General features: G+C 40.4%; 3 protein-coding genes across 3 annotated transcripts; 1 reads left to right on the top strand and 2 right to left on the bottom strand.

Annotated features, from left to right (window-relative positions):
- Nucleotides 1-2,557: 2,557 nt before the first annotated feature.
- Nucleotides 2,558-11,817, top strand: rasl11a (RAS-like, family 11, member A). Its single transcript, XM_028564190.1, has 8 exons — nucleotides 2,558-3,246; nucleotides 6,131-6,187; nucleotides 6,350-6,432; nucleotides 9,283-9,323; nucleotides 9,403-9,532; nucleotides 9,796-9,871; nucleotides 10,302-10,378; nucleotides 10,972-11,817. Exons 1-8 carry the CDS (start codon nucleotides 3,087-3,089, stop codon nucleotides 11,116-11,118), a joined length of 771 nt encoding a protein of 256 aa, XP_028419991.1. The 5' UTR covers nucleotides 2,558-3,086; the 3' UTR covers nucleotides 11,119-11,817.
- A 10,662-nt stretch (nucleotides 11,818-22,479) lies between these two features.
- LOC114545784 (uncharacterized) lies at nucleotides 22,480-27,987 on the bottom strand. Its single transcript, XM_028564310.1, has 5 exons — nucleotides 27,860-27,987; nucleotides 26,812-26,954; nucleotides 25,714-25,769; nucleotides 24,878-25,237; nucleotides 22,480-24,299 (listed from the first exon to the last, which is right to left on the bottom strand). The coding sequence occupies exons 2-5, from the start codon at nucleotides 26,877-26,879 to the stop codon at nucleotides 24,082-24,084; spliced, it is 702 nt and encodes a 233-aa protein (XP_028420111.1). The 5' UTR covers nucleotides 26,880-26,954; nucleotides 27,860-27,987; the 3' UTR covers nucleotides 22,480-24,081.
- Nucleotides 27,988-29,413: 1,426 nt separating this feature from the next.
- Nucleotides 29,414-54,166, bottom strand: LOC114545756 (GRB2-associated-binding protein 1). The gene is made up of 13 exons (XM_028564254.1): nucleotides 53,679-54,166; nucleotides 46,291-46,419; nucleotides 44,253-44,418; nucleotides 42,903-43,086; nucleotides 40,724-41,406; nucleotides 37,900-37,982; nucleotides 37,309-37,418; nucleotides 35,174-35,448; nucleotides 34,360-34,425; nucleotides 33,095-33,191; nucleotides 32,089-32,221; nucleotides 31,714-31,848; nucleotides 29,414-30,401 (listed from the first exon to the last, which is right to left on the bottom strand). Exons 1-13 carry the CDS (start codon nucleotides 53,751-53,753, stop codon nucleotides 30,213-30,215), a joined length of 2,325 nt encoding a protein of 774 aa, XP_028420055.1. The 5' UTR covers nucleotides 53,754-54,166; the 3' UTR covers nucleotides 29,414-30,212.
- Between the last annotated feature and the right edge of the window lie 6,447 nt (nucleotides 54,167-60,613).

Raw genomic sequence — 60,613 nt, 5'->3', positions numbered from 1 at the left:
AGTAAACTAAAAGATGAACTATCGACTACAAAACAAAGAAACTAATTAATGTGTTAATACAAAGAATATTTATTATGATCGGTTCACAGATCTGAGTCCAAACGGAAACTTCACCCTTCTGAACTAAGAGTTTCTGCTTCAAGGTGAAGTTTAAAACAGACTGAAATGTCCAGGCTCATTCCTCCACTATCTATTTCTGTATGTATTTATGCGTTACATGTCATTTTAACGGGCACTGAGCTCCAGATCCTGCAGCTGCAGACGGTCTCTGCTGCCCCGCTGTAGCTTCTCTCCGTCCGCCTGCCGCCGGCAAACTTGGTGGAACTTTCCGCCGATATCGACATACAGGTCGTCCTGGACTACGTGTAAGATCCTATCGATCACCACTCTGTCTTTGGCTGGTCCGATTTGGATCAGCGGGGACCGGCGCAGCAGCGAGGCAAAGCTGTGTTTTTCCCGGGGGAAGAGACGCTGCGGCCGGCCACGGAGCTCTCCGCCTCCCGCTGCCGCCGGAGCTCAGGTTGCTGGTCGAAGGCGGCATACATAATCATAAAACACATTGTCACCTGTTAAATGTTATTCATTGCTGTTTGTTCTTTTCATTTCCTCTATCAAACATAATTAAGCAGTACAAAAGTCCGGCATCTTTAGCGTTGATCTGAATGCTTCGCACCCCTGTTCCAAGATGGCGGCGGTTTTGACGTATGTTTAGAACCTCAAGGCGACATCTGTGTATATATCTATGGGAGCAAGGATCACATTTGAACTATATCGATATATGCGATATGGTCTAATTCCATATCTCATTTAAAAATATATCGATATATTTTTAATATCGATATATCGCCCAGCCCTACTTCAACGTGTTATTTTTATTACACTACAACATATTTTGCTCTGAGGGAGACTATGAGATGCACTTGAAAGCTCCAGGGAAAAAAAACAATGAGTTTACCTTAGATAAGAACTTGTATTTTTTAATTTTTTGGTGAAAAATGTATTTGTTGTATCTTATTTTGAATGTAAAACACGTGGCTTCCGGTATTACTCGATGTCTCTGGCAGCTTCCTCCCGTCCAGCCCGGGGAGGCTCTGAGGGAGTGTCACCGACTCACAACTCTGATGGCTTGTTCAATTCCTGACAAGGTGGCTAGAAACGGCGGGCGGTGCGTTTGTAAACATTTAGGTCTCACTATGCCATAATTACCCCAAACTTTGTGTCCTTGGGGGTTTGAGAGAATCCCTCATATAGCATTACTACCAGGGGTGGAAAGTAACTAAGTAGCCTAAATATACTTGAGTACTGCAGCTTACTTAAGTATAATTTTGAGGTACTTGTACTTTACTTGAATTTTTCCATTTTCCATTTACCCCACTGCATTCCAGAGGGAAATATTGTAGCACATTTTTTACTCCACTACATTTTTTTTACCCAGCATCCCCACCTTTAACATGAAAAAAATATGCTTATTATAATCCACATACTCTGAATGGGCCATTCTGCATATTGAGTATTTAACTTTTGTTATATAAAGTATATGTGGGTTAGTATATTTTCATGCTAATACTTTAGTAATTTTACTTTACATTTTTGAACAGATTACTTTTACTTGTAGAGTGTACAGAGTGTTATACACTTGGGTATTGCTAATAAAAGGTCTGAGTTGTGGTATCTTTAGTTACTACAGAGTACTTCTTCAACCACTTTAATACAGTTATTGGATGATATCAAGGGTTAGAGATGATAATTGTGGCTGCTTGTTTTATGAGTTACTAGGCTACCATTTCCCTGAATGTGTTATGTTCCCTGTGTTATGGTTTCTGTTCCTTACTTTTTTAAACTCTTGTTTTCCCTTTTCTCTTTAATTCCTCTCTTTTCATAGACTCATAAGTCATAAACCTTTAAGAACATGTATATACTATCTATTTTTTTTCTTTACCGAAGATATTTATTCACAGCCTGTGCTGTATGTAAATTATATGAAGGCTCATTTCTACCAAAAAATATGAATACAAATGTTGATAAATAATAAAATATGTTTGATAGCCTATGTCAATAATCTTACTTAACTTCTTGACTTTGTGAATCTCGTAATTTTGATCTTAAAAGTCATGACTTATTTGAGATTCCTAAATGAGTATGTCAAAATCTCACAATATCCAATAATGTTGACTTTTAATAATGTCAGTCATTACAAAAATGCTGACACTGATCGGCAGTGTAAGCTCAAAGACATAACAATATCAATCACTCAAAATAATAATTTTTACTTGTTATCTCAAATGTTGTCATCAGCATTTGTATTTTTTGCTATAATAATTTTTTTCCTGGCGGGAATGGGCTTCCATAGATATTTATTATGAACTGATGAGTTGATGTTTTTTTCTCTCTCTATGCTGAACACAAGTATAATATAACATTTCTTTCCACATACAGTCTCATATTTGTCCAGTTTTTTTTGTTTGTTATATATAAACCTTGTTTATTGGCCCTAAGAAGCTGAATGATATCTGAGTCCAGGCTGGAAGAGGAGCTCAATTTAAAAAGGTCTCATGGGAATATTTGAGAGGACGGTTCAGCGTCTCCCTTCCTCTCTCTCTCTCCCCCTCTCTTTCTCTCTCTCTCTGCTCTCTGTCCACACTCAGTCGCATCTGGAATCGGTGCGAACCGGAATCCTTTTTTTTGTTGCAAATATTTATGTATCTTACGTTAAAAACTGTGTTGGGATTTTTGTGTTTTTGTGAAAAAGATGACTTCTCGTTGCTGCTGAAAGATCCACAGAGGGGTTAAAACTTTTTTCTATGCACTCAGTGGAGGAAAACTCTGAACTGGAGCTGAGATACTTGGAAAATATTTGGGAATTTTGCACCTTTAACACAAAGGAAAACTACTTTTTTGTTTCCCCTGCAGAAATTATAAGCTACCAAGAATAGACAGGATACCTCAGGAGACACGGAGCTCTCCACGCTGTCTCTGCAGGAACATTATGGGACTATTGGAGTGATTTTCCTCGGGGCGGAGGAGGTTTGCCGGACTGTGATTTTCCCACATAGAGCAAAGCTGATCTGAGGGCAGAGGGGAGCTAAATGCGGCTGACTGGCGACCCTGCACCGGGAACCATGAACAGCAGCAGCGGGTCTGGCAACTTTCTGCTGGTCCCCATACCGGAGTATCCCCTGCTGGACTGTTTGCCCAACAAGACGGTGAAGATTGTGGTGCTGGGGGCGAGCAACGTCGGGAAAACCGGTATGGATGGATGGAAGAGTTAGAGCAGGGAAAATGCAAAATTCAGCTGAATGAGGGAAGTCTGTACATGGCCAAACTGAATTTCACATTTGCCTCAAGGGATTAAAAAAAGGGGAAAGCCAGGGCGGCTGTGATTTTATGCATTTCAATAATAGCCTATGTGATAATAACCACACATTAAACCAGTCATCATGCAGCTTGTTATTGTCAGCAATAACTTTGTGATATTTTGTTTAGTAGAGGAGGATATCGAAGGGAAGTAGTGTTTATAATAAATAACCAGATCTGTACGACAGGGGGCGATATTTTATATATATATATATATATATATATATATATATATATTGCACTTTTTATATCTTATTTATTTGTTAGCTTCGATTCGTTATAATCAGTGATGAAAAATGATTCAGCCTGTAGCTTACTTTAGTAAAACAATGTTAATAAAACTACTCCATTACAACTAAAAGTCCTGCATGCATAGTAGGAAACAATGTGGCCTTGTATCACTTGTATACAGAATGACACCCTTCAGAGTGTTGTTGAGTGTGAGAGAGTGTATTATATTTTGGATTATCATTGATAATGTGTTAGCTGTAGACCTACTGCTTCTAATTTCAACTATTACATATCATTTCCATTAGATTAATCTGCAGCATGCACAGTGTTTTAGATCATATGTTTTGGCTGTTCAATCTTAACTGAAAATTGTACTGGAGTAAAAAGTACAATATTTCCCACTGAATGACAGAAATACAGAAAAAAAACAGAAATACTCAAGTAAACTACAAGTACCTCGAGGAGGCTACAGTACACTTTAATAAATGTAATAAGTTACTTCCCATCACTAAATATAACCATTTGAAAGCTCCCATTGAAATTAAGATCTAGGGCCTACATCTTAATCTCCTCTGCCTAGATTCTAGGATAGCAAAGTACAGTACCATGGGTGATTTTATTTTATTTTTTTAGAGTTAGAGTTTGCAAACTTGTGACAGAGGACAAACAATTTCAGGTCTTACAGGTGGTGATGGCGCAGTGGATATGACACATGCCTATGGTGTGGGAGATCCAAGTTCAATTCCCACTGCAATACATCAACCAATGTGTCCCTGAGCAAGACACTTAACCCCTAGTGTGTGACCTCTGACATAAATAGCAATTGTAAGCCGCCTTGTTAAAAAAAGCATCAGCTAAATGATGTATATGTAATTTAATGTAAAAAGGTTCAAAGGGCTTGAAACAGGTTTGATATCCTGTGTCACTGTTGTAACCCAGTCAAGGAAAGGGTTAACAGAAACTTACTGTTAGCCAATCGGAGGTGGTCGTGCCAGACTGTCAGAGGGAGAGGTTGTAAAGTTTAACGTTGGTTGTTAGAACATGTTAGAACATTGTGTGAAATTGGTCGTTATCACTTTGACTTATAAAGTGTCAGGTTTGGCTCCATCATTGTATTAATAGTGTCAAAAAATGTTAGCTGACGTTGTTGTTCAGTAGCTAGCTCAGAGATTATCGCCTAATGCAATAAAAGATTTAGCAGGGGGGGGGGTTAACAATTTTGCATGCACTATATCCGTGTCACATTCTGATTAGGGGATGAGCCCCCCTACAGGTCTGATCCTAGAATCGCCTCTGTACAGTAACGTTAGCCTACACTAGCAGCTAGCACGCTAAAGAGTTAGTTCAAAGTCACACAATAACACAAACAAAGTAACCAATGGAGGCAGCGGTAGACCAGCAACTCCTGTGTTCTGTGAGGTAAAATTTGTGTTTTTGTCAAAGAAGTCTGGTGGCTTTGAAGAGAGCATAGATAACAGCTTCAGTTCCGCGTCATAAAGGGCTGTCTGGTGGCAAGGTAAAGCTGTGAAAATATTCTAAATATAGCGTACACTTAAAGGAATACTTTGCCGATTTTAAACCAGTTCTGTGTATTGGCATGAATGTGCAGATGAACGGCTTCCCTCATGGTACCAGCTATCAGTTTGATAGTCCAATGTTTTTTTCTCAGATGCGCAGTAATGCTCATTGTGCAAAGGAATTAGACGTCACAGCCGTTGTATGTGGTTATCATATGACGGCTATGAACCAATCAGATTGCTTCATTTGAGCTACCCGTTTTATAATAAATTATGATTTTGTTTTCAACAACTGAAGGCGCACCGACAAGTATAAAACATCACCATAGTTCATGTTGAAACAAGTATTTCTCACTTCATAGTGAAAATAGAAGTAGTAGAAGTTATACTTGAGTTTTACGGTCTGTTTACTCACGAGATGGAGTACTACTCAGCCAAACAGTTTATTGTGTGAATTCCTTTGAGTTATCCTTTAGCACTAATGGGAAACAAAAGCTTGTACTGAAATGAAACTGGCCTCACAAAAGTTTGAATCAGAGTTAGAAAGGACCTTCCAGAATCCCCCAAAAAAATAAGCGATAGATGAGACAATCATTTACCAGTACATACAGATGAAGCACGAGGGATTGCAACATCAGATTGGGAGTATTGGTGAATCATTTTCTTACTTCAGACTTTGGGCCTGTTTGTTGGCTCATCTCTCTGCAACAAAAATCCCCCAAAAAATTGATGTCACAGAAAAAAAAAGGAAATTCCTTCAACATCTGCAAACATTTACGTGTTCTATAGGTCAGTAGGTTGCAGCAGGTTAGTGTGTTTTCCCTATACTTCTTTTTTTATTTTAAGTACAAGAAGTTTGAGATGAAACAAGAACTAACAGCAGTTTTAGATACAGATTTGACTTTGTGTAGTACAGGTTTAATACATTACCATATATTCTTGAGTCGTGTGTTGTCTTCCCTTTGTCATTGCACTCCTTAATTTAATTTTCTGCCTCCCTGATTCAGAATTCTCTCGTTTCTTTTCAGCTCTGATTGTCAGGTTTCTGACCAAGAGGTTTATCGGGGATTACGAAGCAAACACTGGTGAGTTTCTGCCCATCCTGTCTGGATTAACATGAGAAATATTTGTCAAAGTAGGCAGGAGAAATAAATGCATTACTTCTGCAAAAGTCCTCCGCTCTAGAAAACCCCCCACTATTGATTCATCCATCCATTCATTCATCCTGTCTCTTTCATTGTCCCCAGGAGCCCTCTACTCCAGAAAGGTCACACTGGATGGGGAGGAAGTGTCGCTTCAGATCCAGGATACTCCCTGTGTCGCTCTCCAGGTAACTGACGGAGGGTTGAGAGACAGCAGCCATGTTTCCATCTCAGAGTTACAAAAATGTTGTCCTCGGGGCGTGTTGTTATTTAACAACTGCACAAGGAGGTAATGGCAGAGAAGAAGGAGAGCCTGATTGGTGGAGGGTCGTAGCGATCACTTCTTTGCGAGTGGACGGTTGTAGTTTGAGTTAATAAGGTCAGAAATAAGCCTGGCTAGGAAACAAGATGGCTCACTACTGAATCTCAACACTGGGAAATGGCAAGTCAACAACAGACATTTGGAATAGCTTAGTGATTTAAATAAACCTACAAACTGTGCTCACTTTGTTTGCACTCTCTGTCTGTGCAAGTTAGACAAGGTTTGGTCTTAAATAATGTGCTTTTTTTTAGCATATAACAATCTTTTTTTCTCTCTCTCTCTCCCTCGCTCTTGAGTTTTGTCTGCATGCACAAGATAGATTTATGTGTGTGATTTTTCACATTTGTAGCTCAATAAAGGCTGATATATCCTTACACATGAATTCATTTTAGATGGCCAGTAGCCCACTTTCGCATCAAACTCAATTTAGTGAATTTTGATTCCCCAATTCTCAGCTTTGATCGATAGCAAACCTCCTACGCTGTAGTTCAGTAGCTTGCAGTCAGTTTACTCTTCACTCAGTTGGCTTGTTCCCAGCTGGATAACGTGTTGACAGTTACCTCGCTAGCTAAAGTATTTCTCTAGCTAGCTTCGTTTGTAGTCACTATGTCACCAAGCCTTTTGCACCATCTATGTTTGCTTCATCTACCTCCAACATCTGCCACCACAGCTGTCCTTACTCATACTCACTGAGTCACTTGTGGATGAAGCTGTGGCACAAAAGTCCAAACAAAACAATAGCTTCTAGATGTTTTCCACATTTAAATGTAGTATATTTCCATTTGTAGTAATTGGTTGACACCATATTATTAACCAAGCATATATTTTGCATTTACAGTGGGATTTGAAATATTTGCATCTCTAATGGATAAGTTGGTTTGAAACGTTCAAAAAAACCATCCATCCATTCCAAATTGAACTCATCAAAGGCGTTAAAAAACAAACCCTGCTTAGCAATTTCAGGAATGTGTTTGAAGTGAGAGGAAGCGACCGTAGGAGCATCTCCTCGAGTATAAGTGCCACACAGCTCGCCCTGCTCAACACTGGCAGTCTGTTTACAAAAGCCGGCCTCAGAGCCGCTCATTTCCTCCCTCCACCGGAGGAAGATAACCGAGGGTGAGGAAGTCCCTCATGGCAGGATAGAGGATGATGGTGACCGGCTTCCAGAGATTAGACAGAAATAATTGGTGTGTGCACAGCAGAGAGGTCGAGAAGTTACTGAGCTTCTGGAAGATTGTTAAAAGCTGCATGAGGATTTTTTTTAAACTCAAAACAAGAGTGTCTAGAAGGAATCCGAAACAGCACTTTATCCCAAAAAAACTGGACTAATCTTCCACTTTTAATTACAGAAAACATGTTTTTCTTTGTAGTTATGAGTTTAAGGCCAAACCTGAAGTTTAACTGTTCCTGAACTGACAACTGGGTGGTCTGGTGGGTCTGGAGTCATAAGTTCAATCTCTGAACCAGCTGGTGTGTGTCCATAAACCGCCATATGTCTTGGCAATGGGGCTTTTCAGTAAAATAACCTCCTGCTTACAGACTTTAAAGTTTTTTTTGTTTTTTTTTAAGTGGAGATATATGAGGAACTTAGTGTATAGAACATAGTGTATTAGCTACAGTTAATAGCGGTAGGCACACCCCCAGTTTGGAGAAGCAGGCAGGAGTACCGACATGGAAGCTAAGCAACGTATTGCTGTGGACGGGGGCAGCAGCTGAACGTACTTTATATAATTATTACAGCTTTACCTTGCTGTTAGACGGCCCTTTACGACGGGGAACTGAAGCCGTTATCTCTGCTCTCTTCGAAGCCACCAGACTCCTTTAACAAAAACATAAATGTTACCTCTCAGCACAACGGAGTTGCTTGTCTGCTGTTTGATTGGATAGTTTGTTTGTGTTATTGTGTGACTTAGGAAACTAACACTTTGTGACACCAAAGTCACACAATATAAATAACTAACTAACCTATCAAGGCAGCGGTAGACCAACAACTCCCGTGTTCTGCGAGGTAAAATAACTGTTTTTTGTCAAAGGAGTCTGGTGGCTGAGAGCATAGATGGACATAACGGCTTCAGAGTTACTTGTTGTTAAGGGCTGTCTGACGACAAGGTAAAGCGGTAAAAAACATTCTTAATATAGTGTACACTTTAACTGATAAAGATTTTTTTAAGTGGCTAAAATACGTTTAGCTGCTGCCCCCGTCCACAGCAGTACATTTCTTAGCTTCCGTGTCGGTACCCCTGCCTGCTTCTCCAAACTGGGGGCGTGCCGACCTCCATCTACTGTAGCTGGCACACTGACTATAGAGAACCTCATACAACCACACTTAAAAATATCTGAACTATCCCTTCAAGCTGCTCAGGATGATGCTCTTAAATGAGTCTGGATAGTTGTGGACACTTTAGCAGTCTTTTTTTCAAGTTTATGCAACTAAAACAACTTGGTTGAAGCTGGAAAGTAATTACAGGTTATTTTAAACCTGTTCAACAAATGATGGATGGTTTTCTGCAGAGCACAGTCTCGACAGTCTCTCGCAGCTGCTTTAACTCAGAGGAATGAGGAAGTGTTTGAAAATAGGAAGCCAACAATGCAAAGTATTCAAAGCATTGTATTCACTTGAAGTATTTAAAACTATTACTATAGTTGACAGATAATTTAATTGTTATTTAAAGTTATTTATCAAAGTAATTATGCATTTCATTTTTTTTTTTTTAAGGATGATGCTGAAGGCCTGTACTGCCAGGAGCAGATCAACAGGTCAGACTTATTTGCTTAAATATGAATTAAATTAAGAAAGTAATAGCCTGCAATAACTGTACAATAACTGCTCTTGTAGGTCAATCTACTGGGCAGACGGTTACGTGCTGGTTTTCTCCATCACGGACCACAACAGCTACAGCACCATCCAGCCGCTGTACCAACACGTCAGACGCATACACCCCTCTGGAAATATACCTGTTATACTGGTCAGTGGGACAGGGAAATCCAATATATATATATATATATATATATATACAAACAAAATGTTTTGATCTGTTTGAAAAAAAGTGGTTTCATTTGACTGTTTAGTTTTGATTTATTGCTGACAGACAAAGGGTTATTTTAAATGTCAAATGGCTTCAGCGTTTAGCCAAAGTCTTGCACTCCCATCTAGAATAGATACTAGCAGTCACCTACTGACCCTAATCCCCATTATCTCATCTATCCTGTAATCTGTAATCTGCTGCAGGTTGGCAACAAGAGCGACCTGCTTAGAGCCAGACAAGTGTCGGCAGACGAAGGCGAGACGTTAGCAGCTTCACTAGGTGATAGGTCTATCTTTTATCTTCTCCTGTTCTTTTGCTGTGTAATTTTGGTCTTTTTCTCTTTTTTTCTCAACCATATTTTATTTTAATGATTCTTAGTCTCTCAATCTTTTGTCATTCCTCTGCTTGTTTTCTCCAAGACCATACATCCTTTTTAATATATAATATTTAAAATGCAGTATCACACATACAAGCAGTACTTTTAAGTACAGTTCCAAATCATGCAAAAAACAGACTTTCCTACAGTAGCACACGCACGCATGCTCACACACACACACACACACACACACACACACACACACACACGAGCACACACGCACACGAACATGCACGCGCCTCTATCTCATTATGTGAACTATATCCTGCATGCTTCCTAATGTACGAGGAATGTCAAGTGTTATCTAAGAGATAAAACTGCCTCTGCTCACAGGAGGAGTTTACTTTGAGGCCTCAGCCAGAGAGAACCACGAGGGAGTCCACTCCACCTTCCTACATCTCTGTCAGGAGGTGGGACCTTTTTTTGTCTTTGCTTATTGATTGGTCTTGTGTTAACCGGCCAGTTAAGGATGAGGAAACACAGTTGTAGCTCTGGTTTTGTCTGCGGAACACGTTTTGTTTCTCATGACAGCATTTTTATAGGCAGATATCAGGACGCTATTCACTTTAAATCCAACAAACTTTAAGGGAGCTTCACTTCCTATGGGAATTATGATTACAGGCTATTTCCCACTGATGCCCACACCCAAACAAAAAGAAGTAAACCAGCCCATATTGGTCTGTTTTTTATATTTGTCTGCCTGGTGGAGCAATAGGAGTCTTTTGCCCAGAGGCTGATTACATTGAAGTGTGTTTAGGCAGTCAGTTTCCTTTTCTGCTAGTCGAGAGAGCAGATTCTTGAACCTGTTAAATCTTTTCTTATATATTTTTATTAAGTTGGGTTGTATGAGGTACCTATCCATGATCAGTGTAAGAGTCAAAATAGAAAAAATATATATACAAAGGCAAGTCTAAACAAGTGGGTTTTGGGTTGCTCAAGCAAAGTAAACTTGTTCTCAGGTGTGGATTTATTTCAGCGAGTCACTGTGGTCTCCGTGTTCCAGGTGATCCGGGCGCTGGGAGGAGGGAACGGGGAGAAACGAAGAGGAGGCCTCCACCTGGCCAGACCTAAATCTCCCAACATGCAGGAGCTGAAGAGGAGATTCAGGCAGGTCCTCTCCTCCAAAGTCAAGTCATCCACGACTCTGTGATCGCAGGATGGGACCAAAACAACACAGCAAATATAAGAGCTAGCATGGAAATAAAAGGTTGTTGTCCTTCTTTGATGGAAGAATGGAGAAAAATGGAAGAGGCCTCGATATCGAAGATTTAAGTTTGGAAACTGAAGCTGTTACTGGCATGAAAAGTTTCTGCAGCGATAAAAGCATTTGAAAGTTGTTGGTCGTCAGATGGATAGAGACAAAGACTGAATGGAGTTTTCTGCCAACTAAGCTCTTCTCTGTGTTTTGGAAGGAGCTCGTGGTCAACATGACCTCTTCCCAGGACGCTGCGCAAAGTGAACATGTCACAGACTGCTAAACAAACAGCTGGTGTTGTGTCAGAAACGTGTCGTGTTTACCATGGATAGTGAGTGCGTCACTGACATGGTCACTGTGTGTGAACCAGTCCATGCCTCAGTTTTCTTGAGGCTGAAAAATCGCTCACGACAAAATTGAATTTAATGCAAGCAATTATTAAAGAATAACTAATAAGACAATTGCATGGAAGAAAAAGTTTTTTAATGTCCTGTCAAATAGTGTCATTTTACTCCCTACTTGTTACAATTTCCTTTATTTTGGTTTTAATTGAGATTTGTTTGCAACTAAATGATGCAAAAGCTTTCCATTTGGTTTAAGGCGAGAACAATGCCACATTTCAACTTTACTCACCAAATAAATGAAATGCAAGTCTCTGTCCTCTCTGTTGCAGACTTATTGAGAAAGTAGTCAGAAGCAAAACAGGAAATGACCCCAAAACGCAAGCGTTCAAGGCTTTTACACTGGGACAAATGCTGACATTTGACAGCCGGAAGGAAAGACAAGGCAGGTTTATTTATAGAGAACATTTCAGCAACAACGCAATTCAAAGCACTTTTACATAAGACATTGTTAAAAACACAATTAAAAACAGTCATGAAAGAGAATAGCAAATGCTAAAATAGAATAAGACGCAAAAAATTGAAGAATAAAGTGCCGTGTAAACAATGAATAATTATTGATTTTAAAGCCAAGCATAACACAGCAAAGTGAGGACAAACTGCTGATAGGTATGGAAGTCGATGGCTGCCAAAAATAAATTGCAGTCATTTAATCAAAATACAATTTTATTTTCTATTTGTCCACTATGTATTACAACATAAAAAATGTTTATTTACAATTTACATTTTAATACAGGATTAATGCCAAATTAAAATTGAGTGTACTGTCAGTGTACAGAGCATAACTTTGCCATAATGATTATAAAAATGAAAAAAAACATCCTGCAGGCAGATAAAATGCAGCCTAAACTTGAAAACTTATCTGCTGCATTTAAATTCCAATTATGGCCATTTAGATAATTTCTCATGAAATTGAATGTTAATATATACCTTACAACTTGCTTCAGAATCTTCATATTTTCAGCATCAAAGTATTCCTGTGACCCACATTCATGGCACTTTTTTATTATGGCCTGCACATTTTCAAACATGAAATTGAAAATTGTATTTTACTTAGAATTTGTATTCTGTCTCCCAACTTGCAAACACAAAAGAATGATTTATAATGTAAATATTTGAAGCCATAGACTTCCATATTCAGCTAGTTATTCATTTGTTTTAACTGGTATGAATACCAGAGTCCATGTTTTGCTAAAGTTAGAGGAGCTGTAGTTAGATTTGTTCAAAATCCCCAAATTCTTCACCAAAATCTTCAAAACACAACATACTTTTGAATCTACTCTCATTTACGAGCCCTAGATTGCCTGTTATTGTGACAACGTAAACCTTTCCACTATAGCTCAGCCCAAAGAATCCAAACTAGGTGTGAAAGCACCTTTAATGGCCTGAGCCTGAGGAGTATTTCATTTCTATTGTTTTTAAGGAATGGTGTTAGTGTTCTGTAGAGTTAATGTTGCTCTAGTCTCGCTTTGCCAAACCCTCCTCCAAAGCACGCTGAAGGAGATGGGAGGAAAACATGCTCTCATTTAATGGCATTTCTTTAAACCAATCAGAATCGTCATGGGCGGTGCTAAACTCTGCACAGAGCCACTGCAAAATAGTTGTGCGAGAGAAAACTCAGAACTGGAGAGATAGTCTAGCTAGCTGTCTGGATTTACCATGCAGAGATCTGAGGAGCAGTTAACCGTAGTCCTCATTAATCCACCGAATTTAAAATTCCAACACAAAGAAAGCGGATGGAAACGTAGTATACATGCATCCGGCGGAATTTCCTGCAGCACCGGAGCAAAGGAAATAGACTAATGTTGCTCCAGAGGCCTTTTCTCCCAACAAGAAGAAATTCCTGGGCAAGTCACAGCTTCTTGGTACCAAGAGATGTTGAGCTTGCAGGAAAGAATTTACTAGTTGTTGGCTTAAAATCTAAAACTGTGGATGCATTTGATAAAGTACATGTGCTATTTGTAAAGATTTGGGAATTGGTTCAAGAACAGAATGTAAAAGGAAGTTGGGAAGTGTGTGTGTGTGTGTGTGTGTGTGTGTGTGTGTGTGTGTGTGTGTGTGTGTGTGTGTGTGTGTGTGTTTTCTGCTGTTCTCATGACCTCTCCTCTCAATGACAAACACAAAATTCCCAGTAAAGACAAAATTCCTTAGCATCTGGAATTTCTTTCTAGGTCACTGAACTGTCACTCTAAACCCTTTTTAACACACTTAAAAAAAATTGTCTGCTGACCCCAACTCGGGACCTTTTTTGCCCTTTGACCTTTAAAAACCAGCAGGAGTCTTCAAAAAGTTTGAGATAAAGCCAGTCGTCTGATTCGCTGAGTCAAAAATCCTGAGATGACATTTAATGAATGCCAAGACAGAAATGATGTGTGTGAAAAATGGGGATTTTTTTTTTCCTATAATTTGCAGCTACTTCCAGTCCAATTTCCTTGTGTTTTCTTTTGAAACCCCAACGTTACTTCCCACACACAAACACACACGTCGCTCTTAAAGACCTCCTTCCTGTGTGCCACTGGATCAAGTGTTCCTGTATTCTCCAATGAAAAAATAAGGATTTCCTCCCCTTTTTTTCCTTGAACAAGTCAGCAATGGGCTTTATTGAATGGATGAAGAGTTAATGTGAAATTTATGAGGCCAGATTTAGAAAATGGATGCTCCACTAAGTGTTCCCTTTTTCGGTAATGAGAAAAAGAGCCAAAATGAACGTCTGGGTTCAGTGTCAAAAGTAAGTATAAATCTAATTTAAATTGACATTGGCACTAGTTCTGCAGCATAATCTTGCAAAGAGCAGTCATGCAGTTTAGACACGGCACAATGCAGAGGTGCACAAAAGGCCCAAAACTTTAAATCTTGAGATAGAAATACACTGCACAAGTTTGGTCCGTAATGCTTGACAAAAGGAGAATGTCAGAGCTTATAATGGTATCACATAGACTACATCACACACATGCAAGTACACATGGGAAATGTGGTTCACAAGTGCAGTAAGGCCCACATACAGTACATACTGTACAGTAGTACGCATCACAGATAAAACTGAAAATGAATCAATACAGGATGCATAGTAAACTTATTTAGACATCTCTTCTAGTCTTTGGGGAAACAGAGTCAGTGTGCTTTAGTCTACTGTCTTTGGGTGGTAAAGCAGCTTTAAAACACATGGCAGTTACTAACATGCTAAAGATGTAGCGGACTAAGACATCTTATCAACAGCAAACCACCCTAAGCAACCAAACACAAACATGTGGTAGTGACCACTATGGGAAAGCACTTCTTCGACAATAGTAGTGTGGAGGACACAAACCAGCTGTGCTTGCATGTGTGTACGTGTGTGTGTGTGTGTGTGTGTGTGTGTGTGTAAATGCCTTATGCGGTTATCTGTAGGAGGCGGCAGGAAGTTACCGTCCTGTCTGGGATGAAGTCAAGACCCCATATCCAGAGAGAGAAGGAGAGAGAGAGAGAGAGAGAGAGAGGGGGGGGGGGGGTGTTCTAAGGAGAAATTAAGATTTAAGGAAGTAAAGCAAAATATGAAAAATATAAAAAAAGAAGAGAGAATTAATCATAATGTCAAATGTCTCCATATTAAAGGGTTGACAGAAAATGGGACAGGGTGAGACTGAGACTTAAATTGAGACAGAAAAACAGGATTATTATCTGTGCGTTTGTCCAGACATAAAACAAATGAACATGCCTTCAGCACGAGATGAGATACTAAATGAACGGCTCCCCCTACACGATAATACAGTTGTGAGTGACAGCTAAACGCCGCTGTGAAGGCCAACACTCCCTCTTCCTCTGCTTGCAGTTGTCATGCATTAGTTCCACGTTGTTGACTGTGTAGTTGCTGTGGCTGCTTCGGCAACTTTGATGTCGGTTTCTAAAATTAGTGTAAAATGTTGTTATTAAGTTTAAAATATAAATGATCTTGGCCTTTCGAATCATTGCAAAAACCATGGATGTTGCGCAGAATTTAGCATGTCGTTGTATAGACTGACTTTGTCTCAGCACCCATGGCTCTGACTCACTTCCAGCTTCCCTGCTTGAACTCCAACTTTAATCTTTGTTCCTTGCTGGCAGTACAGAGTTAATGCATGAACAATATGTGAGCTCTGTTGTCTCTATTTCTGGCTCTAAAGCTCCCAGTGGGCAACCATTTTAGCCTCCCATTTCCCCTCTCTCTCCCTGCTCACCCTATTTTCTCACTTCTCTCCTTGAGACTAGAAAGGAAATTCAAACCGAAGGATATACCAGACCAAGTGTCTTTCCCATCCACTTCCCACAACAGCTTCTCCACATAGCTTCTCCATACCTTGTTTAAAGGATTTTGCATCTTCATCAATAGTTTATTTTCAACCTTGAACCTCTCTCCACTCCCTAATCCTTCAACTTGGCTAAAATCACGTTTCCAAGATAAGCCAGTGATTTTTTTTAAATGCTCAGATTAATCACCACAAACTGTGTTGTTGTAACTCGCTGGAGCGCTTTCGAGATAAGAAACTCTGGTTTGTTTTTACTTGAATGCAACTTGGAAGCTTCAAGAGGGCCATTAAGCTTTGGACCACTTAAATCTCCGGAATATCTTCATATTTTAGATCATAAACACATCTTGATCAACTGAGCTTATGTTATTTCTCTTCAACACAGCCTGATCAAAGATATCTTTCAGATAATTGTTTTCATGTATATACAGTATGTCAGTGCTTTGCCTATGTGTTTTCCATAATAGAAAATGATTTAGTGCAGCTCTATGGGAGGAGTGAGATTAGAGAAAGTTTTAGGGATCCTTCTAGTTGCCATAACAAAAAAACAGCAACCACAGCAACACTGTGTGCTAATCAGCCACTTATGCTAGCTGCCTATCTGATGGAGTGATTCAGCTTCTTAAGCCAAAAGACTCATCAACCATCAGAAAATGGTAGCGAAAAACAGAAATTGTGTTTTAACACTCTTAAATAGTCTGGGAGTTTACAAATTTAGCATTTCCCGAGAAGTGACTAGCTAGAAATGTCAACACACTTTTATATCTTTCTGTCTCTCCAAGATAAACAGGCAGATGGGAGGCAGAAAGGAGTCGGAGAATGTGTCATGCTTTCTGTTTTATCAACATTACAAACACATCCAACAAGACCAAGCACAAAACTGACAACTGAAGTAGTTTTCCTTGACTTGGATTGTGTTGCAGAGTCATGTTGTGTTCAATGGATTGAAATTGGAAGTGGATGTGGTTGTTTCTGGGTGGCAGGGTCAGTTTCTTTATCCTTTTCATTCGTGTCACTCCGCCTTTCTGCATTTCTAACTTTTCATCGTCCCTCCTTTCATGTGTGGTCAAATTACACACAGACATCAGATAAGGACGATTTTAAGACTGACTGTGGGGGAGCCAGCAAAAGAAAAGCACTGAATAGATATTTCAACACAAGCCAATGTGGAACTGACTGCAATTAAATACAGTACTATACATGTACTGTAAAAGAAGTAAGTGAATCATGTCCTGGACTGGAGCTTGTTGTATCAACTGTTTGAAAATTCAAAACTGGCCTATTAAAAAGCAGATTACGCATAACCAAATTAAAATGGGTTGCCCTACACAGACTAGTTGTTGCGAAGAAATTAGGAAATGTTCACACTAACTGAACCAACTGACAAAACAGCTATATATGAACTGTTCAAAGTGACGAGAACAAGAGGTAGAATGGAATATGGCTGACACATGTTTAAACCTAAATGTATTGATATTTTGGTTTATCTGTGTTTTTTGCACTGGTTATGGTTAGTGTTAGGGTTAGGTGCCTTGAAGGCAGCGCTGTGAGCAGTGGAAGGAGCAGTTGGGGGCAAAAAACACCATTGAGCGATATTTTGGGTCACTTGGGAGGACTGCAAATTTGACATATTAGTTACACCCAGCAGACAGCAACATTAGCATTCATTCAGAGTCTTGTTTCTGTCCACCTGAAGAATGTAACCCCAATATTCATTCTCCTTTTAGCTCCGTTTTAGTCTCTGCCAACTCCTGAGAAAAAATGTCGGGCTTATTAGCTGCTAAATGCAGCTCTATGTTCACTAGCTAGTCACTTTCCACAAACTGTCGCTCATGCAGCTACGCTTCAAACAAAAAAAATATTTAGCGAGCTTTACAGGGGTTGGTTCGTAACTTGGGAGAGAGCCAGGCTAGCATCCAGTCTTTACGCTAAGCTAAGCGTCTCCTTTCTCTAGCTCCATACTACACAGACATAAAAGCGGTACTCATCTTCTAAAACGGTCTTAAAGAAAACTAATAAGCGTATAAAATGTTGAACTATTCCATTAACCGATTAGCTTTTTATTGATCATATAACCTTGAAGACAACCATGTATTCTAAAGTGTAGCTGATGCTAATGTGAGGCTTTTTATTAATCTCAGTAATGTTGGTTTATGTGTGGTCCCAGCAATGTGATTAAGAGAATGTCCTTCCTTAATGGCTTAGTAAGGAAACACAAAGAGGGACTTTTGCGCAAACTAACTAAGAAGTTAGCCTCCCAATTTGACTAATTCTCCAGAAGAGAGCTCACATTAACTTCAGCTAAACTTATATTGTTTTTGCATGTAAAAAGGGCTGTGGACTCCAACACTAACGTGGGCTTAATCCTTTATCATTCATTTTAAAACCCAGTGATACATTTTTTGGTATTTATTTTACTTCCAATATGGCCGCCAGAGGTAGCAGTGCGTTCAACTGATGTTGCCACAGATGGAATGTGAAAACGGGTTTTGCCCTGTTGGTCTCGTCGTGCCCCCCCCACCTCCACACACCGTGGTGCCGGTCAGTCTTGAGAATAGGGGGCCCCTCCGTCAGTGACCGCTAAGTGGCCGTTTCATAAACATGAATGCCATTCAGAAAAGAAAGCTAGCGATCAATTCAAAGAGTTGCTTATGGCAGAGACTGTCAACACCTGGATATAAGGAGGCGCTTTGGATGTGGAGGGCCTACAGTAACCCGTGGTTGAACTCCTGCTGTGGAAATTAACTCTGTGATAGACAGAAAAATCACTGAAGCCTCCTTTGATGCCACAGTCAAACATACCAATAATATATATATATATATATATATATATATATATATATATATATATATATATTTCATTAAATACACTTTAAAAGCTATAATTTTTCAAGCGACATCACTTGGGGCAGTCTATCAGACTTCACTAAGCTCCCTCAGGAAACACACAGAAAAAAAGCTTTATACAACTTGTAAACAGCTATAAACAGACTCAAACGTAAAATCAGTCGCCCCCCCCCCCCACACACACACACACTACATTTTTAGCTACATCTTTTAGCCCTCACCAGCAATTTATTCTGTCACATCATAACAAACCATATCCATGACAAACACTGAGATATCTTATATCAGTTTTGCAATAATTTTGCCACATTTTGATTTCAAATAACTGACATTTTAAAAAGATATTAAAGTTATAAAAGATGCCAAAGCAGCAAGTATTTAAGTGTGCACTGCAGCATTAAGGGAGTCAGAGGGTTCATCTGGCAGGTCAAGACTTCACATCTGGACTGATTTGTCTTGGTTTTGACATAATGTTGGTAGAGTGAAGTTCCAACTTTATTATCCAAAAAATATCCAGTTGCCTTTGGTCTAGTCTTGCTTTGCCAGACCTTCCTCCACAGTGCTGCGGAGTAGGGTCTGGCTAGTAGGGCTGCACGATATGAGGAAAATATTTAATTGTGATCATTTTGACTGATATTGCGATCGCGATATGATTCGCGATATTGGAGGGAATGATCATTTTTCTCATTTTCATTGAAATATATTACAAATTTAAAAAATGTAATTGATTATAGTGTGATTTTTGCAAAGATCTGTACCAAACAAAAATGTTTTCTTTAGTCTGTAGGATAGGATTTGTAGGCCGGGACGCCTCTGCTGCACCACAATACTTAATTCCCAATAGTTTGACACATAGTTTGCTTTTAACAAATATTGCGCCCCCCTGCGATTTGGATATTGCACTAGTCCATACTGCAATTTCAATAAAATTGCGATTAATTTTGCAGCCCTACTGGCTAGTCCACACATCATTCTGGGATGGGAGAAAAACATGCTCTGGTTCATTGGCATTTCTTTAAACCAATCACAATTGTCATGGGCGCCCTCGGGAAGGAACTTGTTTTGGTGGAACGTGTGTCCGTTAAAAAGATGTTTAAGTCGTGCAACAGAAAACTCAGATTGGACAGCTAGTCTAGCTAGCTGTCCAATCCTGCAGAGATCTGAGGAGTAGTTAACCATAGTCCTTGTAAATCCACCGGAGTTTAGAACTCCCATACAAAGGAAGCGTTAGCGGAAATCCAGCTAGCCTGATAAGTGATGAATCTAGCAAAAATAAGGTCATACGGCAGATTTTCCGGCGCTAACGGAGCAATCCCGCAAGTGGAAGGTTGAGGATATAGACTACCTTTGGCCTCATCTCTAGTAATATAAAACACAGCAACAGTTTATTCTCATCCTGTATAGATGCTGAGAATACACGTTTTGATTCCTTTACTTTTGCTGATCTTGTATTAACCTAGTTCTGTTTTTGACATTGAATTTAAAAACATGTATGAATCAAGGCAACCGAAAGGAGAGGGTGAGCCTGACGAAATAAAAAGAGGTAACGGGTGATGTTTACCCTGCAGAAATGTGCAGTTTGAAATTCTAACAGTTTGTCTCCTTGAAGTTGTTGATCAGACCGTTTTCCACTGATCCACTTGCTGAACTGTAACCATTTTGAAATCCACCTCCGAACTCCGAGTAGAAAGCTTGTTGTCTCAGCAGACAAAGACTGAACAAACAGAAACAAGCGGCCAGCAGAGCTGCTGCTGCCATCAGTGCCAGTCCACTGTAGAGGTCGATCCGACTCACTGGCGGTGTTCTACTTCCTGTAGAAAAAAGGTCTCTTTCCCGACTTGTTGCGTTTGGCGTCTCAGGTTTGGGCCAATCTATCGCTGCTGTAAAGAGACCAAACAAATCTGTTTCATTCATATGAAGAAAAGACTTTTTACCATACAAAAAGGCAATGTAAGGATTGTGGAAGTCCCCAGTACTTCAAGTTTATCTAAAAAGCTGCTGAATTTAACTTGGTAAAGTCCTACTAAATAATTTACCAGTGACTCTAAGGAGGCATTCCCGGAAGTTGAGACCATAATTTGTGGTCACTTTACACAGGTACAATCCCGAGTCCTCAGTCCTGAGCCTGGACAAGTGGAGTCTGAGTCGTCCTCCTCTGAGGACGTCTTTGTCTCACTGGACACGTCCTGCAAACTGTTCATCCTGAGAGTCTGGGACCTCGACACCTTCACGTAGACGAAAAAGGACTGAAACTTTGAGGTTAGTTATCAGTTCACAGAAGATAAAAAGCGAGTTCAGGGAACTGTCAGTTTTAGCTGTGAACGTCCACTCCAGTGTGACATTGTGGTTCTCCTCTGCCTGATAGGAGGTCTGTGTCACATTCACTAGGAATGTTCCTGTTGAGGAGACGGAGAGGGAAAGTGAGGAGCAGACAAACGAAGAACTTTAACATATAAACCCCACTGAAACATGTTTCTGTGCTCTTACTTATATATAAAATGAAAGCTTAAAGACACTACAGGACAAAAATGTATTGCATGACACCCATAATAAACTGACAGTATTAGTGTTTTATCTTTATATTACAATATTCTTTGTTTTTTATAATCCTGCTTATTACACTTAACTGATGAACACCAATCCTCAATGCTGCTTGCTTTCCAAGCTGCAGTAATGCGTTTCTGCCACTAGAGGGATCAGTGGTTCAACTTGCTGATAAAGAGGACGTTGGGAATCAGTTTTCCCAATGCTGTGTCAGCAGTATTAAGCAGTTTCTCCTCACTGAGCCAGTTTGGAGCTACTTAAAGCTTTAGGATGTTTGTTGTGTGAATACAGCCCAACACTGCAGAAAATAAATTGTGAACCTGCAGCCAAGATAATCATGTTACATCAGTTAATCTGGAAAATAAACATTGCCTAAATGTATCTGCAAATAAAGTCCAGTGAATTAAATTATTAAAATGCAAATTGTGGAGTTTATTATAAAAAAAATGAACAGAATATTAACAGTAAACACTAACAACCTTGTGAATTCAAAACTATACTTTACTCAATGTTGCAGATGTTTAATGTCTCAGAGCATGCTTTTTATGTAGCTAAGGTTTTAGGATGATATGTCTTCAATAATTTAAGTGTGTTACACTGTTGTTGAATTGTCTTTTAAATAAGTGAATCAACTACATTATTTGTTAACCTCTTGTCTAATCCAACCAAATCTATACATGCAGGAGTCATATCACAACAGCCACACATTCATACATTACCTTGCATGTCTTCAGTCATATAAGGACCCAACCAGGAGACAAGAGGACGGAGTTATCTGGTCTTTAAGTCTGAATTCTTCTCAGCAACAGGCAGCCAGTGAGTTGTCAATGCGCAAATCTAGGCGAGTCAAAAACTTGTTTTTTTCCCATTTCCCCGGGGAGAACTGTGTCCCAATGTTCAAAGTGTTGTATTTCAAGCCAATTTAAACAGTTCACATATACTAAGGCCTTTATGTTGGAACAGAAAGTTGGCGTGACTAAACATGTTACACCTTAGCGAGGAACAAAACCCCATTCTCACATTACTGTCAGTTTCTTGGCTTAGTATCGTGGCACAAACTCCCTTGATTTGTCCCATGGTGCACTTGAAAAAGTTCAACCAGCGAGACAGCAAGTAAGGACAAAAGAAAAGGCTTAATATATTGTAAATTCTTAGTGGCATGTTAATGGAGCACAAATACAATGCAATACAAAAAGAATTGCATTGAAGGAAACACTGGCGAGTTGACTCAATTGGTGTCAGCATGAAATGAGAAACAGGTGGGCAGTTAAAGCAGGGCATTTATTTACAGAAGGATTGAATGTGTGTGGTTTAAAACATCATTCGTTAACAAACAGCATTGAAGTAAATCAACTTACAGGAGACACACACACATCACGGTTGGGGTAGAAGAAAGTGCAAAAGGGAGGAAGTCTGTAGATATATAGCCTGTAATGGCGTGATTAATTGCACCTGAAAGGGGCAGTTCCCACCCATGCAGGAGTGTTTGATTTAACTCCCCTGCTTCAGATGTAACACATTTTTTGGCTAAGTCCTGGATCTTCGCAATCCTACCTACAGCACCTTTAAAAGAGAAGTGTCTCTCATTTTATTTCCTCATTCTTGTCAGTTCCTGACATCAGTATGATCCAGCATAAAATCAGTGTTTTCAAGTCAGAGGGTAATATAGAATGTGTATAGTTAACAATTTTAGCATATTGTAATAAATACAAGTAGACTGCAGTAGCTTGTACAGGGTTTCTTCATTCAATATAAGAGTTTTTGTTAGATTGTTTTAATACCACACAAAATGTACTTTTGTAATCTTTTTAATGATTAATTAAATTAAATTCATAGTATCAAATCATAACAGAAGTTATCTCAGGACACAAGTTTTTTCTATATGCGTATATATATACATATACAGTATATATATTATAAAAAGTCTCAGAGCTTTAAATACAACAGATAAATGTTTAAGATTAGCTTTACACACTGTACAAGGTAGATATTTCGATAAAGTGAATATAGTGCAGTCTTCAGATCTGTCTAAGTGATGAGACGTCCAATGACATAGAGCATTGTTTCCTCCATATTATGTTTGCCTATCCGTTGAGTACTATGAGGTTGGGTCCGAAATCGCATACTCTGCACTACATACTTAACATGTATACTATCGTTCAACATACTTTGGGGTAAATAAACAGTAGTGTGGATCTTTTTGGACGCACTAAGCTGTAATATTCAACGTCACTTCCTGAGCGCCTACATGCCGTTGGAGACACGTAACCATGGGAACCCCTGCCGGTCTCCGTGCTAGCGGCATCGCCAGATAATTCTTAAATTATTGAAAGGGGAATAGCTAGAACTAGAATAACTAGACCAGCAATGGTTTAAATAAGTAGAAATGTAAATTAGAGCGTTATTGACATTACCGAGCTCCTTGGTTTCTGTCTGTTTGTCTTTTATGAACGTTGTTGTTACTACCGCATTGCATTGTGGGATATTTATGCCGGTGTAGTGTCCAGTATTGCATAATGTAATATTTTACCAGAAAGAGTATGCAATTCACGCACTATTGGTGTATACTAAGGTTTCGGACATACTAAAAAGTCTCACATACTGTTTTAGCTACTAAATAACATGTTAGTATGGAATTTGGGACGCAGCCCGACTCTTATTCCATGAATGTGTTTCAATCATTCAATCAACTTTAACAGTTTGGTTGTGGTCATTTTTGCTGATGTCACATGTGTGAAGCATCACAATTGTTGCTATGGTTACCTGCTGTTATGTTTTATGTGTCCTGGTACAAAGTTTTTTTTATAAACTGCCAGCCAATGAGAAACTATTTGTCTGTGTCCATGGTATAAAATGTGACACTATCAAACTGGACTGAACTCTTGTTTGCAATGCGGAGGGTAAATGAAGGAAATTAGCTTTTTAAGCAGAGAGTGAAGAAACAACAAGTAAAAAGCGATCATCACACTAGCTAATCCTGCCGTCAGTATCAGTCCACTCCAGATGCCGATCCTTCCCTGACTCTCTGGCTGTAGCGGACTTGCTGTTGGAGACAGATCAGGTTCGGGCCGATCCCTCGCTGCTGTAAAGAGACCAAACAAATATGTTTCATTCATGAGAAAAAAAAAAAACATTTCAATTTAAAAGGAAATGAAAGGATTTTGGAAGACCCCAATACTTTTCTTATTAATCTAAGGCTACACATACATTGCTTACGTTTTGAGCCAAAAGCGATCTTTGTGCACAAGTGTTTTTCTACCACACCCAAGCTGCATATCTCATCAACATTCTCATATACTGGGTATGCGTTTGCTGGGGTAAACAGTAGGCAGCATGTATACTCTGCCCATTGCAGGTGGTTGCCATGTTAACGTTTAGTCTCAGAGAACGAGACGTCATGACCAATAAGACCAAATCAGGCGGCGAAACATTGGCGTCAGTGTTGGTGTTGTTGTAGACTAGCCAGACCCTCCTCTGCCGAGCTGTGGAGGAAGGTCTGGCAATGCGAGACTAGAGGCTCTGAAACGCCACAGCAGTGTGAATGGGAGGTGTAGACGTAGCAAAAGATATTGGTTTTTAAACCAAAACGTAGCAATGTAAATGTAGCCTAAAAAGCTGCTCAATTGAACCTGTTAAGAAAGCTCTACTGAAACAACTTACCAGTGACATTGAGGCGGCATTTAAAGAAAGTGGCAACATAATTTGTGATCATTTGACACACGTAACGACCAGAGTCCTCAGTCCTGAGCCTGGACACGTGGAGTCTGAGTCGTCCTCCTCGGAGGACGTCTTTGTCCCACTGGACTCGTCCTGCAAACTGTTCATCCTGAGACTCTGGGACCTCGACACCTTCATGCAGTAGAAACAGGACGGAGACTTTGAGATCGGTAAACAGTTCACAGAAGATTATAAAAGAGTTGATGGGCCTGTCAGCTTTAGCTGTGAACGTCCACTCCAGTGTGACGTTGTGGTTCTCCTCTGCCTGATAGGAGGTCTGTGTCACATTCACTACAAATGTTCCTGTGGAGGAGACGGAGAAGGAAAGTGAATCTATACGCGTTTCTGACACTACAGTTTAAAAAAGGTAATGCATGATAAAGCTGAAAGTTTATTTAGTCTTTTTTATTATCCTGCTTATTACACACAAGTGATAGACACCAACCCTTGATGCTAAAAAAGAATGTGAACTACAAATACAGCAAAGGTTGTTTTTTTCCCCCGCAAGACATCCAACAATTAGAGAATTAAATAAAACTTTCTAAGCTGCAGTAATGAGTTTCTGCCACTAAAGGGAGCATCTATTCATGTTCCTGTGCAGTTTAGTGATGCTCTCAGAGCTGTAAAATACTGTAAAGATGCAAAAGTAAAAAAAAATGTACATCATACTAACAATAAATGCAGGATACTTTCACTGACATTCTAAAATGGAAGTCATAAAGTCTGTTAGTGAGGGTGAAGGTGTGTTTGTGGACAATAAAGTGAAGCTGTAAACTAACCAGAGATACATGAGGTCAGGATGAAGAGCAGCAGGATGCTGCAGATCATCTTCTCCCTGTGAGAGGAGACAGAGGTGAGGAGTCAAAAACACATGAGCTCAAAATTCACTAAGGCTATGTTCACACTTGGCATCTTTTTTTAAGCTGCCAGCATCTGTTTAACATTATAATCCTCCGGAGTAAAACCGTGGTTTAAAAAAAGTCCTGAGGGATTTTTTAAACGCTACCGCCGACTTCTTTTTTTACAGCACACAGCATCTTTTTTTTTTAAGTTGAAAAAAGTTCAACTTTTTTTCAAAAAACGCCCTACGTAAAGTGTTTTTTTGACAGCCGACCAATGACAAGCGGATTAGCCAGAACTGTCATTTAAATAACAACGAGAAAAAATGAAGTCGGAGCTCAGCGAGTTATACGCTATGACCGGGTGCTCCCTGTACAGGGAACTCGCTTTGTTTTATGTAACGTTAGCAGCACCGCTCTCCCTCTCTCTGTTCTTTCTCTAGCTTGCTCCACCGCTTTGTTTTATCTAACATTAGCACCGCTCCACATAGCGCTCTAGCTAGGATACTGTTAACAGTAGCTGTTGTAGCAAAAAAAGATGCTCTCGGCTGCTTTTTGGATTAAAAACTGCGCCCTAGTCAACTTTTTCTTGTCAAAAAAGACGCCAAGTGTGAACATAGTCTTACTACATATATTTTTTAAATACTTTATTGCAATGTTCTTTCACGATCTTCTAGACAACCGTTGATTTCCGAGTCCATTGCACAAATTTACATACAGTACATGTACAATGAAATAAATAGCTAATAAATAAAAACTACAAAACACCAAACGAAAACCATACCAAACAAAAAATAGAACAAAACCAGAAAAAAAAAAGAAAAATGTAAAAAAAATAGAGAGTGTAGGGTAGGAGAGTGGGATGCTGTATATGAAGAATATTTCTACCCCTTTTCTAATTTTTTATTCATTTGCAATGGCATCAGGTGTGGATTTATGAGAGAACTGAATTGAAATAATTTCAGCATAGGGCTGCAACATCACAAAATGTGAAAACGTGAAGGGGTCTTAGTCCTAAGTTTGAGAATTATGTCCTACCTGTTCATATGTGTTGGTAGGTGTTTGTCAGCTGTACCCAGGAACAATGAACCCCTCCCCAAGTTCATGAACGAGGACGAGAAAGTGAGGACGCAGATTTCCTGCTGAACTACTTTCTGGCTGCATCACAATCAGATACTGAGCTGGAAAGGAAACACAGATAGTTTTTTTTAATTTTCCATAAAAACCAAAGATTCCACATGCATATCAATGGTTCTCATTATCTGTGCACACAGGGTTAGTGTAATGTTAATAAGCTATATAATTTTTCACACAATGATCTTAAATGAAGTATCACGCAACACGTAACGATCTACGTCTAATGTATCAACAATCCACGCAACTAACTTTATGCACTCATAGCAAAATGTTTGAGGCGTGCGTGCGTTTGTTTGTGCCTGCTTTCGATTGACTAAAAAAGTGATAAGTAATTTGACAACATTGTAGTAAATATTTTGGGTGCATCAAAAAGCGTTCTCATTAATATACCAGCAGACGAGCTAATCCAGCATAAAGAGTCACCAAAATTAAGTATTCGAACCTCATAATTAAATACTAAATGAGGTAAAAACTTGAGAAGAATAATCCCCCCTCCCCCCTTCTATAGGCTCGCTACAGGCCTTGTTTAGGGTTTAAAGGTTTACTAATTATATTTGATAAGCTGATTCTAATGTTTCTCTTAACTTTTCACAATTAGCCTACTTATTGCATTGAAAAAAACAATAACAATAGGTATTGCAGGTGATTGTGAATAATGTAGAAAGACTGCCGTGTTAACACGGAAATCACAATAAGGGAAACAGGCTGTTGCGCACTTTAAAAACTACGCAGGTTTAATGTCCCGATCATCCGAACTAATATCGATTAAAATATAGTTTAATACAAAAAAAACAACATTGTGTAAATATTTGGGCCGAATTGTTCGAATCGATTTTCTAATCTGCGAGTTAATAAATATGTTCGTCGGTCTAAATATCAGCAGTAATGTCCCACAGTTGATAAATAAAAACACAAAGTGTGAATCATACAGTACGTTTTAGTTACTTACGTGTTTGAAGAAGAACAGCGATCCGTTTTATGTCTCCTGAAGTAGTATTGAGTTATCAGCGGACGAGCCGTTTCTGTACAACACACAAAGTGGCTTCCTGCCCTCAATCAGCTCACCTCGTGACAATACTGTTTATTTTTGTCAAAGTGACTGGTTGGACCAGGCCGGTAACCACCTACCTCCAGCACAACAAACATTACTATAGTATTGTTTAGTCCCTGGATGAAAAGATGTCAATATTTTTACACTGAGTTGATTAAAGTTGGATTTATCAAATGTGTCAAATGTTTTAGAGAATGAGGCTGTAACAGTGTTTCTTTCTTGTCAGGTTGTGTTCATGTCTCTTCATCTCTCAACCTGCTGATTGTGGATCACTTTCTGTATCTTCCTCTTTTTGTTTACATCTTGAATCTTCACGTTTCTGTCTCCACTGTTGCATCTCTCCATTTGAATAAAATTGCACGTGGCTAATTGTTTATCGATGTTGTTTGAATGGTGTAATAGATCATTGTAGATACAAACAAATTATATACTGTATGCCATATCATTATAATGATGGAAGCATTTATTCTTTAACCCTCATGTTGAACTAGTTATTTCACATCATAAAGTATAGTAGAAAAAGGCTATAAACATATTTGGGATATAGGCCCACACTATATTATAGGGCACATCAGGCCCTTAAATGAGCCAGTACTCCCCACTTATGACTTTTTGTCCACATGAGTACCCTTATTATATCTCTAATTGTTATTAACAGCGTTAATAATTGGCTAGTCTATATCTACAACGTTCCACATCCGGGATTGATCCGTTGCCGGTGGAAATTCCGCCAGATTTCACTCTCTCCGTCCGGTGTACGGTACCTTCTGCTTTCTTTGTGTTGGCGTTCTATACTCCGGTGAATTTCTGAGGACTACGGTTAACTGCTCCTCAGATCTCTGCAGGGTAAATCCAGACAGCTAGTGAGACTATCTGTCCAATCAGAGGTTTCTGTCTCACAACTAAAACAACTTTTGAACGTACACATGTTCCACCAAAACAAGTTCCCCTTCCAGAGGTTATTTTGCAGAGGCGCAGTTGCTCCGTCTGGTGCTTAGCACTGCAAAAAGACGACTGTGATTGGTTTAAAAAAATGCCAATAAACCAGAGCACGTTTTTCTCCTATCCCGGAATGCTGTGTGGACTAGCAAGACCCTTTTCTGCAGCGCTGTGAAGGAAGGTCCGGCAATACAAGAAAATAGGCTATATATCATGATTTATCGGGGAAAAAAACAAGCAATTTTATGTCAAATCAGACATTCAGAACCCCTGTGTACTTGTTCATGGATCGGACAACAAAGTTCTCTCAAGTCTAATGACTTCAGTAATACTGTTTTTTTTTTTTTTTTTTTGTAAACTGTGATATGGAGTGGAATGTCTTGACAACTATACAGATATTCATGTTCCCTACAGGATGAATCACAATAACTTGGCGGATCCCTTCACCGACCTACTTGTACTTGTCTCTTGACTGGACTTTGTGTCGTTCTGAAAACACACCAGCAGCCCAAATTAATGTGAAGTGAAGACTCATTTATTAACCATTATTACTGTAATCACAATCAGTGAAATGATTCAGCAATAACATTACAGCTTGGATTTGGACACAATCATTCGCTGCACACAGGCTGCCCGGGATGATCACACACACAAAAACTATCGCTGATAATTATTCTGATTTGTTAATCATTTGATTCACCCATCATTTTTTTCATCATTTCAGCAGGAAACATGTTTAGAGAATAATAGCTCTAACTCTTTTATCTCTACAACATTTCTTTGATGCCAAGAAGCTCTGGAGGAAGAACTCAAATTAAAAATTAAAAACTCAGCTGGAGTTGAAGATCCTTAGTTTCTCTGACTAAGGGAAGCTGGATTGAAGCTAATTTTAGCCAAAATATGTCGATGCAGAACCACGTTTGACATGCTGTGGGTCACAACACTTTTCCTTCTATTTCTTTCCATGAACAAAAGCTGTACTATGCAAAAACTCCCTCCACATTGGACACAATTTGAAAATGTAAAAACACCGATGCATGATCGTCGACCTTCGACATGTTTGAGTACTTCATCGTAGCAGCAATGTGAAACTGAGCTTTCTGAGTTTCAACCCAGCTGATCACACAGTACAGCTGTTATCTCTGTTTTTCGTCTTTTTGTCAAAAGACTTTGAAGGACTGCAGGAGTATCAAACAGTGATTTGAGTTTTTAGTATGTTAAGAAAGGAGAAGGGAAGCAAGGTATGTATTCATTTATAAGCAAAAACTCGGTGCTGCTTGAGAACAGCATGACTGCGTGTGTTAGTGCATCTCTAGCATTTCTCCTTCTCCGTGGACATCCTCCCATCATGCCATGCTTCTCTGGTGCTCCTCAGGGCCTTGGTTCTTTTGGGGTCCACCACCACATAGTCCACACGTGTACGCCCGCCCCGTGCGCGCTCCTCGCCCGCTGCTGCCTGCTCGCTGCCGCCGCCGCCTCCACCTTCTGCCGTGCAGCGTTTCTGGTTGTGGTAAAGATTTATTTTTATGACTTGGTATATTAATTTATCAAAGCAAGCATAGAAGAAAAATAAAGATGTAGCCAACGACAAAGCTGTGTATCACACATATATGAAGCACAATACTAAGTAGGTCTATTTAATACTTAAAGGACAATTCTGGAACAAAATGAACCTGGGGTTAATAACACATGTGTACCGAGTCGAACATTCTCTGGGATATGTTTTCATGCTAATCGAATATGTCTCTAGCTTGAAACAAGCTAGCGCAAACCGCTGATTAGCTTATAAAGCTATTTGTTAAGGCACGGGTAAAGTAAAACGAAATCGCTATTTCTATACCACTAAGGCCAGTTACACACTGGGTGCGTCGCGCAAGCATGTCAGCTGTGTGGCGTGTCCGTTTATATTTCGGCTCCCCTGTTAACAATTTAGAGCTTACACACTGCCTGCGTGACACGCGCGTCTATCAATGGGAAACATACATGTGCCCAGACAAAGCTAGCAGCAGCAGCACCGCGTCAGACATGTTTGTGGTGTGTAAAGACATAGAAAAATCCACGCAGCCGCCACGCAGCTGACACGCAACAGAAACGTCACGCTCACGCCACGCAGCCAGTGTGTAACTGGCCTAACAAGGCTCAAAATAACACCACACTTCCACAGCAGCATAATGAGGGTCCCTAGGCCTACATGTAAACCAAAGCATTGAGAACCTTCTAAGTGTACAGACAGTTTATTAAAAAAAGATAGATTATAAAGACAGTAGCGTTCACGTATACAAGCAGGTGCCATCTTGGGAAAACAGTCATGACCAGTCGAACGACGAACGCCGTGCTTGAGCTATGTTACTGGTTACTGGTTGCACGGCACTCGTCGTTCGACTGGTCATGACTGTTTTCCCAAGATGATTTCCTAATTTCCTAATCAGCGGTTTGCGCTAGCTTGTTTCAAGCTAGAAACGCATTCGATTAGCATTAAAACAGATCCCAGAGAACAATCGACTCGGTACACGTGTTATCAACCCCTAGGCTCATTTTGTGCCGGAATTGTCCTTTAAAAACAGTGTTTACATGATTTCATGGGAAGAAACAGTGTCAACTTGGCGCCCTCTGGTGGCTAAACTCCCACCAGACATGAATGATCATTTCTAACTCAAATGACCAATCACTGGAAGATTATAAACAAAAAATCTAAAGGACCTCCATGCAAACATGGCTGCACATGGCTGCACAATATGTAACAATATTTTAAATAATAAACCATATTTTTGTGACTTGTGTGACAAAGCAGAGAGTAGAGCGAGCGGTGTCACCTGTCTTGTTGGAGTGGATCGCCCAGTGTGGAGGTCCAGGTCCAGGTACTCCACCTGTTTGTCGCCTCTGGCTCGCCGTAGCAATGGGCTGCTGACTCCGCCCTCTGAGGCCCGGTGCAGCATGAGCCTCAGAGACTGTCCACACACACAAAGTTTAGTTTAGCATAGCTTTTATTAAATGGAGACGGTAGAGAAAGAAAGAGGATGAAGGAAGAAAGAGAGGAAAGAAGCAAATGAATGGGGGAAAAATGGGGCCAAAATGAATCAGATCAGAAGGGAAGGAAGAAAGGAAGTAAGAATGCATGAAAGGAAATATGATGGATAGGAAGAAGGATGTAAAAAAGGAAGGAAGGAAAAAAGGAAGGAGTGTTTTACCGTCTCGTCGGTGCTGAAACTGAGGTTGGGAGTTGTTGTCATGGCAACGTAACTGTCATCAGTGTCATCGGAGTCGGAGGAGGGGGACGAGCTGTGAGCAGAGGGCGGCCTGGCAGTCCGATGAGTGGATGGACTGTTACACACACACACACACACATACACACACACAAAATGATCTTCATGAATACATTTTATGTCTGCAACAATTTTAGCTCATTACTTTCAGCAACAACTCTGACAAACATTCTCTGGCTCCATCTGTGACTGTCAAATCGAGACATTTGAAGACGTGTAGAGCTTCAATGATTAATCAATTAATTGACTAGTTGATCAACACCAAATAAACAACTATCTATAGATAATCGATTAATCGTTGAAGTCATTTTTAAGTAAATAATCCAAACATTCTGTTTTAGCTTTATAGTAACTTTCATATTCTGGGTTCTGGACAAAAGAAGACATTCCATGACATCTTTTTAGGCATTTTAGGAAGTTGTGAAGGGCATAAGAGACTAACTGGCAGATTAATAGATTATCTACAGCCCTAAATGAATATGTACGAATTAACTGATGACAAAAAATATATTACTATATTCATATTTTCATTATAATGTTAATTACTAATAAAGTATGTGAATTCCTTTTTTCATCATTTCACATAACATTGTATATTATATAATATTGTATGTTCATGTCTTATTCTTTTCTCAGTTTAGCAGCTTGTGTAAAGTTTTTACTCTATACAGGCTCCACTGTTTCTGCTTTAATCTCTTAATCTCTCTGCTCTAATCTGTATTACATCTTCTATTACGTTTAGTATACAGCTTGCAGTGCTCTTTCAGTACCACAGGGGGAAGCAGAGGGCAAAGCAGCTGATTCTAACTGCTCAGATATGAACACATCGCACCTCTCTGGCTGGGTGGTAGACATGAAATATTAAAGTGTTTTGTAGTTTTCTGTTGACGCTGCAATAAAACATCACGCACACAGACATACACACGCTTACTCTCTTGTGAAGGTTCGAGTGACAGGCGAGCGAACAGGGGGCGGGACTTCCTGCCAGTCCTGCTGCACTGGAGTGATGTCCAGAGGAGGTGGTTTCCCTGGGAGGGAGAGAGATATACAGAGAGAGAGAGAGAGAGAGAGAGAGAGAGAGAGAGAGAGAGAGAGAGAGACAGACAGAGACAGAGGGAGAGAGAAAGACATTTTTAAGAACTTGAGGATGTTTTATAACCTTACTCCGCCAGATGGATTGCTTCACATTTGCTCGGCATATCCATCTGGGAACTTTCATTTGGAGAACTTTTAGGAAGGGGCGAAAATACTGGTTAGCTGATAGGATAAACCATCTGTCTATCACCACCTATGTTTGTGATAGATGGGCCAAATCAACCAATCAGATCAAACTCTTGCCGAAACGGGAGAAGAGCAAAAACATATTTTCTTCCGAGAAAAGTCTCCAGTGCCGTTTTTTGCTCTTCTTTCAGTGAAGGAATACTTTCTAATTTGGATAAAACTTGCGCGATAGCTACGCTCATCTCATCCGTGGAAGCTGCAACTGAACAGTCGCTTCTCTTCTCGTTGCGTCACACCTAAACCCGCCTCAAAACCAATGCTGATTGGTCGGTCGTTTGGCGAACGGCTCCAAATTTCAGGATCAGGACGGTCTCACGAGGCTAGATGTTTTACGCAAAAAAATAAAAACAAACCAGTGGAGTAAAGAATTGTGTGTTCATTGCCGCCATCTTACCCACAAATAATAAATAGGGCTTTTACTTTCTTTTGAACAGCAGTACAAAAGTACTTTTAGTTTGGTATATCAGGGGATTTGTAAGGGAAGAGATTAGAGGGTCTGATGTCTTGAATCAGACAAAAAATTAAATACTAATGAAGCTTTTAATGTTTGTAAGAAGTAAAAGCTCCCAAAAAAGCAGCATTGTTTGGAAGCAGCTCCCTAACTGTGAACCTTTATTAATATTTAATGTGAGTTTCTAAGCTACAGCTTTCTATACCTGTATACAGTATACGTATGTGTCATGCCCTTGTATTGCAGCCTTGTTGAGCAAAGTGGAAGCAGGTAAATAATTAAACCTAAAAGAGGCCGAAGGGGAACAAGAGAGACGAGAAATAACAAACAGGACATTTGAAGAGAGAAAGTGAGAACAGGAGCCACTGAGAGAGAATAAACTAATTCAGGAACAGAAATCACAGACATTTCAGACGTTAACTGCTGGGCTGTGTCGTCAGCCCAGTTAGTAGTTGGTAGGTTACCTCTTGTCTTGTGCGTCGACTCTCCAGCAGTCTGGATGTCCGTTCTCTCTGCAGGCTGACAAACTCCTGCAGTGATTCACAACATCAGAACGCATCAAACAGGCAAACAGCAAAATCAATGGGAATAATAATAATAATAATAATTTATACTTTATTAAGCCCTCAAGGGAAATTACAATGTTTTCACTCTGTTGTTATTATTATACACATTACACACAGGCCTGAAGTACACACACATGCTCAGTACCTATACATGCACTGACGGAGAGATGTCAGAGTGAGGGGGCTGCCCATGGACCGGCGTCCCGAGCAGTTGGGGGTTTGGTGCTCAAGAGTCACCTCAGCAGTGCCCAGGAGGTGAACTGGCACCTCTCCAGCTACCAGTCCACCGCCATACTTTGGCAACCCTCCGGTTCCCAACCCAACTCCCTACTGACTGAGCTACTGCCACCCCAACGCTTCTGTTAACCTGCAGAATTTACGTTTTATTTTGTATGCAAAACAGAACGACAAAAATGTCTTCGTAAAATGATTAATTCCTTGTTTGGGTTAGACAGATATAGCCTGAATTTTATTCAAATGCAATTTGATTAAAGGTATTGGGATTACCATCAATAATGTGCTGCAGCTTGCTGACTGTCTCACTGAAATTAAGCTCTTGTTGAACTTCTAATCACAGAAAGCTTTCTTGTAATATATATATGCATGTATATATAGCATGCTCTTGTATTATGTCTCAGTTCTGATATGCAAGTGTTTGACAGAGATAGCAAAAGAATTAAATGTCGAGTTTCCGTGACGGGCTGCTACTCACCTCTGCGTTGTGGTTTCAGGTTGCGGTGGATGGGAGGGGGCATGGCCTTCACCTCAGGTTTCACGGTGTTCCTCCGGAGCGGCGGGGTGTCGGGAGTCAGCGGGGAATTACGGAAACCCAGGTGGGCGGGTGGGGGGACTTGCCTTCCCAGGGACGCTAGGTCACCTGTGGCAGGGGTGGGATGGACGGGAAGGGAAGGGGTGAGGGGGGTCATGGGGACGTAGTTGGCATCCTGGAGCTGGACAGAGGAGTCAGAGGGAGGATGTGGGTGCACCCTGGAACACGAGAAGAAGAAAGTAGAAATTGGAAAAAAGAAAGAAGAAACCTAGAAGGATCAATAGGGGGTTCTATATTCCTGTTATATAAAGGAAGTGTATAGGTCTTTAAAGCTGTGGTGGACAGAAAATGTCTTAATAATTAAATAACTTTATAATCTTTCAGCATATTGTAATTCAAGTGGTCTAAAAAAAACAGACTTCTGCACCTCCTCTTGGCTTGGTTTTCAGCCTTTAGATAATCTAGCCGTGGCGGAAGACTTTGGCCAATCACAGGTCATTTCAGAGAGAGAGAGAGAGAGAGAGAGAGAGAGAGAGAGAGAGAGAGCATTCCTATTGGCTGTTCTGTGCATGCATTACCTGTGCGACAAAAAGGGGGGGAGGGAGAACTGCTAAAAGAGGTCTTAGTCTACTTTTTTTTGCATTTGACCCACTTCTTTAGAGGTTTAAATCTTGGAAGAAGTTTCTACTAGTTTGTCAAGGTTTGTCGAATGGTTCTTGGTTGGATTCTTGAGGTTCTTAAAGGACAAATCCGGCGCAAAATGAACCTAGGGGTTAATTACATATGTGTATCAAGTTGACCGTTCTCTGAGATATGTTTTCATGCTAATCGAATGTGACCAGTTTCATCGCAAACCGCTAATTACCTTATAAATGCTAGTCGTCGGGGCAGAGGGTAAAGTAAAAACAATACCTCTAAATAACACTGAAACCACCAAAGAGGTCCCTAAAAAAAAATCTTGACCCAAACATGGGCTATTTGAACTCATTCAAACATTCTTGAAGAACTCTGTAAATGTCTTTAAAGGACAAATCCGGCACAAAATGAACCTATAAGGCAGAGGGTAAAGTAAAAAGAAATTGCTATTTCTATTAGGGCTGGGCAATATATTGATATTATATCGATATCGTGATATGAGACTAGATATCGTCTTAGATTTTGGATATCGTAATATCGTGATATGACATAAGTGTTGTCTTTTCCTGGTTTTAAAGGCTGCATTAGGGTAAAGTGATGTCATTTTCTGAACCTACCAGACCTAGCTGTTCTATTATTTGCCTTTTTCCACTTAGACATTATGTCCACATTACTGATGATTATTCATCTAAAATCTAAATGTGAAGATATTTTGTTAAAGCACCAATTATTCTAGGGTTGCCAATTGTCAACCCTAGAATATCGGTGCAATATCGATATTGAGGTATTTGGTCAAGAATATTGTTATTTCTGATTTTCTCCCTATCGCCCAGCCCTAATTTCTATACCACTAACAATGCTAAAAATAGCACCACACTTCCATGGTAGCATAATGTGGGTCCCTACATGTAAATTGAAGCATTGAAAACTTTGTATGTGTACAGACAGTTTATTAAAAAGATAGATTATAAAGACAGTACCGTTCATTTATACAGGCGGGCGCCATCTAGGGACCCTCATTATGCTACCATGGAAGTGTGGTGCTATTTTGAGCATTGTTAGTGGTGTAGAAATAGCGATTCCTCTGCCCTAGGTTCATTTTGCACTGGATTTGTCCTTTAAAGGCATTTACAGGGTTCTTCAAGGATGTTTGAATGAGTTCAAGGAGCCCATGTTTGGATTGTTAGGTTTTTTTAGGGACCTCTTTGGTGGGTTCAGTGTTATTTAGACTTTGGAGTAGTTTTATTCAAATTTCATTAACATGGAACTTCTCTCCCAGATGTCATTGTCAGGACTCTTACATAGTATACATATTAACAATATAAACGTTTAAAAAGAAACATAATATTAGTATTATTTTAAAAAGACAACACAAAAATGTCTATTAAAACCAAATCATTAGATGAACACATGTTTATCATATCACGTATCTTCTGACCGACCTTGGTGCGACAGGAGGCTCAGTGGTGGCAGCACTCATGGGAACATAGTTTTCGTCCACATCATCATCCTCAGAGCAAACACTACTCAGAGGTACCATGCCTTTATTAAACTGAGAGAGAGAGAGAGAGAGAGAGAGAGAGAGAGAGAGAGAGAGAGAGAGAGAGAGAGAAAGTTTCAAAGAGATAAACTAAATAAACTTCCTCCTGGGAGAAGGAGACAGGGCTTATCTTGCTGCCCAACATATACAAACATGCCACAACCTGAGGGACAGCGAATGACACACTGACAAAATGACACACACACACACACACACACACACACATACACATACACACACACACACATACACACACACACACACACACAAAGATCCCAATTTTAAATATCTGTACATATTTATATCTAATGTTAAATTTTACTGCCTTTAAATTTTTACAGATTTAGAGAGAGAGAGACCGAAAGAGAGAGAGAGAAAGAGAGAGAGACATACATTTTGAAATGATACAGATAGAAAATGATTAGATAGAAAATAAGGGTTGACACAACATTGGTTGTATTTTGTTCTTGAGGTTTAAAACGATTAAACTCACGAAGTAACTGCTGAAGCTCTCGCTGAATTCAAACATGCTCGCTCGGTGGGACATAGACCGAGGGACGTGAAAAGTGTCACAACCTGAAACACAAAGAGTATATAAACTAAAAACATAAACCACATTTTGCTCAGAGCACTCACAAAGGATACTAGATCAACATTTTGGGAAATACGCTTATCTTGCTGAGAGTTAGAAAATTGAAACTAATCTCATGTCTGAGAGTGGTATCCATCTTCTCATCTAATTCTTGGCAAGAAAGCAGTTCACTTCCCAAAATGTCAAACTATTCCTTTAAATGTTACACAAAAAGACTTGCACGTGCAGCATATTAACCACTATGACGGTGTACAAATCACATGCAACCTATTGGCGGAACATTTGTGCCCGCTTTAAGACTTGTTGCTGACAGAGTAGAAACAGAGCTTGGCCAGATCTGAATATAGACGGACAGAAGGAGCTTTTAAGAAAGCAAATATTTGTGCAGAAAGCATCAAGTCCGAGCATGTACAGTATGAATACAGAGACTGTTGTCGTGAACATGCTCTGAAGCGGCTGTGTCTCCATCATGAAAGAACATTGGAGAATCTGGCCGAAAAAATCTCTTGGTGGTGTTGTGGGGCAAAGTTCACGTCTTATTAATGAAACAAATAGGCACGCATTGTCTCAGCTGTGAGGATATAATCCATCAACGCTGCCAGTTCTGCACAATAAAGCCGCTTGATCTCCTCCTCCTGCCAGGTTTAAAAAGGCTAAAAGGCTATGCTCCCGCCGCAAGTCTTAATGCTTAATTCGGATTTTTTGCTCAGATCCAATTTTTTGTTTGGCTGTTCACATTACCTTTTAAAATGTGGCCTATATCAGATTCCAGTGTGAACAGTTTGCTGTTTCGAACTGACCCGCATGCGCAAAAGAACAATAACAACGACAACAGACGCAGCACGCTGTTGCACTAAAGTTAGGTAATGGCAGGTGTAACATTAATGAGCAGGTGCTGAGAAGGAGAAGAACAAAGAGAAAGAGAGCCAAATTGGCTATTTTGGCCTTTTGCGGGGTTATGGCTGCAAATTCACTACAGAGGTCTGTGTGGATGCAGAGACAAAGCCAGGAGGGGTGGGACTGCGTTGTGAATAGCTTCACAGAGACACAGTTTATTAAAAACTTTTGGATGTCTAGGGCAACTTTTGATTGTCTCTGTCAGATTGACGTAAAAGTCACATCAAATCCGCCTTGGTTGTTCACACTGTGGCCACATTGAAAAAAATCTGACCTGGGTCTGATTCAGGACCACATATGGAAGTGGTCTAAATCTGATTTGAAAAAATCTGATCTGGGCTAGATTTGAGTGTTCACACTACTTCTGAAGAAGTCTGACCTGGTCACTTGACCCCAAAAAAAAAATCTGATTTTGGACCAGATTTTTTCCACAGACCTACCGCTTTGGGAACAATATATAAAGTATTTCCACCAATACTACTGATTTACAGATACCAAAAGGCTTTTCCCTGTGAGTTAAAAAAATATTTTGTCTGGAGATATGGGACTTCAAATTCATAAAACGGACACTAACACGTCTCCACACCAAAGCCAGATGTGCTCAGAGGCAAATGCTCACCAACATATGAGCCATTACAAATTTGTAGGCAAGAATATGTTAGGTATATGTGTATTTGACAGCTTGTTGTGGAGTTCTGTTGCCCACTAGTGGCACCAAAAACAATAGATTTGTGATTTGGTTTACGCAGTTCGGGGTTGGGCTAAATGTGGGCGGAGCTAAACGTTTGACTCCGTGCGGGCGCCATCTGGAGGCGGAAATCAGGCAGCACATTCTTAAACGTCAATGCAGCACCTATGGCAATTATATTATATTAATATATATAGGCCTATATAATAATGATATTTTAATTATAAAAAATATATAGATTATAATAAATAATGATATTTTAATTATAAAAATGGAAAGGAACAATGGGCTTGGGTTTAGGAAAAGAATCGCGGGAAACAAGCCCCGGTCTCTGGGGGACGCGAATCAAGGAAGCCCCGGTCTCTGGGGGACACGAATCGCGGGAAACAAGCCCCTGTCTCTGGGGGACGTGAGACAGCAATGGACGGTTGGGTGAAGGAAAACAACAAAGGGGAAAGCAAGCATGACTCGCGGGAAGTGAGCTCCAGTCTCCAATTTTTTCTGTATTAATGACTGACTGTTTGTTCTGTAGTGTACTGTTTGTGTCGTAAAGATTTAATAAAGATGTATTAAAAAAGAAAAAACACATTCTTCCTCTTCGGTTGCTATTGGGCAAGTGGGCGGAGTCAAACGTTTAGCTCCACCCACGTTGAGCCACTCCTCGATCTGCATACTGCAGTCAGGGCTTACTCTGATGTTTTGGGTTGAGACACTAAAGGGTAATAGGGTGAAATTTCAAATAATATCACCATGAAACTCCTCCAGTTGATAACTTGCGTTAAGACATTTTTTTGTATTACAAGTTTCTGGAAATGTTTAAATTTGCAAATGAGGCATTATCTAATGCTACATTTTTGTGAATTTAGGAGAAATGTACAGACTCAAATTAACAAAGTGTAGTAAAATAAACATCAAAATGTGTATTTTGGGTGTTTTTCTTCCCCCACTAGTCTGAAAAAAGACATTTCTTTGGAAGCAAAATAGCCCAAAATCTCAAAATTATGTTTTTGCCTGTAGCTTCTTCCCTTAAATTGGCACAGTGGCAAACTCTCATGAATACAATTCTCCCTGAATCAAATTCTTCCTTTTTCTCTCCACATTAAAGGAATTAAACCGTCAGACAGACTGCAGCTTTCTAACCTGTGTGCGTGCGTCCTGACGTAGTGATAGTGTTGCTCCTCGGCAGCCCTCCCTCCAGATATCCGTCCCTCCTCTCTGCCTCCGAGGTGGACCGGGGGAGCGTGGCTGACCTGGTGCCCACACCTGAGCCCTCTCCCTGGGCTGGTATGGTCTGAGGCTTGGGTGGGCGTGGAGGAGGAGTCGTGGTCGAGGCGTGGAGCTGGGTTAGGGAGTCCACGCAGGGTGTAGAGGATCGTCGGAGAGGGGGTCGAGGTTGAACGGCGGATGCCGGACGGGGGATCTGGTAAACACTGGTGGTGTTAGAGTGTGTATTTGGATGCACTGCAGAGTGTGTGTCATCGCTGAGAGGTATCACAACGGGTCGCAGGTGGAAGTCCAGGGAGTGCTTCCTGGGATGGGGAGAGGGGTGACAACGAGCTCGGTGGGCTCGCCTCTGCAGGTCAGAGGTCATGCTGGCATCCAGAGACTGGCTCAAAGGGCTTGTCATGGAAGTGACGGTCCAAGGGGCTGCCCTGAAGCCGGAGGAAGAGGAGGAGGAGGAGGAGGATGGAAGTGGGAGGCCATTGGGAAGGAGGGAAGGAGAGGAGGAGGAGGAGGAAGAGGAGGAGGAGTTGGTGGAGGGAGGAGGGTAGAGGTTGTCGTTGTAGTCAGTTTCAAGAGAGGTGGAGGAACCTAAAGGAGGCCTGGAGACAGACAGAGAGAGACAGAGAGTTCAATCAGGATTTAAACAGACAGTTCACCAAAAATACAGTCAACAATTCTCATTGTAACTGTTCATTTTAAGGTTAGAATAGTAATAAAAATAATAATAATAATTCCACTCACTTATATACTATTGATAATATTTATTTACAATCATATCGGCATTATGTCCTCTCTACACCTTATTTATTTTTTCCCACACTGTAAAATGTCTTTACTGTGCAATGCATTCCCACTGTAATTGTATTTGTATCCCTCCTTTTTAAGTGCATTTGTGCTGTATTGTGATTGTAGTGTATGATCTTGTATTGAACTGTATTAAAGCTATAGTGCATAGTTTCTGTCTCCCCCATGAGGAATTCTAAGTAATGACAACAAAACTGTGGGAGCGTCCACATGATACAAGCCTTCCGTGATCGCCCACCACCCCCCACGCAGTTGCTCGTAGCCAAGGACGACACGGCAGATTAAAAAAACATGATGGACTCTCCAGAAGGGGTAATTATCTTCACTCGAGTTTCTGCGCGCGAAAGTCGCCGGACGCCACAATCTTCTGAACACAGCCATACTGAGAAATACAGAGAGAGTTGTGTGGAGCTGATAGTCTTAATTAGCTTTGTAGCAACTCATTTGGCAATGGCTTGAATGTAACGGATGTTCCTTAATATCAAAAAGTTACGCACTGAAGTTTTATTAGTAGTGTTCTATGTTGTAATATAAGGTACCTGGCTGCAAAGACACCTAATTTCCCTGCAGGGATTAATAAAATCATCTATCTATCTATCTAGAAAACTAAGTTGCTGTTGTTTTTCGTGCCAAACCTCAGCATATCACAGCCCTATCTGGATGGATAGAACTATTTTCAACTGAGGAAAATAAGCATGATGGTGCTGTTTTAAAGACCTGTCCCATGAAGGTTTGTGAAATCTGTGGGTGTGATCCTGACTAAGATAAACTGTAATCCCCTCCCTGAGACTCGACACGTCTGAACCTGTAACTCTGACTGTTAGTCATGGGAGAGCATTCAGCTGGTTTTCTTTAGTCTGATAAAAACCTTCAAGTCACAAACTGTTTTACTGACCTATCATTTTATAATTCTATTGGTGTGTATTGTGTTATTGCATTATTATAACTTTTGTTGGAGTTTTAATAGCTGGTCACATGAGATCGGAAATTAGGGCAGAAATAAAATGCACTTTATGTCCTCCAGACTTTTGCATGGTGGAAAACCAATGAGGTTTATGAGATTTGAAGACATACTCTCTGTTTACTTTAAGATCTGAATGGTACATTAAAGTGTAGAATTTTGGGTTCTATATTAACATCTCAATAACATGTTTTTGTTCTTTCTTTTTCTAGGATTGAGGTGTGTATATACCTCAATATGAGCCTGAAAACAGAAACTAAATGTCTTATTTCCTGTATTTCACTGTGTGTGTGTGTGTGTGTGTGTGTGTGTGTGTGTATGTATGTTTACCTGATGTGACTCTGGCAGTGTGATAACCACAGGTAGTCTTCTTCTGCATTTCCATCGTGCTCCAGGTTTCGCACACTCACCGGGTCATAGGGGGGTGGGACTGTCCCTGTTACCATGGTGATTGAGGCAGTCGGGGTCATCGCTGTGATGGAGGAAGAGCCAGACGCAGGAAGTTTCGCCGGGACTGTAGAAAGAAAATTCACTCAAATAATAAAAAAAGGAAAAAGTTATGAGAAACTATTCCACGTTCCTGTGTCTCCCTGCAGGGCATTGTGGGTATTGAAGTGTGTGACATAAGATAAACTTGAATGGCAATATTTTCTTTTGAGCTCAACCTATCAACATGGGTTTATGTAGATATTGCAGGTCAGAGTTAGTGGTTGTGTTGGACTCTACTGCGTTACATACTGAAATGTGTTTTGAATGAATTCCCAGCTGTGTAAACAACATGCTTATCAGCTTAATAGCACAATTAATCTTTGTTAGGCTGCAACAAGTGCTTCAAAACAAAAATCTATGCTCATTTTCAGGTTCATAATTGTATTTAGAGGTTATATCAGAATAGGTTTACATTTTCAAAAAAGACCATATTTTTGTTGTACTGCACATTGCTTAAGCTCCTCTTTTCACCCTGTGTGTTGAGCTCTCTGTTTTAGCTACAGAGTGAGGCATCTCACTTCTGTTCCATCTTTGTTGGGAGTCGCACATGCGCAGTAGCTAGGTAAGATCTACTAGCCAGTCAGAAGCAGAGTATGAGGGTGCGCCACGCTAGCAGCTAGGCGAGCATTATAACGTGTTACAAAGTGACGCACGTTCGTCACAGAAGTAAAGGCTGGACTACAATAGAGCTGTTTGGAGCAGTTTGTGAACAGTGTTTTCTGTTGGAGATGGTAAGTCCCTTTGGGGTGGACTTTGGGCTTTTTCACTTTGTAAACCTATAACGTGCACAAAAAAAGATATATAACACAATAAAGGAAAGGGAAAAAGCCAAAAAGCATAATATGAGTACTTTTAAAAAAAGAGTGTTATGCATGTTGCTAAAATTTGATATTAGAGTCTAAACTATCATCACAAAACCAAGACAAAGTGACTGCAAAAGGCAATGCTGTTATACAGAATACCATCTTATCTGATATTAAAATATATTTCACATCTGAGTCACCGACGTCCTGAGGACATTGATGTACATCTATTCTCTCTGCATGTTCTCTCACTTCTCTCCTCCCACTAGTTTTCACACTGACTCATAACCCACACTGCAAAACAACAAAGGTGCTGCCTATCTATCTATCTATCTATCTATCTATCTATCTATCTATCTATCTATCTATCTATCTATCTCTGTCTTACCGTCATCAGTGGGGTTGAAGCCACAGAGCAGGCAGATGGAGGACACCCAGCGGTTCATGTCCTCCTCAGACTCGGCCACCAGGTACCAGGTCCTCTCCTCCGTCCTCAGGTCGAAGACGAAGCTGCTCTCCAGCTCCTTCTTCGTGAATGTCAGGCCGGCATCCACCTGACGGAGAGGGGGAAACAGAATTGGATAGGAGACAGGTGAAGAGTGTTTTGCCATCTCTAAAACACAAATCTACAACATTCACCTCGTCAAAATCAATGATATTTTATTTGAAAATTCTGCAGCATTAATACTTAGTTAGCATTAAACACAGAAAGTTTAGCCTTAAAGGTCCAATATGTAATATTTGTACTGTAATAAATCCAAAAATGACACCAATGCCTCATCAGATATTAAGGAAACATGTTAAACTGAAATACTATCTTTTCTGACAACAATGCTAATTTCAGTATTTTTTCTTTTTGAAATTTACATTCCGTGACGGAATTTACGTTTATGTTTTGATCTGTGTGTTGTTATCAACGGCCCAGTTTGACAGGCAGGCCGGGTTGCCAGATATACTTGTAAAAATGTAAACCCAGCGCGCTAGAGCTGTAACGTTAGTACAGCCATGAAAGCAGCAAACAAACGAACAGGATCAACGGAGATAGATTCTACATGACATAAAAAAAGAAAACAGCATGTTTCTAACAGTTGCGTGACCAGAGACGTAACAACCCCCTGGTAAATATTGGAGATGTATTTGAAAGATGGAGACAGCTTAGAGCCCACAAGGACGCAGAGTTGGCTTATTTTCTCCTGAACCGGTAAGCATTAGCTTCAGGCTAATTTATCACAGCTACTAGGGACGGGCATTTTTTGTCATTTCAACATTTGTGTACTCACATTGAATTATATAGCTAGAGTAACCGAGTTGGTTACTCGCAAAAACAATTGAGACATAGCCAGTAAAGTGATCCCGACTGGTCCTGGCTAACGCCGCCATGCTAACCCTGCTAACTGTTAACGTTACCGGGCAGCCCATGGCTGTTTACAGCGTGTAGCCTCTTCAGCGGCCGGAGCCGACAACGGTGAGTTATTTTAAGCCACGAGAGGGGGGCTGTAAATCGGAAAGAGGGGACTATGAGTTTGCAGTGTGTTTAGCGATTGTTGCCGTAATTCTAAGCCAATGAAGTGTGTTCTGTCGGCAAGGTAGTGGTATTTTTAGCGTTTCGTATTGTAATTCTAAGCCGAGGAAGTGTGCCTGACTGGCATGTGGAGAGGACAGTGAGGTTGTTGTGTTTTTAGCGGTTCATACTGTAATTTTAAGCCGAAAAAGTGTGTCTGTCAGTTGGTTACAGAGCTCTGCGTGAGCACAGGCTTTTATGACTGTCAATATAGCCAGCATCTACCGTTAGCTACTCCGCTGTGCTGTGGAGTAATGTCTGGCTATGTGAGACTAGCATCTACCGTTAGCTACTCCGCTCTGCTGTGGAGTAATGTCTGGCTATGTGAGACTAGCATCTAACGTTAGCTACTCGGCTGTGCTGTGGAGTAATGTCTGGCTATGTGAGAAAAGCGTCCAGCTACATTGTTGTGAATGCTGCGGTCTCAGCCTGGCAACCCCCGTGAACTTCGAGTCTGGGCAGGAGGGGGCGGGGGAGACGACTCTCCAGTATTTTGAATTGGTAGTGCAGTAACTATTTTAACCGCTAGCTGCCAGTATTACATACAATATTACATATTGCACCTTTAAAGGACACACACTCTACACATTTCTTTAGTTTGTGCAGTAGAGCATATTTATGGAGGATGAAAATGATTTAAAAAATACATAATATAAATACACAGACAAAACAAATATATTTTAACAAACAAACCCCCCATTTAAAGAGAATAATAATCCCAATAATGGTCATCAACAAATAGAATTAAAACTTTTGTTGAAATAAAAAAATAAATAATAATAACAACAATAAATAGTACATTTTTGTCTCATAACGCCAAGCAGCTAGACTTCCCCTGACTTTTCCTCCAGCATGGCTTTTTTACCTGTTCACACAGGTTCAGGTTGATGGTCCTGATTGGCCGGCGGGCCTGCTGGTTCTTGAAGTACTGCAGGACGTCCGGCTCCCCGCTCAGCCGACCACTTCGCAGCACGAACCAACGCCTCTTCCATGCCTGGAAACAGCGAGAGACAGCTATTATGACATACAGTGGGAAAAAATGATTTAATAGTTTAGTCCTTTTTTTACTTCTTGACAACAAAACAAAATATCTTCTGTGCATGAAAAGGACGCTGCCTGGATAGCACTAGGATGAGGCCATGGTTAGGGTTAGGTGCCTTGAAGTCGACGGTCGCAGCGCTGCCTTGAAGACAACGTTGGGGGCTTAAAAATGAATGAAAAACTTTCAGTAGCGACATTTGAAATTCTCAAGAAACTATTCACCCACACAGGCTATTAAAAAAATATTAATTAGAATTACTGTAATGTCCTGCAACACATTCTCATGAACAGGTTTGCATGATATCGTATGAAAACCAATGCAACCAACAGTGTCGGCGCATCCACATGATACAAGCCTTCTGTGATCGTGCACTGCCCCCACCCCTCCTCCACGCAGTTGCTAGTAGCCAAGGAGGACACGCAGGATTAAAAAAATATGATGGACTCTTCAGAAGAGGTCATTATCTTCACTCAAGTTTCTGCGCGGGAAAGTCACCAGACGACACAATCTTCTGAACATAGTCATACTGAGAAATCCAGAGAGAGTTGTGTGGAGCTGATAGTCTTAATTAGCTTTGTAGCAACTCATTTGGCAATGGCTTGAATGTAACGGACGATTATTATTATAAAAAAGTTATGCACTAAAGCTTCAAATTTGGCTGAGGAAAGGGTTGCTGTGATCCGGCTACAGGGCACCGTGAGGCTGCGGTCCTTTCAGTGGCCGTTGCAGTTAAGTTTAGCCGACCAGAGGTGACCGTCATGCAGCGAAGACGCGTGTTAAGTGTTAAATTTAGGCACCAAAACGACTAGTTGAGATTAGAATAAAGATTGTGGTTTGGTTTAAAACACCACTCCCCTTTAGTAGTATTCCCAGGACACAAACACATATTTGCTGGGCGAAAGTCTTGTGTTTTCCCCCTATGTAAACCCCCAAAATCACAAGTTGCCTTATTTCATTGTGCTAGAACTCATGGTAGAACTGTAACTTTGTCCTGTTTATTTTTCTGAGGTGAATAGAACAGGCATCTACGTGCGGGGTCTGACCATCATGCCGTATTTGTTGCTTCCCTAAACTTTCGCTCATTAAGAGACCAGAGTCTCAAATGGGGCTCTGTGTCTGTCACGCCTCTGCGCAGCACCTCCTTGTTGAGGAGCAGAGAGTTTGCCTGGAGTTCACTCAGAGTTGGAGTAATAGAGTCAGCAATCACTCCGTCCAAGTAGCAGTGCTTCGCCTTCTGAGAATATAGTTCCCAGTATGTATTCGGTTAGAAGATGGTTGTGTCTCATGTGACCTTGTTATTTGTACACGCTGTGACAATACAAATCACAACATGTAAATAGGAAAATGTTGGCGTTATTTTGTCACTTTTGGGGATCTGTGCTAAGCTAGGCTAGCGATGGGTGCGTCAGACAGAGTTACGACACGCACGGAGATGAGAAGGGTATGTATGGACTTATCTAACTCTGGGGATACAGTGAATAAGTTAAAGTCCCAATAAGTCGTTGTGTTCCTTTAACTTCTTCCGGGACAGGAACTCCACTATCCCACCTGAAAGGTCTGTATTTTAAGACCCAACCATCCACCCTGACCACCTCTCTATGAGGATCTTAGGATCTAAATATGTTGAATACATACGAATTAAAGTGTATTACATTTTGTAGCTATATGATCGAATGGTTCATGAGAACAGCCTGTGTCCTGACAGATATAAACAACAATCCCCACTTGTACAAGATGAAAAGACATAGCTCCACTCAGTTCTGGCTACAGAGTTCACTCCACCCTCCAAGCCAAAGGTGTTGAACTAAAAACCTTTATAATGCTTTTCAATAACCCTTTAGACCAGTAAGAGTTTGGGTTCTACAAACTAACTCTGGTGTCTCTCTCCCATGTCAGAGGTTTTACACTTCAGTGCACATGAATGTCAACACACATACACACATACGCACACAAAAATTGCTAAATGTTTAACAGTACTCTGAGGTTGCTGCCGTCATCCGCTAAGCAATACAGTATGGGTAGAGTACATCTCCCGTGAGCGATCCACTCATATTTCAGACATGACTCACCGTCCACGTGTTTTTGTATGTGTGTGTTTGTGTGTGTGTTTGAGGGTTAAGTGCAAGTGTGTAGGTAGTGTGAGCGAAAGACACATCGTGATTATTTAAACGTGTGAAGCAAAGCATGAGCAAGGACTTTAATTTAAGAACAGCACGTGTGCATGTGCGCACACACGCACACGCACACACACACACACACACACACACACACACACACACACACACACACACACACACACACACACACAATGATCTAAGTGTTTTTCTGTTTCAGCGTTTAAAGTAATCAGATAATTTAGTCTTTATAACTACTATCTGAAAAGGACACAGGTTTGATGAAGAGTGACTTGAAACAAATTGTTGAGCTGTGTACTTTAGCAAGGCATGCCAGATATGCACTGTGTGTGTGTGTGCGTGTGTGTGTGTGTGTGTTTGCCAGTAAGTTTCCATCAGTCCAACAAACCAAATCCATCCCTTCCGATGTTTAATAATATTTCTCAACAAAACCAACGTGACTCCAAAGACATGCCTCTGAGTGAGTGTGTGCGTGTGTGTGTGTGTGATCAAAGTGCACAGCAATTAAATACTGTGGAACACGTTTCCCACCTCTTTTTCTCCAAACACAGGCAGGAAGAGGAAGTAGCTGAACAGGAAATGCCACGAGGAGATGGCAGTAGATGTGTGTGTGTGTGTGTGTTTTGTCTCCCCCCCCCTCACTCTGTCATCTTCAGGCCACTGGACAAATAAAAGCAGCAGGGTATCAGCAGCAAGGATGAAAATGTTTTTGTATGACTAATGTGCATTAAAGGGAAAATGTAACCCCCACAATATAATATATAAATTGTATATTTTGGTCACCTTCCTAGGCTCACTATGGTCCCAGAAAGGGTTTTTGAACAGACTTCAATGGAAGCCAAACGATAGAAAAAAAGGTTATAACACGTCCAAATTTTGCAATCAATTTCCAATATTTTCAAACAATTATTATTATTAAGTGTCTTGAATCCATTTGTGGGCGCATGGAAATCCAAACACAACATTATTTGCTAAACTATTGCTAAACAAAGCATGTCCGGATTATCCTCCTGTGAAGTTATTGGCTGTGCACTTGGTGCACGCTTACTTGCACGTGCATTATATTGACGACCTTAATAACCTGTTTTTGCTGACTCTAGTTATTGTGCTTTATGAGGGTTATAGTAGTAGCATTATAACTTACCATCAGTGAATTCAGGACATCTCCCGAAAAAACAGGATGAGCGGAAACTATTTCAAAATAAATGTCTCTAAACAAGTTGTGATGTCTTAAGAATTAATCGTTTTCAATTAATAGTGTCAACGCATAGCATATTTTGGGTCTAATATGGCATTTAATGCAGTTTCTTATTACAGCATAATTTAGATACATGTCTAATTGTGTCTAATTAGGGTATATCTGTGTTTGTTTAATGTCTGAAAAAGACCATGTTATTTCTAATATGACACAACGTATGGCTTATTACGTCTTATTCATGTACCGTAAATTAAAGTGTGACCAAAAATACCATGTAATAACATCTCTTTAGGAATGTCTTACTAAAGATTTTAGCAATGGGTCTGCTGCTTGTAATATCTCACTTCACACATTGCATTTTCTCTGCCTGCACCAAGTACATTTATGCTCATTTAGCTGCCTGAATATCAGCAACTTCAAAATAATGATAATTCCTTTTCTTTAACACTTTCTCTAATGTCTTCTCCACCTATTTGTTCTGTTTTTTTTCCTTTTTTGACCCTGACAGGAAGAGGGCACAATGGATCCAAAATAACACTTCCTCCATCCTGCCTCCAAACCAAAATTAACACCAGACCCGAATAACAAGTGTCCCAGTGTTCAATTCCTCATTTACTGATCTATTCCTCCTCTTCTTCTCAGAACTGCGGACATGTAACTTCACAACACTTTCAATTTTACAGCAGGGTCTGTGAATACTGTGAAGGAACTGAAATTCAATGTTTTTACAGTTGCAAAGAATGCCTTATTTTCATATAAACCTGTTTTTGTATTATGGCTTCCTTAAAACTCCCAAATCAACACTCAATAACAATCACAAGTAAATGAGTAAATAGTAGTTAAGTGAAAAATACCCCAACTACTGTGACAAGGTTATTTAAAATAAGTTCAAATATAAACGTTGACCTATTGTGTTATGGGGGATTTTTTGGAATTGTAGGGTCTTTGTAAATTATGTGTGGTCTAGACCTACTCTATCTGTAAATTGTCTTGAGATAACTCTAATGATTTGATACTATAAATAAAATTGAATTGAAAATCAGTAACAGTCCATTAATTGTTTATAAAGGTTGAAGGCATCCGAGGCACTCGAGAGGGTAATGTTTAAAAAGCCTTTAATATCTCCTTGGCTATATTAAAACATGACGACGCTTTCAGACTTTAAGGCCTTCTTCAGGGCATTATCATGAAGTCAGTTGCCCTAATGAAGGCCTTAATGTCTTAAATGCGTAGGCATGTTTTAATTACTTTTATTTAAACCAGGAGTTACAAGTGCCTCAGATACCTTCAACCTTTTAAACTAGTAGGATCCCCAAACTGAAGAGTACCAGAAGGACACTTTCTACACACCCGAGCGGCACTCCATGCAAACTGTATCGTGACTGAGTCCATTAATTGTCTTGCAACTCAGATTTATCTTGCGACTCCTTACAGGTGTTCCTACCCCCACGTTGGGAACCACTGAATCACTTCATTGCAAAGGGACCACAAAGTCGGTCTGTGAGCTGTGGTGGATGTTTTCTACACTTAGGGTAATAACTTCCATTTCATTTTACAATTTGTATTCAACGGTGGCCAAAATAACCAGTTCTAATGAACAATATTTTTCCTTTTGTTAGATTGATCACCATGACAATCACTTTAACGCACTCTTTGTGGAGCCTTTGTGTTCCACAAATACACTGTAATTAAAACACATGGCAGTTATCCAAGCTGTGATAGGACACAGACTCAGACAGTCTCTATTACCTTCATATATACAGCTTTCCTTCAACTAACTATGTGTGTGTGTGTGTGTGTGTGTGTGTGTGTGTGTGTGTGTGTGTGTGTGTGTGTGTGTGTGTGTGTGTGTGTGTGTGTGTGTGTGTGTGTGTGTGTGTGTTTAAAACTTCTAAATCTTTAGGGAGGCCCCCCTCCCAACCAGTCCCAGCTGAGAGTGATTATTTTTTACACACACACACACACACACACACACACACACACACAAAAGGGAGTGTATGTATGATGAGGTATGATCCACAAACTCTGGCCCAATACTCGGTCTGCTATGGTCATTATATGCTGCTCCGCGTGTGTATGTACATGTGGGTGTGTGTGTGTGTGTGTGTGTGTGTGTGTGCGTGTTGAGAGTAAACACACAGCTAGCCAGATGTGTGTGTGTGTGTGTGTGTGTGTGTGTGTACACACTGGGCTGTGTATACCATCACAGCTCAATGTACACACAGTGTAAACAATGGGCTCTCTTGCCTCTTCTTTTTTCCTTTGATGTCAACTAACGGGGGTTGTGGGTAATGGAGTCCTTGTAATTAAGGTTGTTATCATTTTGTCAGAAAGGGAACTCACTTGATCCATGTAAAAGGTTGCGGTTTCAGATCAGCAACACCCCAACTGCTCTTTTACACAGTGGTAGTAAGGGGAAGTTCTCTCTTCTTCTCTCAATAACAACAATAACTTTTCTTCTGCCCCATTTATTCTGCCTTCACCCTTTTCTTACCACAGACACACGCATCCAGAAAGTGACCAAGAAAGCAGGAAGAGAAAGTTAATGAATAAAAGAGAAAGGGACAGAGAAGTACACTGGAAAAAATACAACTGAGTAATGGAAAGAAAGAAAGAATGCTTAAGGGAAAATATGTAGAGGAGAGATGAGATTAGCTCAACTCACAAGGCATGCCAGATATGCAGTGTGTGCGTGCGTGTGTGTGTGTGTGTGTGTGTGTGTGTGTGTGTGTGTGTGTGTGTGTGTGTGTGTGTGTGTGTGTGTGTGTGTGTGTGTGTGTGTGCTCTTTTACTGGAAAGCAAAGTGACAAATAGCTTTGGAATTGGATTTTGGTATATACATAACTTATAGTACATAATTTCCTTTCAAAATAAGATGCCCTATCTATCTATCTATCTATCTATCTATCTATCTATCTATCTATCTATCTATCTATCTATCTATCTATCTATCTATCTATCTAATTGGAATCAGTTGTTTCATTTTGTCGATTAATTCAGGAAATAAATTGCAGAGATACTTTCACTCCTAAAAATGAACATTAAAGTAAAATACTCAACCCGTTTATATGGGACACAACATACAGAAAGAGCTGAAAATTGTGTAAATGTATCGAAGTCTCTGGTATCCAGATCTAGGTAAAGTAAACAATTTTTTTTAAGTATAGCCAGTTAGAAACAGGTGTTTCTGTTGGCAATGGCTACAAATCAGCTGTGTGGATATACTGTACAGTATTTTACAAAACAAAAGCATGCATAGGAAATGTCTCTTTTTAATAAGCAACTCCTAAATTATTAAATATTTCCATAACATTGTCCTCCATGTTTATGGATTTTTCACTGTCTATCTATTTAAAAATAAAGTTGTCAGATTTCCGTAAAACATGAAAAGGTATTAACAAAGTCTCTTTTTTGGCTGAGTTTCTGCTTCTAATTTGGAAATACGTTTTACGAAGTGCAGCTTTTCATGTATTCCTCCAAATACATACATATAAAATGTAAATCGGTGCATTTATCTATTCATCTGCAAGCCTGCATGCTAGCTACGCTTTGTTTTTTTTGTGCTTTAACTTTATAAAAAGAAAAACATTAAACTGAATCAAACAGATAAGAAATACATGTTCTGATACATCAAAGTAAACCTAAAACACATTACCTACTATAGCAGCACACAGCTGTGTTCTGCTGAATGTTTTATCAGTTTGTGATTATAACTTTAAGAAATGACATGTAGTCATAGTAAGGAAGAGTTAATCTTCAGGCGTTCTTTATGTCAAACATCTGAAAAACACTATAAACAGATACTTTTTAGACTTTTTCAAACTTATTCTGAGATATTTGTTTTTGCTAAAAGCTGAACATAAAAGTGAAATACTCACATAGCGGCGGAGCTTCTTCTCTGGTGGTGACTTTCTGAGCCAGCCCTCACACACCACCTCCCCTGCCGCACTCATCCTGGCGCCAACAACACTCCACTCAAACACAGCTTCCAATCAGTCGCTTCCAATAAGTCAATTAGGATTCCAAGCACTCAATCAGACTCAACTAATCAAGTGTCAAATCTGTCAATTAAGGCATCGAAGGAGTGAGACTTTTCTCAGGTTTCCGATCGGTTAATCAGACTTGAAATCAAGGCTTCCAATCAGACCTGAAAGCAGTTGATCTGGCTTCAAATCAGTCACCAAGGCTTTCGAACGATCCAATGATCTTTAAATCAGTAGCTCAGTCTTCTGCTGCTGTAATCAATACACTTAGTTGATTGATCCATGACTCCAGCAGTTTCCATCCGCACGTGAAGGAGTTGCTCGTCCTTCCACGGCTGAGTCACACCTCCTTCTGAGAGGGTTTCTACTTTCTAGCAGAGTCCCTCTTCTCTCTCTCTCTCTCTCTCTCCCCGGTTGTGCGATAACCAAACACTGTGTCACAGCTCGGACATTCCTTCTTTCCTCTCCTCCCACTTTCCCCTCCTCCTTTCACACTCCTCCCCTTCTGCTCCTGCTTAGGATAACAGGAAACTCCCCCTGTGGATCTGGATGTGTACAGTATGTGCTGTGATGGAAAAAAAGTACCCAGATAATTTACTTAGGGGTGGTTTGGATCTTTTGAAGTGGGGTTGTATATAAGTCGGTGTATTACAGTTTGAAGAAGCAGATAGCTTCTGTTATATCGCTCTCTTCAAAGCCACCTAACAGACTGACAAAAACAGTAATTTTACCTCGAAGAACACAGGCGTTTCAGAAAGGGGAGTAGAAATAGTAGTTTGTGAAAAACAAGTACTGTGTACAGTCTGAAGCTGAGACTACACTGTTGAGGGACTCACAAGAGAAAGATTAAAGGGAGAATGGTCAAAAATGGTAGCCTGACAAGCCAGACCCACACATAGACATTATATAAACTGGACCAACAGATCCCGTTGCTCTGGACGGTGACCAGTGAAAGATATTAGAAGCACTTTTCCGGTGATGGCTGAGCGTTACTGCGCAGCCTCCAACTGGGCTCGAAGACGTATGTGACGTGAGCAACCTGTCTGAAAGTTGTAAGTCTTCTGGTAGCTGTGCCAAGAGAAATCTCAATCATTCCCAATCTTACAGATGTGGAGAGCATAGGTACTGTATATGTAAGGAGATAACATAGGCACAGGATATGTTATTGCTAACTAAAATGCTAGTTAACATTATTAATTAAACTTAAAAAGCGAATGTAAGTTGAAACTGCCTGCGAGCTTCTCCTGTACTATACGGTAATTCCTCTACTATGCGACAGTAAGTCGCGTGGTTATGACAAAATCGTTAGCCTATTTTTACAAAAAAGTCTGCTACGGAGCCATAACGTGAGATACAAGGTAATGGAGCCTTTTATACATTGTCGTGTTTCTTTAAAAATAAACAATGGAAAAATAGTCTTTAAATGCTTCGGATGTAAAGTTATTCGCCGTCAAAGTGGCGCCAAAATGAATGGCAGTCAGTGGAATGCTAACGTGAAAAAAGGTGATAGCTTGGTAGCATCAAAATGGCGCCATAGGATCTATGCGTTCCGGGGAGAGGCTTACCCCCTTGGACCCACATCAAGATGTAGGGTCTGGGAACTCACCATTGGCAGGGCTCAATCCGAGGGGCGGGATAAACGGTTGTCTTTCAAATTCCCTCTGCTCATAATAGGATACACTACTACAACGCGCTACAACCAGGCAGAGCAACGCTAGTTGATAGATTAAACTTTTGCCGTTTCAAGTCGGCAAAACTCTTTACACATCTTCCTTTTTTAAGAATGATTTCTGTGCCGTTCTTTGTTCTTTTCTCAAAGAAAAGCTTAACTCCAAGTCTTCCAGAAGACTGCTGTTCCCAGCAGCAGCAGCAGCCGTAAGCCCGCCCACCGACTCTATACTCAATGTGATTGGCCTGACCAGAGTTTGGTTTTTCCAGCTCGCAAGCCAACGGAGAGTGCCTAGACCCCCCTGGCTGCAAAATAAATTTGCTGCCACTAGGGTGCGTCTAGATTTCTAGGCTACAAAAATAGTGCAGCATATCAGCATTTTAGACTTTGATATGGGTCAAGCTTCAGAAAAGCTTGATCCTACATTTCCCACCATTCAGTTGAATAGAAAAAAAGACAGCTTTCCTTCTCCAGGGCCATGGAAGACTATATAGTGAACACAGAATGAGTGGTACACTTTAATAGTAGTAAGTTCAATTCAATTCAATTTTATTTATAGTATCAAATCATAACAAAAGTTATCTCGAGACACTTTACAGACAGAGTAGGTCTAGACCACACTCTATAAATTCCAAAACCCCAACAATTACAGTAATTCCCTCAAGAGCAAGCATTAGCAGTGGCTATTGCGACAGTGGCAAAAAAACCCTTTTAGGAAGAAACCTCGGCAGACCCAGACTCTTGGTAGGCGGTGTCTGACGGGCGGTTGGGGCGTGATGAACAGTGGTGATAACAGTCACATTAGAAGTCACAGTGACTTCGAAGGTTATCGTGGAAGTTCATGTCATAGCAGGGCACATCGTGTCATACTGAGTAGTGCAGTCTCCTATACCGGATCCTGACTACTCTGTGCATAGGAACATCACAGCAGGGCGTTGCGGGATGTAACGTGGCGCTGCAGAGCACAGGTGGGTGCGGCGGATGCAGCAGGACGCAGCAGGAAGCGGCCGGGAAATGCCGAGAATCGCAGAGCATAGCTCTGCGAAGAAGAAACATAAGGACTCCGGGGAGTAAACTCCCCAGAGCTAGATTAGTAACAAGCAAGCATTTCTTGGACAGGATGCATACAAAAGTAACAAGTAGAGATGAGAGAGCAGCTCAGTATATCTTAGGGAGGAACAGCCTCCCCGGCAGTCTAGAATTGTAATAGCATAACTTAAGAGAGGCAGGTTAAAGAGAGGAGCCTGGTCGGGCTAGAACTCTCCCCAACCGGATCGGGCTGTACTGGCCTGCCTCCCTCTACTCTCGCTAGATTATTAATTATACAGTATATAAACTGATGACTACGAGGAGAAGCAGGTGGGCCGGGTTAGGTGGACGCTGCAACTCCTCACTCCTTAACTATAAGCTTTATCAAAGAGGAGGGTTTTCAGTTTACTCTTAAATGTGGTGACGGTGTCTGCTCCTCGAACCCAGACTGGGAGCTGGTTCCACAATACTGGAGCCTGATAGCTGAAGGCCCTGGCCCCCAGTCTACTTCCAGAGACTCTAGGAACCATAAGTAGCCCCGCATTCTGGGAGCGCAGTGCTCTAGTGGGACAATAAGGTACTATGAGCTCTTCTAAGTATGATGGTGCTTGACCATTTAGAGCTTTGTAAGTCAGGAGGAGGATTTTAAATTCGATCCTATATTTCACTGGAAGCCAATGCAGAGAAGCTAATACAGGAGAAATATGATCTCTTCTCTTAGTTCTCGTCAGAACACGTGCTGCAGCATTCTGGATCAGTTGGAGAGTCTGTTGGGAATAATTGTATTTTACAAATATTGACTTATTATTAAGTTATGATGGATTGTTTAATTGGATGATGAATGATGGCAGATCATGAAATTAGATTTCCTGAGATAAATTTAGAGATATATGTTGACATCTTGTGGCCTTTTCTAAGTATTAGAAGTTTAATAAAAGGTTTTCTTCCTCAGAATAATTGATCAAATGCTTCAATACGTACAACAAAGTGGCAAAATAGGAACATATCAGACAGAGAGTGGGATGGTTTCATTAGTAATCAGGTTGTTTGTAAAAGTTGTAGAAGGTGAGGCCCTCTACAGTCGCCTTTCCATCCACTCAGTAAAATTTATGCTGAAAATGTATGTGACATTAGACGTATGCTGCATCTCATATTGCCTCCTTGAGTCCTCCTCTTGCCTCCCTTCCTTGTCTTAGTCCCTCCCCCCGAGGAAGCACGGGAGAGACACGAGGAAATCAGGAGAGGAGAGAGGCAACGAGCAAATGTGTTTTAGAGGGATGAGACTTCCTTTCCTCTGAAGTCACTTGAATCCGTCAGCTGTTTGGGCGGAGTTATCCACTCCTTCAGCTGCACGGCTTTAGGGAAGGCTGCTCTTGTGTATCCTCGCCTATTAGCTCCTCGATGATCCCTCCTCGATGCTCGCTCCTCGGTCCTCAGGGTAAAAATAAGAGCTTTAGGAGGAACGGAACAACTGGTTCAGCCTAGGACAGAGGAGTCAAGGACAAATAAGTGACATTCACCCACTCTCCTAGACCGCAGGAGGCATTTCTTTGCTCTCAGTACCATTGTCCCCTCACGCCACCGTCTCTGCGACCCTGTCTGTCGCCGTCTTCTCCTGTTCTCCTGCTCCTCTGTTCAGTCACACACACACACACACACACACACACACACACACACACACAGTGCATTTCACTATCTTTGTGGGGACCCGCCAGTGACATAATGCATTCCCTAGCCCCTTACCCTAACCTTAACCATCACAACTAAATGCCTAACCTTAACCAAGTCTTAACCCTCAAACAGCCCTTTAAAGTTGTGGGGTCCAGCATTTTGGCCCCACAAAGCTGTCCGGACCCCACAAGTATATTGTATTCCCAGTTTTTGGACACCATGAATGTAGTTAAACGAGAACACACACACACACACACACACACACACACACACACACACACACACACACACACACACACACACACACACACACACACACACACACACACACACATACACACACTCTTCTGGTTGCCACCTCAATTGTCTTGTTCAATCAGCCGCAGGTGGCTCACATTAGTCTTAATTAGGCACAGGGGTGAGGCAAGATAACGTCAACTACACAAATGAAATGAAATGAACACAATTAAACAAGCCATGCAAAAAGAATAACTACAAAACAGGACTTGCAATCAAATAAATAAATAAATAAATGAATAAATAAGGGCACTGCAAAACACACAGTTAAAAACATGCAAGTACAAAATAAATGCCTCACTTGACCTGCTCACATATATAGCTGAGTGAAATGTTAAGATACTCTAAGTAAAATGAACTCGAGTTTGATCGATGTTGTGGTAGAAATTTACGAGACATGAAGGAATTTATCATGTTTTACTTTTAATATTTAATTTACTGATGGTGTGATTATACAATAATCTAAGTACCATATAGAGCTGTGTGAAATGTAAAGAGACTAAAGTTTTTGGTATGACTCCATCATGTACCATTAGCTTTCTTTCTCTAGATCCACAGAAGACAATATACAACTGTTTTCACAGGATAAGTGGTACTCTTTTATAAGTAGTACAGTAGACAGCTTTTCTGTTGGGAATAATTATATTTTAATTAATAGTACAGGCTTGTTAAACACATACATAAATGCTGACATCCAGTGGTCTGTTTAAAGTACTACAAGTTTAATAGCAGGTAGCTCTTTTCCTTAGTTAGAATAATCGATCAAATCCTTAAACACGTAAAACAAAGAGTCACAACAAGAACACAATATCAGACAGCGAGCACGAGGGTTTTAGATATCAGGTTGCTTTGCTTCATTGATTTCAATAACAAATTCATGATCTTAACTTTTTTAGCTCTGCTGTTAATGTGGCATGGCATGACAGTCCAGCAACACAAAGTAAAATTATCTTCAGGCTCATATTTGAATGAAGTATTACAAACAGGTGCTCACTTTGTTTGATTTGAAAACACAGCAGTCATTGCTTACATAAAAGTGATTTGAATCCGGTCAAATGTTCATCTAATCTATAAGCTACATTTGCATTGGTATGAAATGAAATTGGATAGTGGCACGAATATTAGCTCAGATAATAAATACATCATCGCATTTTAGGTTCGGAGCAGACACACATGTTTTGATCGGTATATTTTAGTAAAATAAAGAGAGTAAAATCTGAATCAAAGTAACCAGTAACATTTGTCTGGCAGGTAAATGTAGGGCAATGTTCGGCTATGAGGTAGAAGTAAGTAGTACACAGTTGAAGTTGATCGGTGGTGGCCAAGCAATCGTTCCGCTTTGAACGGGCAAGAATGAAATATTGGATATTAAGGAAAATATATTGATTTTCAATTATTTTCAATTGGATCTGTCCCTGGAATTGTTTAACTATCAATAGCTTTGTCAATTCCACTTTGTTTTTTATTCAAATACCATTTTTCTTTATTTGGATGGAACTTCTTAATATCATCATCATCTTAAATAAACGTTAGTGTGGATGACTGAAAGAGAAAAGACTAACTTTATCTTACTGTTTGAACACTTGCACAGTTGATACTGTATTATGTAAGGGTTAATGCCCAAAGAGGTGTCTGGGGTCAGGTATTAACGGACGACGGCGAGGCATGAACCGTCCGAAGCGCAGTTCCTTGCCGTCGTTCATTATTCCCTGACAATGGACACCTTGTCGGGCATTTACCCTTACTTAGTGGTTTTCCTAAAGATTAACTACAGAAACCTTCAGGCACTCCACTGATCAGTATACTCAACATATATTTAATTAAAAGGTTTAAGTCGCAGGAAGAGCATAACACGATAGATCCCTTTTTGGGAATAATGCAATAGACATTTTCTCTGTTTGATTGTCTTTTTCTCTTCCAGATATGGCAGTAAACTCTTCCTCCTCCAATGACTCCCTCTTTCACCCTTTGTACATGACTTGCCTCATCATCAGACCAAACTCCTTTATCTTTACTGCATATTACATCACCAACATCCTCCTCCTCCTCCCTCTCTGCATCCTCGTCCTCTACCTGGGTCCCCAACGATGGCGGCGGCGTCGCTCCACTTCTGCAGCAGCAACGACGTGTCACTCAGACAGCTTCACCTACCACATGGTCGCCA

Source organism: Perca flavescens, chromosome 19, assembly GCF_004354835.1.
Source record: "Perca flavescens isolate YP-PL-M2 chromosome 19, PFLA_1.0, whole genome shotgun sequence".
Classification (NCBI taxonomy): domain Eukaryota; kingdom Metazoa; phylum Chordata; class Actinopteri; order Perciformes; family Percidae; genus Perca; species Perca flavescens.
The sequence above is the reverse complement of the archived record's forward strand: the minus strand, read 5'-3'. Positions and strand labels throughout refer to the sequence as shown.

Bases quoted from the DNA above. Each gene is read 5' to 3' on its own strand.
- rasl11a (XM_028564190.1), top strand. From the start codon at position 3,087: ATGCGGCTGACTGGCGACCCTGCACCGGGAACCATGAACAGCAGCAGC. The intron at 3,247-6,130 runs GTATGGATGGAT...GTTTCTTTTCAG, and splicing joins GAGCAACGTCGGGAAAACCG to CTCTGATTGTCAGGTTTCTG. The intron at 10,379-10,971 runs GTGGGACCTTTT...TCCGTGTTCCAG, and splicing joins TCCTACATCTCTGTCAGGAG to GTGATCCGGGCGCTGGGAGG.
- LOC114545784 (XM_028564310.1), bottom strand. From the start codon at position 26,879: ATGAACTTGGGGAGGGGTTCATTGTTCCTGGGTACAGCTGACAAACAC. The intron at 25,238-25,713 runs GTTAGTTTACAG...TCTCCTCCACAG, and splicing joins CCTGACCTCATGTATCTCTG to GAACATTTGTAGTGAATGTG. The intron at 24,300-24,877 runs GTAAGTTGTTTC...GTCTCTTTACAG, and splicing joins ATGCCGCCTCAATGTCACTG to CAGCGAGGGATCGGCCCGAA.
- LOC114545756 (XM_028564254.1), bottom strand. From the start codon at position 53,753: ATGAGTGCGGCAGGGGAGGTGGTGTGTGAGGGCTGGCTCAGAAAGTCA. The intron at 37,419-37,899 runs GTGAGTTTAATC...TCTCTCTCTCAG, and splicing joins AGAGCTTCAGCAGTTACTTC to TTTAATAAAGGCATGGTACC. The intron at 34,426-35,173 runs GTGAGTAGCAGC...GAATCACTGCAG, and splicing joins CCTGAAACCACAACGCAGAG to GAGTTTGTCAGCCTGCAGAG.